This window comes from Clupea harengus, chromosome 20 (assembly GCF_900700415.2).
Source record: "Clupea harengus chromosome 20, Ch_v2.0.2, whole genome shotgun sequence".
Lineage (NCBI taxonomy): Eukaryota > Metazoa > Chordata > Actinopteri > Clupeiformes > Clupeidae > Clupea > Clupea harengus.
The window spans coordinates 17,228,530-17,300,618 of NC_045171.1; the positions used below are offsets into that span (position 1 = coordinate 17,228,530).

Below are 72,089 nucleotides of genomic sequence, written 5' to 3' on the forward strand. Positions count from 1 at the left end.
AAGTTTATTTTATTTTATTATTTTTTATGTGCTTATTGTTCCTTGTCACAAACAGGGGTCAACATGTGTGTGTGGACATTTGAACAATAAAAAAGGAAATATTATTTGAACTTAGGAGGATGGAATCTCGCAGGGTGAGACTATTTCTCCCTTTAACATGTTCGCCTTTATCGTTTTTTTTTTTGCCACAGTGTGAGTATTATAAACTCTCTACATGAATAAAAACTACTGAATTTTCCCAACCCGACCTTTGCATGCATCTCTGCATCTCATATTTCTTCAGTGACTGGTGTGAGCTTCTCAGTCTTAATTCGCATTGAATAGCAATCACAGCCATTTTCCTCTTATCTGGGCGCTAAATCCCGCAGTCACATGGCAACCTGTACGCAGATACCAGGAGACAAGCATGGCACTGCATTCTAAAGTAGCACTGATTTGCAGTTGAAAGCAGGCAATACAAGCAGAGATAATAGAATGCATCTGTGTCTAGTCTCTTTCTGCAGCAACAGATTCAGTTCGCAATTGTCTTTATGCATCCTTGGGCAGACAAATGAAATGCTGCCTTTTTACTGAACCATGTTGTGTTAGCCCTGTGTCACTGTAGCATCCCGGAGACCTTACTGTGTACTATGTTTGAAAAGGTGAAGATGCATACTCATGAACCCCAAGACCATACCAGAGGTGTCTGGAGCTTCCACATCTGGAATCTCCAGACACCATCTATCATTTATCATCTATTTACCCTGCAACAAAATACCTTGTTAGTTATCATTTAGAATTTGAAAATTACAGAGGGGAAAAATACAAATAAAACTTCACACACTGCACACCAGAAATGCTAAAAAACATGACAGGGGAATACCCACTAATTTTAAGCCCTCCTTTTGCAAACAGGTCTTTTCACCTCTGAAACATATGCTTTTAATCACAGAGGGTGGAGAGACAATTTACGTAATGGCTGGTGTGCATGTGCGAGGCAAATATTTTCAAGCCCTGTATTTATAAAACTATATTTGAACATCAACGGTCAAGTCTATGTGGATCTTAAGAGTTTTAACACTCATATCTAACTTAACCATGGCAACCAACACATATTAAATATACCTACCCCCCCCCCCCCCCCCCCCCCCCACCCTTTTGAACAATATAATTCATACTTTAACAGCAAGGAAGTTTGCCTGTTTATACAGTGATTTCCAGACCATTGAATGGGGCATAGTTTTCCAGAAAAGATTGAAACAGCAGCATTGTACCAATGTCTCTCCAGCAAGACATTTACAGGATCGGCTGCCAGCCCCAGCACTGTGTTATTTCCTAGTGTCAGTAAACACACACTGACATGAAAAACTAACAGAGTGACGGAAGAGGTCTGGTTTGTCTGGGACACAGCCGAGGAGGGAGGTCAGGGAGCATGTTTAAAGAACAGAAAGTGTGTAGCCCTTTAGATACATGTAATGGTTGTTTCTTTAAGTCTTACTTACAGCTTCACTAAATAATTTCCTTTTCTTTTACACTTTCTTACTCGCCTGGAAGAACACACAATCTTAAGATTGAACCGCAACTCTTGAAAACACCAACATTCTTCAACACAAGTTGGCTAGTCAAGGAACGCACACGAGCAGAGAAGCCTAAGAATTGCTAGTGTATAGAACAGTAGTGAAATGTGAGGAGAAGGCATTCTCTGAGTCCCTCTGGAATTCATGTGCACAGCCTGCACAGCTCTGAGAACAGTCACATCCTAAAGCTCCGCTTTCACCCGGTTACCAGTCTTACCCTTCTAGCCAGACACTCATGTCAGGAATCTCAAACAATGGCAGAGTTCCAGCCACAAAGACAAGCACTGGTCCCACCCCACTCACAACAGGGAGGAGAGAACTCTCCCCCCCAGCCCCCACCCCCTCTATCTCCCTCTCCCCTTTCTCTCTTCTCTCTGTGTGTACAGAATGTACAGTTCAGACTTCCATAACCTTTTTTTCAATTTTCAAGCTTTAACGTATCAACAGTATAGGTGGGTAGACATGATGTGAAGCTCAATATAGGTACCTCAGTGCTAAGAGGAAGGGAAAATAGGTCTCAAGGCGATAATTTGGAACAGGCAATAGTACTATACCCTAAAACCAATTACTTCAAGAATGATTCATTAAGTAATTGAACATAGACATCCCAATAAAGCTGTCTTAACCATTTGCAGTACCCAAAGGAATATCTCTTGCACGTGTTGTAGATGAGTGTTAATCAGTTCTCTTTTTTCAAACCTAGTGGGCAATCTTATTCTACAGCTCTTAGTTACACTTTCCATGTCGCTCCATAGACCTACCCTTACCAACTAAAGAAATTAGGCTAATTGCTTACAGTTTACATACCGTATGCTATTCCAGTTTAGTTTCCTGGGTTGTCTCTCTGGAATGGGAAATTTAGCCCACTCATGCATAAATGTATAGACTGCCACGTGAAATGATATGTTGTTTCATCAAACAGTACTTTTCAGATAGAATTTTACATGTATTATATATATTTGCGTGTTCATAATTCGTTTGAAGATAATGCGTAATGGGCAATGGGAGCGGTCCCTTGAGCCCGTGCATCTCTCCACGGGACGGGAAGTGTGTCGCCGCCCTCAAGTGGCTGAAGCGGTGTAGACATCTGTGTGTGGACTTTAGAAGGTTCTTCAGGGTGCTCAGAGACGCTTTGTAGATGCTGATGAGGCATTCATATTGAGAAGCCTAGGCTAAATACGTGAAGTTTTCGTGCAGTCTTAGCCACAGATCGTTCTTAAGAGGCACTTAACACTTAAGGCAAAGTGCTGTGTAAACAAATATTATTGCTCTTTAACCTTTTGTTGAGTGTTATAGGTGTATATATCACTACCAAAGCTAAAATGGTTTCAATGTGTCTATTTCACCATCATTTGCCTACAGTGTAGCATACATGAAAGAGGCGGATCGGGCCTACTCGAGGGCATCTTCTAATATATAGTTCGATATAAATCTGCGTTTCAGCTCGAATCGATTAAATACTGAATTATGTCATGGAAAACAGCATTAAACCACAAATAAGATATTATTGTTATAAAATGATTACAGTAGATAGATTGGTTGTATGAAGCGGTATAAAGTATGCACATCTCTCACAAACTTGCTACTCGCGCCCGTTTCATTGGTCTCGTGATAATAGCTCAGCGCACATTGATTGGTTGTTACGAAGGGTTATGGTGAAAAGTTCATTTGGATTGGTTTGATTTCACCTATTTTTTTAGCGTATGGCATTTCCATTGGTTAGCTGAAGTTGAACCCTCCTCTAATGTTGGTTTTACACTCAGTTCTGAGACCGGTATACTACTTGCACGTTGTCTTTTCACCCGTAACGTTAGCAAGCTAACTTACAGTGCGGGAGTGAAGAAGTGGTTTTGATAGCTAAATCACTTCTAATTTCGCCGTGAAATTAAAATAATAAATAATTGCATCCCCCTTGGTGAGTATAACATCAAAGATTTTAATTCTGTTTTTCTTAGGTTAATAGTGATGAGCATAATGTCTTGGTTTAGTTAGCACTAACCGCTAAGCTATTATACTGTCCATGTGGAGTAGTTAATCAGCAAAATCCGCCTATTTGACGCGATGGATCAATCAACATTTTAACAAATTCCTGGATATGACGAAGACATGGCGAAATTATTATCTCGTTCTCTCTGTTATGTGTAACAATCAATTTAGTATAACGTAGCTTACCCTCATTGTGGTTGGCTGGTTGCCTCGATAGAAAAACGAAGCTAACCATGATGCTAAATTGGTTTGCCTGGTTGGCTAATATTAGCTTGCTAAGTCGGGTGGTCTAAGGTTAACGTCCCGTTGTTGCAATTAAAATAACATTGGGAATATTATTCATCTTCGCTATATAGCTCACTGGTTAGCTCTCTTGCGATATTATGCGAAGCGATGTGGTGTTATACGCTCGTTTTGACATTAACTAAACACGTGCTTCATACCAGTAGTTAGGGTTGTCTAGCTAGTCTGCTACAATGTCGACCTAGCACAAGAAAAATGCGCTAATGTTAGCTATAATATGACAAGTTGTCTAGCCAAATCCGTAGATCATTTATGGACATCAGAAATGGTAAGACATCTGAAGTCACGTGTCCATTTCACACAATACTTTTTATTCGAGCAATATCTTGACGCATTTATGTTGGCTATGAATTAATTGATAATGAAGCTAGTTACCGGCTATGGCTAACGCTAGCTCTTGGACATCAGGTGTGTTAACGATAGCTATCGTTATAGCCGGTTAGGGGTGTGCCGTGGTCGTCAAGGTATGCGAGGTTGTCAAACAAAGAGGGACTGCTACTGTACTGCTCTCGTTTAACTGCTAAAATCTTAAGACTAAGGTAGTCAGGGTAATGTTCTGTTTAGCATGGCTGACCTAGGCTTTGAAGCATCTAGCATAGTCATGATTGGCTTAGCCGGGGATTTATTCATATCGTTAAGGAAGCAGATGGCCCCGGTTGTTCGAACAGGTGCAGTTTTATATCTGTTTAGTATTGTCAGTTCTTTCTCCTAAAGAACCAGGTCGTGTTTTCACTTGCAGTTAAAACCAATTGACCAAAGATATGGTGATGGAGAAACCCAGTGCCCAGCTTGTCGGGCGAGAATTTGTCCGACAGTACTACACACTTCTCAACCAGGCCCCCGATTACCTGCACAGGTGAGCTAATGATAAAATGCCACATTAACAGGATGTACCTGAACATACAAATTGCATGTAGATTTAAATATCGTTCATACTACATGCTCAAATGTGGAATGTGTTGTGTAATTCCATATTAAATTCATTTTTTCAAGCATTGAATATTGTTTGGGGTTATGGTTTCATGGTCTGCCTACTCGCTTTATAACCATGTTGTCATATTCGCATTATAGATTTTATGGCAAGAACTCATCTTTTGTTCATGGAGGCTTTGACAGCAATGGCAAACCCGCAGAGGCAGTTTATGGTCAATCGGTAAGATGCCAAATGGATCTTTAAAATGTTATGCAACGCACACAATCCTTTCTGGATCCCTTGTGAGAAACTGTTTTGAATGTCATGTTGTATAATATTGGTAATCTAAAACTGCTTTTACTTAATCCAATTAAACCGTCTGTGCATTGCTAAAACAAAATGCCTCAGTGTGCTGGATCATGATGTAAGTTTGGATGACCCTGCTCTTAGCTATTTTGGGATTTTGATGCATAGTTATCTGAGGTGTGAGCTCACAGTAACAGTTCAGCTGTCCAGTTCTGAGCAACTATACTTAAAACAATACTTAAAAATAAGACATTATGTAATGCATTTTTTGACTTCTAGTTGTCAGACAATCAGTGTTGAGTGATTTGACTATTACAATGTGTTTTGTAGACACTGTTTGCATGTGTGCAAATGTTTATAGTTTTCTGACATTGAACATGTAAACAGTGTGAGCAAATACATACCTTAATATCCTGACGCAACAATTCAATCTGTAGAATGAACAAGTATACTGTTAAACATTGTCTTTAACATTTTTGGATGTTGCATCTTTTAAACACAATCTTATTTCTGTTCTCCAACAGGAAATTCACAAGAAAGTCATGGCACTAAGATTCCAAGATTGCCACACGAAGATCCGGCATGTGGACGCACACGCTACGCTCACCGAGGGCGTGGTGGTTCAAGTGATGGGAGAGCTCTCCAACAACATGCAGCCCATGAGGAGATTCATGCAGACTTTCGTCCTCGCCCCTGAGGTAAGATATTTGGCTTGGACACCCTATGATCCTTATATTCTCTTGGCAGTGGTAAACAGATAGCTTACCTCTTCCAGCTGGTGGGAAAGGTCACTGATGTAAAAAAAAAAAAAAAAAAAAATCCTATTTGGGTGCACATAGTAACACTGGTCCTCCATTACTGTTGCTTTATCCAGGGCACAGTTGCAAACAAGTTCTACGTCCACAACGACATATTCCGCTACCAGGATGAGATCTTTGGTGACTCAGACTCAGAGCCCCTTGATGGTAAGTTATCAGCTGTTAAATATTTCATGTTTCATGAAAATGTGTTTATCGGCGGTGTTACTTTAGTGCTTTAACCATGGCTTGCTTCAGTGCATTAGCCCAGACAGGCACACGTTATAGGTATGCAGTCCTCCCTCATCAACGCTTTGACTAACAATCTCCCCCCTCCCCCTCGCTCGTACACTTCCTTCCCTTCCTCTCATTCTGAGCAGAGTCTGAAGAGGAAGGAGAGGAGCTTGAGGAGAGGACAGCATCACCCATAATTACGCAAGAGGATTCTTCTGCCTTCTACGAACAGACATCATGGTGACGTAGACCCTATTCTGTTTTCTTCACTCTCTTGCCTACTCCATCTTTCTGGAGCTGGGGCAACTGGCCATCTTACTGCCGCTTAAGATAATGTGATGTTAATTAAATACCGTGTTTAACTTGAAATGATTTATTTGTATATTTACATGCTTATTCTTTGTGGCTTTGATTGTGGTAACTCTGTAATCTTTTGAAGTGTTGTATTCAAGAGGGATTCAGTTGTGTAAATGTTATTTTTTTTATTTTAAATGGGTGCCTTAGTGAAGTGAGTCAACGTTTTGACGCTCTCTGTCTTTGGCAATCACAGTGTGGAGCCTGAGGTCCCGGGGCAGGAGGAGGTTGACTCGCCCCCAGAGGCTGCGCCAGTGATGGAGCCCGAGCCACCAGTAGTCGAGCTGAAACCAGAGCTGGTTGCCGAACCCGAGACCCCCATCTCGGAGCCCACAGAAAAGGCCCCTGCGTCCCCCACCCCCGCAGATCCCGCCCCGGCCATGCCAGAGGAGAACCGGGTATGGTACCCCCCCCCCCCCCTCACTACACATGCAATGCGACAATTAGCATGCTCTTTCCCAAAAAGCACCATATTTCCATGCAGCTCCACCATTAGCCCCCTTTATCCCTAAAATGACTATCGTTTTCCTTATGAGATAATGAGGTTGGATGTTTTTCTTGTGCCCTCTCTTGTTCTCATACAGCCTTTCTCCTGGGCTTCCGTCACTAGTAAGAACCTTCCTCCAGGTGGAGTCGTCCCAGCCTCTGGAGTTCCCCCTCATGTTGTCAAAGTCCAGCCCACACAGGTATGTCAGCCCTCAAGATGTTTGCTCACAACATGTCAATACAAAGACTGGTTCAGTTTCTTGTTGAACATGGTTGTGTGTGTGTGCGCGTGCAACGGTTTAGCCTAATATCTGAAGCTATTGATTAGAATGATAAAAAACTTATGTTGCAAGTGAGAAGAGTGTCTGCAAAAAATGCCAGTCGAGTGAAAATGCCTCTGTGTGTGTGTTTGCATGTACAGCTATACAGCCATTTTGAGTTTGTTGTGTGTTCTCACTTTAGCCCAGGGTGGAGGTCAAACCAGAAGCCCCAGCCACAGCACAGAGACCCCAGAGGGACCAGAGACCAAGAGATACCCGACCCGGACCCGGACCCCCAGTCACCAACAGAGGCCCCAGAACACCAGGTACAGTCCCTTCTGAAGCGTGTATCTGGGTGTGTCCACTGATTCAGCTCCAGTATTGTTTTAGCTCAGCTCAGGCAAGTGGCTCATCATTTTGGTAATTTTTTGTACTTCCTGCCTGAAGTAACTAGCATAGCATTGCTATTGAAATGAATATGAGTGGTACTTGATATTCATCTCAATATTTCATTTCGGCTTTATAACTCAGATTCCTTCACCTAGTGGAGAAGATTGCCGATTATGCACAACTTGGCTCTTGTGAATTTGAGATCTGCTTTCCTGCAGTCTGACCTTTTACTCAAGGCAAATTAATTCCGTACTCATCTGTACTATGAGACGGGTAGCCAAACCGTGCAAGTCAGCTGTCATGTTTTGCAGGTGCAAAAATGTACGTCAAGCTTTCTAACAGTCTGCTGTTTCCCCCGAACAAGACTTGCTCCTACCCTGAAAACTGTCACCGCAATATATTTTTTTATAACTGCAATTTCACACTTTTGTAATGGCATCTGCCGTATTCCCAATTTCATGCGGTCTGCAGTTACTGTGCTTGCATTTCTTTGTCTACGGCAAAATACCCTCAGTCGGAACATTTTGCACCTTAGGATGCGACTAAATTGCACCCCCCTCCACCCCCATCTTATTAAAATCCGATTCTACATTAATCATTTCTGGTCCAGTGGAATGACATGTCCAAGGTGGCCCCCGTATGGCAGGTGTTCACTTTCCCTCACATGCCTGCAGAGTGGTGACAAGACTTGTCACCAGCATGGTGACGGTACCTGAGTTTAAGCAGCGCGGCCAAACCTCTCCTTGTCCGTTTTTGCAGTGCGGGACGGCGAGCAGGGCGAGGTGGAGACGCGGAGAACAGTCCGGTACCCAGACAGCCAGCAGCTCTTCGTCGGGAATGTACCCCATGATGTGGACAAGGCTGAGCTGAAGGAGTTCTTTGAGCGTGAGTCCTGGAAACCACATCTTAATTTGGAGCACTACAACTACTACTGATTATTATTATTTTTATTATTATTACTGATTCTACTGTTATTATTCCAACTACTGCTACAGATATAATGGTCAAATGTCTACAAAGTCTGTTTAGGCCAAGTGCTGTGTGTGTTTCGTGCTCCCTGTCTGTTTAGTGTGTGACCTGAAACCGGATCAATTTAACTGACTAATTGACCTTTGTGCCCTGTAGAGTATGGCACCGTGCTGGAGCTGAGGATCAACAGTGGAGGAAAGCTGCCCAACTTCGGCTTTGTGGTGTTTGACGACTCGGAGCCTGTGCAGAAAATCCTGAACAGCCGGGTAAGGGCGCACAGGGCACTTGATGGGGGTGGGGGGGGAGAAGATTACAAGAAATCTAAATCCTGATTTTTATTTTAGTTGATCAAAGGAAATTGTTTACTTTGTATTGCTATCTCCCAGGTATGCCTTTGTGTGGAATGATTGCCAGGGTGTCACTTCTGCCACAAACTGCAGTAATGGTTTAAACAGTGAATATGGAACTATATCATTTTTTTTAGATGTTCTGATGTTGGGGCGTGAAATCAGGCCTGACCCAACATGGCCGATGCCATGTTCTGATCCAAAACCAATTGTAGTTAGACAAAATAGGATTGAAATTTAAAGAAGAAGAAAAAAAAAATCTAAATCGAAGTTAACTGCCTTAAGTTGGAAAATGTGATGTTTGATGAGGCCTTTCATTTCTTAAGTTTATTTGAACATTTAAAAAGGCATTCACTATTTGTGTTAATTTAGTACAAGAACTGTTTCTCTGCAGGCAAAAATGCAACAGCGTTCATTTAGTTGAAGACTGATTGATTAGGACTTGAACCATGAGGTTAAGCACATGGACTTTGGATTTGGTCATCCGTGACTTGGGACTTGATTGAGACTTCTCTGCCTTGACTTGGTCATTGACTCGAGACTTAATCATTTAAGACTTGAGACTACTGGTTACTTGCCAAACGAGTTGGTGATTCACAGGCCGAACTCCTCTTACAGGGCCTGCGGGAAGCCCAAAGGGAATTCTGAACCCATGCGAGTTTGACAAATATTTTATTTTAAGAGGATGTTTAAACCTAGCGGCTCATGTCATTAGCTTCAGACTGTTATGTCAGACTCCAAATGTAGGGGCTGATAGTGGATGTAGTAGTATCACTGGAAGTAATGCAATGCCTTGAGTCAGCCGAACGGATGTAATTCCTGCAGAGGAAGTCGTTGTTGTAATGTGAGTAGAAGTATTGATGGTTGTGGTGGTGTAATTTCATGCTCTACCTTTTTTTTTTTTTTTTTTTTTTTCCTCCCCTCTAGCCCATTAAGTTCCGAGGTGACGTCCGTCTGAACGTGGAGGAGAAGAAGACTAGGTCCGCACGCGAAGGAGAGCGACGAGACATCCGCCCGCGAGGCCCTGGGGGACCCCGAGACAAGCTTGGGGGCCCCCGAGGGCCAATGGGCCGTGGTGGTATGACCCAGAAGCCTAGCTTCGGTGGGGGACGAGGAAGTGGACCCAACGAGGGACGATTCTCTGCTCCGCGTCAGTGAGCCGAACCTCAAAAGCCCCCCCCACCCCCCACCCCACCCGGCCAACCTCCTTCCCCCCCACCCGGCCAACCTCCTTCCCCCACTTCACAGCTACTACTGATGCAGGTCTTGCTATTTGACATGGAATCCCACTCACCCCCACACAGTACCCTACCTTGACCCTCCCTCCCGGTCTCCCATCTCTGCTTTTGTTCGCCTATCTAGTAGGTGGAGTGCGTCAATCCCAGTTTCACCTGGACTCTGAAATACTGTCTTTTACTTTTCATTCAGAACTTGAATTTGTTGTAGAGGAAAAAAAATCTAAGAATATGGAAGAAAAGAAATTACTTGAATTGGGGAAAAAGGAAGAAAAAAAAAAGATGACACAAGAAATCGAGAGTCTGGTTTTTAGCGTTCTCTCCTTGTTTCTTAAAGGAACGTGTTTTTACTGTGTATTGCTAGCACCCGCTTTCAGGTTAAATGCAGGTATGGTTTTATTTGGAATTATTGCCAAGTTGGATCATGGTTGTGTACAGATGACTCTTTAGCATGGGGAAGACAGAGAAACCCTGTTTGCCTTTTAACTGTTGCACTTCAAACAACTCCACTGTCGAGAGAACAAATAAACTTGGTATAATATTTTATTCTGTCTTGTGGACCCCAGTTCTTTACAGGAGGAAGACTTTATATATATATATATATATATATTAATTATGTGTGTCTGTCCTGCAAGGGCAGTTAGGAGTTGTTGGTGTTTTAATAGAGAGTTTGGGGTTAAGGTTTTTCAATATTGACCGTGCTGCATTGGTGGTGAAGTGCATAGTTGAAGTTTACAGCGGTTTTGAAACCACATACTTTAGATAGAACGTTAAGGTTTAGCTATGTCCATTCACCATATACTTAAGAACTTAAAGTTTGTGAAGGCCTATCCAACTGCATTCACTATAGCTGCTCAGCTAACTTTACATTTCGAACTTTCCACCAATAACACACTTTAGGGTTTTGGGTCTAAGACGCACGCAAACCTATTATCCTCTTAAAGCGGCATTAAAGGTAGAGGGGTACTTGAGCAAAGGTTAAGCCAGCTGGCATTAAAAGTGAAACGTCTCAAACACTTGCTTGTTCTCAGTGATCCAATAATCATCACCTGAAACTTCAACACTGGGACGACGTGGTCTCCCATGACAGGATAAACATGACTGAAGACAGCCCAAAAAGGTTACATGGGTCACAGCATATGGTAAGCTTGTCATCTCTTCTGTAAATATGAATTCTGTTGCGCTGGTTTTTCTATGCTGTAGCCTGTCAGCTCCTCAACGACAGAGGCACCAAGCTGCCTCAAAGATTGAACTTCATGCACGTGCTAGGAATATCCTGCTCAGTCCTCTAATGGTGTCTGTCCATACACAATGCCCAGTGTTTATATGTGTGTGTGTGTGTGTGTGTTTTTGGTGTGATGGCAGTATTCTAATGAAGTCAGAAAACAGGCTCTTCTAAGAAGAGAAAGTTGCATCCATTTTGACCACAGGTCTGGCCTTAATTGACACTCACCAAAATGTTGCCCAAATACCATGAACCCAAATAGAATAAATACCATGAATTATGAATAATATGCATATTATGTTGGTGATTTAATAATTGACATGAAATAATTTATACACTTGAATTTAGCATTACATAATCAATTTAGTAATGTGATAAAAACCTGAAAATAATCCTTCAGTAATCATCACATTGCACGAGTCACTATGGCAGAATTCATTGCAGCACAATATTATTATGCACCTATGAAGTGAGCCAGATAATCTGTGGCTCATTTCCTATTCGCAACGTGAGGATACTATCCCCTTGGGGAGCTGAGGCAGCTAAGGAATGGGATTAAGAAATCTGAATACATTTGAGGATGGTGCCAGCTTTTCGGATTGGGCTGGGGGGGCGTTAGTATTTTTTTCTTTCTCAGTCAGCAGGTGGCTCTGCATTGGTATTCATGTGTCGGGTCGGGCTGCTCTCCTTGGTTGCGCTCGTGTATTTTAGGCCTGCAACCCGTGACCCACATTGGCTCAAGATGTCCTGGTACAGCTGGCATCTGCCCACAGAGCAGACGGCCCCCCAGCTGGACAATCCCCACTAAAAAAGCCCACGGCCCAACGAGTCTGCAACACAGCAGAGATGGGGAAGAATGGGGGGAGAAAGCAGAAAATTGTGAGATTGTGGGAAGGAAAGATGCACTGGTGATCTCTGCCTTTTCATGGACTAGTTCGTTGTCTGTACTCCAGATGCTTTCAGGTACTGAGCGGGAAAGGGAAGAATAAGAGACAGACTAAAAGAGGAATCGGAGAGCGAGAGACAGAGTGAGAGAGAGAGAGAGCACAGACATTTATGTATTGTATCTCTGTCACCTTCACACTCTGTGCGTTTGTAACCATGCAAACACTGTGGCGTTCTTAACTTTTTGTCTGGAGCCAATTATTGACTGTCTAGCATCAGAGGCGTCTGTGGGATACACATTAAGGCGGAAGGGATGAAAAAGGGGAGGAGAGGATTTGTACTTCATACTGTGGGAAGCATATTTCAGTCTGTCAGAGCCTTCATGTCTCACTGACTCCGGCCCCCGAGGTGGTTTTCCTTGTCCGCTGCAGTGCCATTATTGTCCCACTGTAGCGTACATCCAGTGGACCGGGTGGTTGTGTGTGTGTGTGTGTGTGTGTGTGTGTGTGTGTGTGTGTGTGCTTGTGAGTGCTTGTGAGTGTGTGTGCGTAGGGTTGTGTTTAGAGGGGGAGAGTATAAACTACACACTTCCACCCAAGAAGGGGGAGAAGCGTGGAGGACAGAGAGAGGAAGAGGAAAATTGATTCAGTTAGTCCTTTGTGGGTCAGAGACCCCTTGTATAATTTGGACATCCCACATAACAAATGCATAGAAAAGAAACCTCTATCAACCATTGAATGGTTATTACAAAGACAAAGATGTCAATACCAATCCTTGGTGTAAACAATAAAACATTTGAGATACCACCCCATGAGTTTGAGTCATGACTTACATTATCCTTTAGATGCAGTTATGTTATTATTTACATTTTTTGTGTCGTTTTTTTTTTTTTCTGGCAAAAAATATAACCACACCTTAATAAAACTACATCATCAGTCGACAGTCCAAAACAAAGATGCAGCTCCTGGAATATATTGAACATCCTCATCAGAAATCCTATATACTGTATTTATACTGAAAATACTGTGCCTAACAAGGAATGCGGTCAGCATTTTTGTTAAAACCAAGAGGTTAAACTCAATCAAAGCAGACCGAAATCAAACCAACAAAATAATGCAGATAGAGATCAACAGCAGCAGCAGCAGAACAGGCCAAGGACCTTAATTGAAGTGTTCACTGCATTCGGTGCATTGCTCAAAAACTGATGACGATGTGACCAAAATATGTATGAACACTCCAGTGGCCAGAAGCCAAGCTGAGACAACAGCCTGAGTCGGGAGGGCTTTCTGGATTCCATAAACACTTATTAAAACATATGGTTCAAGCCTTTCCTGCTTTTAGGTAATCGGCCCAAATCCCCCAGCTTCCATCGTCCTTCTACCTCGCTGAAATATTAAAATGGCAGAAGAGGTATTTGAAACAAAATAAAAAAAATAGAAATGTTTTTGGTGCAGTCCTGTTTTGTTGTTGTTGTTGTTGTTGTTGTTCAGATCTACTTGAATGTGATTGAACTAAGCGAGTTATCTATGACATGGATGATGTAAATGACAGAAATCATCACAAATCACTCGTTATGTCAACGTCAAGGCCTACTCAATCATGTGAACCTGTCCGGTTACATTTCATGGCCAAGTTTGAACATGTCCTAACTGTCATCTTTCTGATCCTCTCAGCACCGTTTCAGATGCCTTCCTATAGCTCCAACAGTGAATTTATCCCAGTACGCGCTTCACTCTTTATTCTGTTTCTCCAATGTAGTGTTTAATCAGAAAATAATACAAAAAAACAGTGAATGTACTTGACAAAGACAGTTTGATTTTCTATACAACGTAGCACTCTGCACATTCATACACATGTATATTGAACACCACATTCTGACGGAACACAAAATAAAACTTTTTATCCATGATTCATCCAATATGTTGTTTATCTTTGAAGGAATACAATTTAGGGCAGTAGTTTTTTCTTTCCTTTTTTTTAAACTTTTAATATTTTATGATTACATAGATCCTTGAGAAGAGTAACAGTAAACAATGGTCCAGCTTCATCAACCTTAACAATGTTCAGAAACAAATAGGAGATTTTTTGTTCAGAAAACCTTTAATAGTAGAATTAGAATTAGCATTAATGACATAGTTCAATAAATATTTTGTTATATACAGATACAGCAGAAATTATACATTCCATTTTTTCATCAAATTGCTCACATTTCTGTACAAGCCAAAAATATCTGCCATTGTATTTATATCCATGCAAAATATTCAGTGTTTTAGATTTAGAAATAAAAAATAAAAAGGATTTTGCTAAACTTTTTGCCTGCCTTGAAGTGCACTCTTGGAATATGAGAATTAGCAAATTAAGATGTGCACTTGGTGCCAACCCACACAAAATAAGCATGTAAACCAAAATTAAGGCCATACCAACTTGTGCAAAAATAAAACTTTCCCTTTGAATCACTCACAGAGGTTCAAGAATGACCATGCCTGTCTTTGAGTTCACTCACAATTGCTTAGATAGTTCATAAGAAAAACAACAGAAATAATGGAGTAAAAATCGGAACACAAAACATGCCTAATAAATTCATTATTTAAAGAACTGGTGCAGACATTTAATTGACAATTAGAAGTATTTATTATGCCTCCAAAATTTAGCCTCCAAAATTGCATATGATACAGTTCCTCTGATCTTAATCCAACATTAGGTTGCTATAGGAACAATGAACTTGAACCTTTAAGGGGCGAGAAGAGTGTAACCAGTGTTGCCATGGTAATCCAATGGGCATTCTAGCAGGCCGATCATGTCACATGTGACAAGCAATACTTATCAAAGAAGCAGTGGTGTAAGATCAACTCTGGTACACAGCGTCAGCCTTGCTGTTTGGGAATATAACCCCTGTTTGTCTTGGACCCCTATGGACTCTGGTGATATGATTTTTTGTTTTCAAGCATCTCCTTTTAAAACAGAAACAACATAGCCTATTCTAGCGTAGATGAAGAACAGTTCATCTCAGGGATGAAATGAAATCAGGTGGATGTAATGATGGAACATGTAATTGTTGAATTTCTGTTTTTCAAAGCCTTTTACCTCAAAGCACATAAAACCCGGGACCCTCAATATTGCTTCACTTTGCACTAACATTGTACTGCCCTGGCGTATACTAATGCTACCTGATAATTTGAATGATGTTGAGTATGGTCAAACTGAATTTGGGCAAATGCAGCTTTCCTGATCCTGTCAACTTTAGAATGAGTAACCAACTTTATAATCCAAATTCTTTATGCATGTTAAGTTAACATACTGAGCTGATCAAGGCTCAATGACAGAGAGTTTGGTATTGTCATGAGATGTGAAATGCTAGTATAAAACAGCCCTTCGAATTTGATATTCACTTCATGTTATTGGACACAACTTAGTTACAATTACTTCATGATAACTTTACATTTGATCATGTTGAAAATGTTCAAATAAAATGAAGAGGAGTATCATTGAAGGTCTATTTTTTAGGAAGGAGTTATACGATTATGTTTTTGTTGTAAATGCACTATTCCCCATACACGTGAAAGAATGTTTGTTTTTGTTTGGATGAAATATAGAGATTTATGGACTTAGATGCAAAGTAAGTTAAGCCTCAGAAATTGAACATATTGAGCATAGTTGAAAAGGATCTCCCATCAAGGCAATGAAAACAGCAAAGTGATTCTTTGGTTTTTAAAATAAACCAACTGGGCAACAAAACATGACTCAAAATGGGCAAGTAATGATATTGCACTAAAATGGTCCCATGAGTACCAACACGCTACGATGCTACCTGAAATACTTAATGTAATTCCAAACGAAAATCAGTCTCCAAGTAGATCAAGAAGATGCAGTCAAAAATCAAAGAGGGATACTTGAAGAGAACAATAGTTACTCTTAAAAAATGAAAGAAAAAAATGAAAAGAAGTTGGCTGAGACAACATCCTTTAAAATCTTTTGAACTGAATAAATTATAAAATCAATTGCCGCTGTTTTTCTCTTTAAGTAAACAACCTGTAAACAATGAGGTAATCCATGCATAAGGTGGTTGGGTCCGATTTTGAACTTCAACCAACACAGACGGCTACAAAAAAAATAAATAACAAAACAAATATTCACCATGCATAGTTTAACTGAAGTGTCTTAAAAAGTGACTTCTGATAATAAATGCTACTCTTTGAGGATCAAATGAGTTGGCATAATTATGCACGTGAGGCATAAAACCAAACCTTCAAAGGCCTCCCTGCTCCTACAAGTGCTCGGATGTTTCAGATTAAAACTTGATGGCACATAAATCCAAAAGACCCCTTTTGAGATCAACAGTATGGCAAAGCTTAAAATAATTGCATATATATTATTTGCATAGAGAAGCCTGGTGAAAAAAATACATAAAAGCAATGAATTGTGGGATGTGTGTTCTCTCCCTCTATGCCATTGGTTGAGAATTGTGTGTTGACTGATGTAGTAGTTTAAGTCGGTTTAAGTCCGGCTTCAGTGCACTTTTATCAATGCACTTTTTAATTTCTTAGAGAGAAATTCAGTTCTGAGGACTACTGTTTTCCAACACTGGCTCAGTTGCTCTGTAATCAAGTTTAAAAAAGAAAAAGAAAATGACATTGACATTGACAGGTTGTTGTCCGGCGACTGTACATTAATGTAATGTATTCAATGACAGGGGGGTTAAATAAAGGGTGGAACTCGACCTTTTGGAAAGATCACTCGCTTCTCGTTCTCCCCTTGTCTCTTCCCCCAGTGAGTGACAGGCTCTTGAACTGTTGACATGAGCAGCACATAAAAGGTTACCAATGGAGCTCATTGCAGAACCAGTGGGGAGCAACAGTTTTTTTTTTATTATTTCCCTCAGAATTGTAATCAATGATTTAATATGAATTTCACCATACATATATATGTTTTTCGTCCTTTTTTTTCTCTTTTTTGTAAATACGAAATCCGTCAAAAAAATAGGCATATGAACAAATCAATGTAACAATGAAGGAATGTCGCGTAAGGAGTATATATTCTTTTTCTCTTCCGTCAACTCCAAGAAGTTGAGCAAAAAAAAAAAAAATAGTATTAAAGTATTACAGCAAAATGATGTTCACTTGGCACATAAATCAATACTAATATGTCATCGAGCAGAAACGTAAAGGAGAGATAAAGGAACACAGCTTGTATAAACAGTATTCTTCTCCACGTGCACGAGTCATGTCCCCGTCATGTATATAGATGTGGAGTCCTCCTCGTGGCATCCAAGATTCAGGGAAAGCTTTGACAAGTGCTTGCAATACACATATTGTAGCTTGAGCAGTAGGAGGACACAGTGGTCCTTGCATCGTTTCTTTAATGGAAGCACCAGACTACCTCAGAACCTTCGAAACCCCTCTAATCCCAGCAGACTTTTCCTGGAAGAAATTCGTTTTTGTCTTGTCTTTTTAAACATAGATATGTGGTATATTACAGTGCTGCATGACTCCCACTTCAGTTCTTATAATGCAGAGTATGTCTTCCAGTTGCAAAAAAAAATATCGTCTCGCAATGAACATCATGCTCCTTGGAGGAGTTTTTCAGCGTTCGGTTCATTGGGTCTCTGATGTATTTGCAAAGGTCTGTTTACTCAGTCGCTTGTATTTTCTTTTCTTTATTTTTTTTCAGTAAATATATTGCCACATTCATGATATCATGCATTTGACTGCATTGCTATTGCACAGGTCCGGTTATTCAGGAGAGGGGGACAGGGGCGGAGTAGGATTAAAAAAAAAAGAAGAAGAAAATAGGGAAATACCTCTGCTGAAAGGGCCGCCATCGAAAGCCATTGGTGGAGTAGAGGAAGAGGAAGAGCAGGAAAGATGGGAGTGGCGTGAAAATGTGGTGGGGGCACGTTGGCCATGTTTTTCTTCTTCTTCTTCTTCTTTTCTTCCATCTCTATCTCTTTTCACCGTCTCCTCTCTGCCCGTCCTTCCCTTTACTACTTATGGACATCTTCGACGCGAATGATCTTGTAGGTGATCCAGTAGAAAATGTTAAAAATGAGGAAGACCAAGGGGAAGGCCACACGTGACACCGTGTCGATTCGCTTGGCCCGACCTATGAAAAGCTTGCGCATCTCCTCTACGGTCTTCTCTGGCGGGTTGTTGGAGGCCGGCGCGTTGTTATTGTTGCCCTTGATGGCCATGCCATCTTTGGCCTGCAGACAGGTGGGCCCCATGCCATAGGCAGCGAAGCTAAAGCGACCCTCTCCAGCTTCATCCTCCTACAAGATAACACAAGCAGCCAGTCAGTATATGTATATAGCATTTTTTTCAGATATCAGATAATGACCAAAACATGTAAAGTCGTGGTTTTGGTACAAAAGCCATAACAAGGAGGAATTATAGCCATATCATTTTATTATAGTCATTTCTCACGTTTACAGGCACATTGATGTTTCTTGCACACTTCTTACTTCCTGAGATTTCTGATGACAGCTGTTTTACACAAGGAGTGTATGGTATTAGCATCTCTGAATCCACATAGCTTCCTGCTAATACACCGTTAGCTAATCTCAGCAGTACACTTACAAGTATATCTGATTCTATATCAACCAATCTATTTGTACTATTTGTACATCACTCATCCACAAATCTATGCCCATCCTACTGAGTTTTTTCCGTACCATCTCTGTAATGAATATTGAATATAAAGGACACTAAATATAAAGGTAATAAAGGACAACCCCCTGTCCTAACACCTGAACTGCGGACAATTCTAGTCTGACTATCTGAAAAGCCTTCCCCTGCAACCCAGGTAGGCACTAATTCAGGGTCTGCACCCGATCAAGGCCTGCACCAGGCCAGACTACTTTGCTTTCTGGGAAGTAAGCCCAAATGGACAGCCTGTTCGCCGTGACAGAGCCCTTTATACAAACGCTAATGTGTTATTAACATTCAAGCTGTTCATCCACCTTTGCTCACCTGCCCACAGCATCCAATGCAATCTCCTGGAATCACTGCTAAATGTCCACACACTTTACAACCTTCCTTTGCTCTCGGCCCTCAATACCTCAGTTAGGTCTGGAGCAATCACCCCTCCATCCTCTACCTACTCCTGCCCCCAGGGATGGAGAACAGCACAGCCCAACACCCCTTTAATTTGTGAGAGTGCAAGTCCCCTTATGTACAATTTTGGTCCAGTCGGCCCCACAAAACAATTTCCTTGAGAGCCTCCCCTGGCCTTGGCTTTGTCGAGGCACACCGACCAAATGGAGGGAGTCTGATATTATTACTGAGCTCTAACTGCAGCATTTCAAGCATTCAACCACCACCTTCTCTCTTTCTCCCATTGCTATTACTTTACTTGCAGCTACAGTCTAGAAGTACAAAGCTGTCCCGAAAGACTTGTGCAAAGCCAGTCCTCCACAACACACACACACAAACACACACACACACCTTTATACTCACCCTATATAATGTAAAAATCTCAGGTCAGTATACAAAGCATTTACACCCACTGACCGACTTCAACCCCCCCCCCTCTTCCACCACCCCTGTTCCAATATCCATTCCCAGAATGCAACCTGCTTGATCTATTGACCGTATTATCTAAGCCGCGTGTGTGCGTATGGATTACACGTGTTTGCATGAATTCATTATTGACCCCCAAGGTGCGACGCACATAGAGAAGCATTGTCAAACACTGAGGTCAGTGTTCTTCACGTGGGGCCGTTTAATGAAGTGACCTTGTTGCTTTGAACAGAGCCAGCTTTCTGAGATTCAGCAGATGCTATATTCGATTTCCCATCTTAATGTCAAACCTAAATGGGCCAAACTGAAAGCCGCAGTTAATTGCATTTCAGTGGCGACGGAGATTTCACTTTAATGATGGCTTCTACTGCTGCTCCCCCCAACCCTCCACCCGTACCCCTGAAAATGGAATTGGAACAGGGATCTTTATCTTCTCTTAACACTGGCCTTAAAATTTAAGGTGAAAACATTTAACGTGACTCGCCCACGATAGGAAATGAAAATGGCTTGAGGGTGGGGGAAGAGAGGGAGCCGGCTTTGATTCTAAAGGACCGGCCATTTTCCTTTGCAAGGCATCCATTTTTAGACACTTTGTCCTCTTTCTGTCCTTGTCTTTGTGCCATCCCATTTATAACTGTTAATGTGTGCGGAAAGCTGAATGGAGGAACATATAAGGATGGTGTAGGAAAAAGGGGGTGGGGAGATGTATGCATGTGTGTGTGTGTGTGTGTTTGTGTGTGTGTGTGATTGGGAGAGAAGTGGGCGGGGAGTTCATCTTGTGTCTTTTTTTCATTTCTCTGCGTGTAGTTGTATGATGCTGGGTACTACGACCTTTCGTTGTCCTACAGTGAAACAGGCCAGCATAGTGTGTGTGTGTGTGTGTTAAGGATGCTCCACTTTATTCATGCCGGCATGAGATTAATGTGGCGTCTCGGCGACGTGAGCAGAAGTGCTAAAGAGGTGCCGAGCTGTGGTGTCGCGTCCTCCCTGCGTCTCCCTCACACACACACACACACACACACACACACACACACACACACACACACACACACACACACACACACACACACACACACACACACACACTCACACACACCGCCTGATTCATTACCAGCCTCCCTAATTAAAAACCCTACTCTAATGCAGCCTTGCATGTGTGTGTGTGTGAAAGACAAACGTGTGTGTGGATGTGTGGTCTGCCCATACATTTGTGTACAAATGATGAAAATAGTTAGTCAATTCCAGGCAAGTCAACTTTATTTGTATAGCACATTTAAAAACAACAGGCGTTGTACCAAAGAGCTTTCTAGTCGAGGTCAATAGATGAATAATAAATTAAAGAATAAAAAAGGAAATGAATAACAAATAAAAGACAAAATAGCATAAAAATTAAACACTAAAAACCTAAATTAAAAAGCTAAATTAAAAGTGATGTATATGCAAGGAATAAAAACAAAGAAGACAGATAAGCAAGCAAAATCTAAAGTAATAAAAGGTAAATGGGTAATACATACATAAAATAAAAAAGTCATAAATAAAAGCATAAAAATGGAAACCAAATGAATGAGTAAAACACAATAAAAGACCAACAAGTTAAAATTAGGAGTAGACTTGACCAAAAACCCTAGAGCAACCTCAGACTGACCTAAGAGCACGAATAAAAAAACAACCTGGACTAAAAATGCACTAAAGAGAGCACAACACCAATGGAGGGAAGTCCAGTTTTAAAAGAAATGTAGGCTGGAACTAGACCATTCATAGCCAAAAGAAATAATACAATCTTAAAACCAATCCTAATATTACTGGGAACCAATGTAGTGTAGCTAAAGTGGGTGTGATATGATCAAACTTCTGGGTCCTTGCTAAAACTCTAACTTCAGTATTTTGGATGACTTGTAGTTTATGAAGTGATGCTTGGCTAATACCTAAAAAAAACAGTGCATTAAAATGGTCATGTCTGAAAGATATAAAAATATTTGGACCAACTTCTCACAATCTTAAGGGGACAGGAAATTCTGCACCAGCTATTGTTCTGATTTGGCAAAATGAGGCACTAACCACAGAGGTAATTTGTCTGTCAAATATTCATTTTGAGTAAAAAACACCCCAAGGTTCTTCACTTCAGGCTGTTGGTATGTTATGGATAAACATGGAAGCTTAGACATAGGTCTGAAATTGGAGGGGGGGATCAGGATCCAGTTTGTTTGCCCTGGAATACTTTGTGGAACCAGGGTATGTGTTTGGGGGGAGAAAGAGAAAGTGAAGCATAAAGCATGCATATGTATGTGTGAGTGTGAATGTGGGTGCTCAGTGTAGATGATATTCACTTGTGTTTTCATTTGTGTGTGTTTGGGTGAGGAGGGAGGTAATTTAGGGGCTAGGCATCAGAATGCAGCGCACTCCTGCATTTGCAAGTCAGAGAGGCGCTGTCTCGCGCGACAGCCAGCACCTCTGAACGGCCTCATCCATCACTCCATTCTCTCCTGATTGATGCATTTATATCTCTTACTTTGACCATATGATATGATTAATGTCTGACTGAAAGAGACTCTAATGGAGGTCGAGTTGGGGCATTTTTCTATTTACATTCAAAAACAGCTTCAGATGGATTACAGTTTGTGTATTGTGTTTTTTTTTTCATGTTTAGAGTTTGGTGCCTTGGGATTCTGGGTGCATGTCATCTTTAAATATCGTCATTACTGTTGAGGTTTGTGTTATAGTGTGGTTGGTCAGTGATATTATCACTGTGAAATTCCATCAGCTAAGGATGATGAGACTCTATAATGCTAAAAGCAGAGTGGGGGAAAAATCTAAATATGTCTGGCAATGTACAAGACTGTCTCTTAAAACTCAGAACTCAGAACTCAGAAAGAGCATGAATTAAATGCAAACACAGTTGCGTGTGCGATCATGTAGTCCAATCAAACCTGACAGTCACACAGAAATCTACACACTGCAAACACACACACACACACACACACACACACACACACACACACACACACGCAGAGGCATGCTCTCCAAAGTCCACATGAGCCCGTACACATATCTGAATCGCCGATCGGTAAAAGAGAACAAGGTGACTTGACAAACAAAGCAGAGAACCACACTGACGGAGCCTCACACTGCCACGCTTTCATCCACCTCACAAGCCTGCCTCCCTCCACACGGTGTGACTCAGTTATCGCTCTCTGGGCTTATTTACATTGATAATCCTCAATTCTTATCTCCTCTGCTTACACGGAGCTAGTCAACATCTGCAGCTGGAGGGTAGGTGGAGGAGAGTGGAGATGGTCAGAGAGAGAAAGAGAGCAAGAGAGAGCGAGAGAGAGAGAGAGAGAGAGAAAGAGAGGGAGGGAAAGGGAGATAGGGAGACGGACGGAGAGACAAGACCGTCCCTGGCGACTGACTCTCCTTAAGCACTGATCATCCGTCATGAACTGATTACTGCGGATCAATCAGGAGCTCCCTAATAAGCTCTTGTCAGTGACTGTGAGATGGCGGCCGGGCCTGGCCGGGCAGGGGGAGATGTGGCGGGACTGAAGAGAGCCCTCATCTCGCCTTCTCCTGGGTTATCAGAGCATAGCTGGGGATAGCAGCAGCACAGCACAGCACAGCACAGCACAGCACGGCACAGCACGGCACAGCATAGCACAGCACAGCACAGCACAGCACAGCACAGCAAAGCACAGCAAAGCACATCACAGCTGCTCCAGCCTCAGTCCCATGGTGTGTCTAAAACAAGCCTTTCCCTTCCAGCAGTCACCCTGACCCCCAGCACACAGGCAATTAAAGCCCAGGACATTAACATTAGCAGACATTAGCTAGAGAGGGAAAGAGAGAGAGAGTGGGTCAGAGAGAGAGGGAGAGAGAGAGAGAGTGGGTCAGAGAGAGAGAGGGAAAGAGAGAGAGAGAGTGGGTCGTAGAGAGAGAGAGGGAGTGAGGGGGAAATTCTGTTTTTGTGTTTTTTTTCACATTATCATTTGTGTTTTTGCCAGATGATTTTTTGCCCTCACATTTGAGGAATTATTCATTACATTTTAGATGGTCTTTTGACCAAGTGAGCGTATCGATGTCCAACAGCGCATACTAATACTGATTGTGTAACTGTGGTCAAATACACATTAATTTAATAGACTTATTGGTAAGCACAATAACGTCAGATTTTGTTATATTATCATGAATGTTCACATCTTGACTGATTCCAGACTGTTTGGCTAAAGATAGCGCTGCATAGCTTTGCTTCCCACAGGCTTATTTCCTTTTTTTCATCTAACATCTTTCTCTCCATCTCTCTCTCTCTCTACCCAGTCTTCTGTCACTACTCCTCTCACTAAATCAGTCTCTGTCCCCTCCCCCGGTAGTAACATGTCCTCACCACCTCTCTCTTCTTGTCCTGTCTAACTATCTCTTCCCCTCTCTCTCTCTCTCTCTCTCTTTCCTGGCTAACTAGCTCTTCCCCCTCTCTCTCCGTTTCTCTTGCAGTCTCTCTCCTCTCTTTTTCTTTATCTTCCAGTCTCTCTCTCTCTCTCCTTTCCTGTCTAAATAGCTCTTCCTCTCTCCCTCTCTTTGTCTTGCAATCTCTCTCTGTTGTCCCTTTTGCCTCCTCCTCCATGTCCCACTAGTGGCCAGTAGGGGGACTCCTTTCTCTGCTGCCCAGGAGCATCAGTCCTCTGAGGAGGGGAGCTGATCCAGGCGGTCAGAGGCGGTCGATGGCCGCAGCAGCGCTAGTGCTCGAGGTTTGTTTTATTGTGTGGTGCAGGGACGTGACAGCTCTCCGCTGCAGCATTTGGGCTGAATGATAGCCCCTCAGAGCCGTAATGGAGGAATGTACCACTGACTGATAGCCCGGGAGAGTCATAATGGAGGACTGTACCACTGCTGTGAATCACCGGGGCCTGTGAGGCTCATTACTGAGCTGTAGCACTGCGACTGTGAGCATGGATGAGGAATCCAATGGTTGGTACTACACTATTGGGGATAAGCTATGTGTAGCCTGTTACATGTAGCCAGGAATATTTGTCATGTTATATAAATATATATTCGTATATACTGTATATATTGTTCCTTTCGTGTGTGTGTTTTGTAGGATGAAGTAGAAAACTGGAAGCCTGGCAGCATGTTAAGATTTCAGCATGAGTGGTCAGTAAGTCAAAAAGAGAACATTAAACACTCACACACATACACACACACACACACACAGACGCACACACAGAAACACACACACCCAAGAAAAGAAGTGAACATGACAGGAATGCCAACGCTGCATGACTCTTTCACATTCGTTCCCTGAGGAGATTGTTGTTCCCTCCCCTCTCTCTCTCTCTTTCCCAGACAAAAAGGGATTAGTCTGCATTTCTGCAAAAAACTTCAGACTAATATTTTATCATATCTCGTTCATACTACATATCTTGTACATCATCTGGAATCTCGACAGCACTGGAGGGGAGATGAGGTCATGGCCTACAAGCACAGAGGGATTTGAGCCCCACTCTCCTGCTTCAAAACCACATGGCAGTAAGCATGGATGTCATCCCATATGCAGGATTTACCAGGACTAATCTAGACACACCTATTACACACAGCCCCTGGGGAGATTAGGACAATAGGATTTCAGATTGATTCGGAGTTTATTATACTCTTCGAATGACTGTACACACACACACCTCCCAGGAAGCACACGCAGCATCTCACCAGGAGTTTACACAACATGTTTGTGAACGGTGAACAGTCCTCCACTACCTCCTTCTCTGCTCCTCTGCTCCTCTCTCTCTTTTCCCCTCAATGTCTATTTATCTTTTAGACATGCAATGCATTCATATCCAGTACCTTCATTTATACTGCCCTGATGCTTTATCTCAGTCAATACCATGGCAGGTTCAGTTATGGATGAGGTCCTATTATCACTTCAGGGTGGCTGTTGCCTTCCAGTTTGGTGTTATGACTCACAATTGATTTGAGGCTCACTGGCCCTATAACAGGCATTGATTTGACACTTAAGAGCCTTTGGCAATGTTACAGCCCCAACACGCCTGTAAACATAGTTATTGAGGTAGGGAGGGAGTGCCGGAAGAGTGGGGTCAAGGTTAAAGTTCAAATACAGTGCGTGAGAGCGGATGGTGGTCTTCGGCAAAAACCTCTCACAGAGAAGTTCTTGGCCACCAATCACTCTGTAAACTTGATTAAGCGGCACGGCTTCAGACGAGACCTTCCCCCGAGTCGCCCCCCGCTGCTGAAATATTCACCCTCTGTGTGTTTAGTAACCACTAAACGCAAACAGAGGAACATGAAAGCCCACTGAGTTTTTCACTCCACTGAATATTTAACCTTCTTGAATATTTAAGAGTATCTCTGAGCTTACATGATGTCTGGGGAAGCAGAGAAAAAGCAAGAGAGAGGAGAGCAAGGAGAGCAGGGAGAGAGGTGTTTGTCAGGGACATTGTGTGTGTGCATGCGTGCGTGTGTGTGTGTATGTGTGTGTACGTGTGTGTGAGGTGATGGTTCACCTTGAGGTGTCTTCTCCTCCTCTGGAAGCGGAGCAGCTCCTTGTGCTGTCGGGCGATGAAGTTGACGGCGGCGTACTCGAGCAGGGCAGAGAACACGAACAGCAGGCACACGGCCATCCAGATGTCAATAGCCTTCACATAGGACACCTATGGACCGGGTGGCGTGTGTGGGACAGCGGGCGGAGTTGTGGAGGTGGTGAAGGTGTAGATGGATGGATGGATGGATGGGTAGGAAGGAAGGATGGAGGGGAGATCAACAAGGTTGGCACTGGGGGTAGAGAGACAGACAAGATGGCGGATGCCGGCGGAGCGTAACAGCTCCATCAGCTGAATCACTCTCGTGCTTGCTCGGCCTCAACTCAAACTGATGACTCATCTCCAGAAAAGAGCTCAGGAGAGGAAGTAGAAGAAGAGGAAGCAGATGAAGCAGAAGAAGAATAAAAAGAAGAAGAGGAAGAAGGAGGAAGAGAGGAGGAAAAGTAGACGAAGAAAATAAAAAAAAGCTGGGATTGTGACAGACTGGAATCCATTATGATCCATAACACCCCAGAGGTGTTTTCTCCATAGAGCTGGCAAGGTAAGAACCCAGACTACAGCACTTAACTCAGTACTGAACACCAAAAGGTTTCTGAATAAAACACATCTATTTTATTATTTAAAGTACAGCCATCTCAGCAGACCTTCTGCCAGGCCCTCACTATTTTTTTTTTGGTTAAACAAGAGCTAAATTACCCTAAGACATCTCATTGACATTCTACACAGGGTTGACACTGGATGGACTACATATTCAGAGGGTCTTTACAAGACATGTCAAAATGGCATTTGTTTTTGGCTAGGCTGGCCTGTCGGTCTGGCTGAAACTCATGCTGAATGACAAGTCACTGACCAAAAAGAGCCCAGAATGCCACTGAAGTGGCATTATTCAAAGCATGGTTCAGGAGGCATGGCCGAGACGATGCAAGCCAAGCTCACAGGGCTGAGATTGGTCAGCACCTACGACACCTAAGTCTTGGACAGGAATCACCCGGAGAACTGCGGGGGGTACCGGCACCTTGACATATTAATGATTACATCATCCTTACCTTTTACACGAGAGAGATAATTACTATTACTTCTATGGCAATACACATAAAACACTGATTAATGATTACTGATTGATTGACTGATTAATGATCATGATAAATGACCTAATATGTGAATGCATTAGCTATATCATGTCTATCAAGTCATAAATGACATAATCAACTACATTTATTTTGAATATTATGTGAATGCATTAGCTATGTCACGTGTGACCTGGATAGCGGGGGCACGGATGCTATAGAAGAGCATTTCTTTTATTAAAATGATTGTTTGCGTGATGCCCTGTGTGCAGTGGGCACGGACAGAGAACCGCTAATGACTGCAGGAGTGTCAGCAGAGGGTCTGAATCACCATCCTCCCTGACATCAATGCGTCCCTACACACTGGTACAGTCAGTCGCATGTGTGTGTGTGTGTGAGTGTGTGTGAGTGTGTGTGTGAGAGCACCTTCATTCAGCTGAGTTGTGCAATCATTATTGTGACAGCTGAACGGCAGAGGAATCACACAGTTCAGTGGCTTCATTTTCAGACCACATGAATCACCTAATGTCAACAAACAAAAATATATAAATAATAATAAAAAAAACAACGCAGTGACTCTTCCCTGGACGTAATTACACAATCCCAGCCACTCACGCAATCTCTCCTCTTAATCACCTGGTCCAGAGAGACAGATAGAGACAGACAGAGAGGGAGAGAGAGAGATGTTTCGTGTCCAGGGTGACAAATGCTATTCTGTATTCACCTTCAGGACATGTTATCCACATCAAACAGAGGCTTCTAATGATTGAAGATGGAATAAAAAGTTATTTTCGTATCCACTCTTGTGTGCTCATCCGAGCTACATGAATAAGACATTTGTCATCGACAAGATAGTATCCCTACCGTGAATGATTTTTGTCATAATTTTTCTCTTAACCTACTCCTAGAAGTGTAACAATGGAGGCTATCTGTCCCCAAAGCCTGAGCACACAGAAAAAAAGAAAGATTTATCAGTAATCAATAGACAGTTGAAAAGCAATCAGTCATGATTCATAAAAGAAAGGCATTGTGTAACAATCAATATGCACTGAATCAATTTTGCATTAACTGACATGCGAAATGAATTACATTCAGGGATTGCTTCAACTGGGAACCGATCCATGCTAGACTTTGGACAGGATCACAGTCTGAACAGTTTCGTATTCCTCAGTAAAATACTCAGCACAGTCTAGTACATTTAATGCTGACCACTGATGTGAAGTAATATAAAACCTGCTCTAGGTTAAGCTCCCAATTGTTTTCATATAAGCTTGGAACATCGATTGGTGGGTTATTGATGGGAGGGGGGCAGGGGTTGCCATTGCTCTGTGTCTCCTAGAGGTATAATCTGTTTAATGTATGTAGCTCGATTAAGAGCAACTGGTGCTAGCATCCTTTTATGGCTGACTGCAGATGCTCTCGCAGTCCAATACTTAGAGAGGAAGCCATCAATTTGATCTAATTAATATGAAAAAGCTCAAACTGTGGTACCGATTCAATTTAAACTTCATGGCATGACAGTCCAGCTCTCTCTTTTGTGGGCCAGTTCTGGTATAGTTAAACATATACATACTCAATTTTCAATTAGGAAAAAACTATAATAAATATCGAAACACCATATCATCTGAAGTTTTTCTCAGTTAATGAATGAAAAGTGAACCATTTATGAGAATTGGTCAAAATCTGTCTTGACAGTTGTTTGTATCTCATAGGCCTCTGGGTACAAATGGCAGGTTAATCAAAACTCAAAACCCCTGTTTGCACTTAATCTGTGAACATTTAAGAATAATGAACAAACTAGTACATATATGCAAGGGCTCTTGACATGAGGAATTCGGGAATATTCCAAACCCAAAAGACTAATAAATAAAATGTAGTTGCCAGATATGTTCTACTCACACAATGCAAAAATCAGTCCATTTCAGCACCAGCAATTTACTGGGGTAAGGACCTTTTTCATATTGTAAAAACTAAGTGAGTGCTGAGAATGCTAATCTTCATGAAAAATACAATGAAATAAACTAAAATGAAACCTGTAAGATAAATTAACAAATGTCCAAGTAATAAATTCTTTAACAAAAAAAAAAAACATTGAATCATCAATTATAAGTTAATTTACCCAAACGATCGGCATTACCGACAACCGTGTCAGACATCCTTAGTTAAGTCCTCCATTATTCATATATATAGAATCATACCCTTTTCCAGTGAGATTTAATAAGGTCAGTGGTAGGCAGACCATAGGTTGGCTTATGATTCATTGTTTTACCAGGGCTACTGCCTGGCTTGGAGTGTCATAAAGTCCCCACGTTAGAGATAAAAGTAGCAAATAGAGGTTCAATGAAAAGTGCAGCCAAGCCCAAGGCACCAGACACCACAGTCGCAATGCCTTTTTCTGTGGCTTCTAGATGCTTGTCAAGTCACACAGAGGTTTCAGTTGTCGTTTTTCCCCTCCTCTCAACGCAAGGCCTTTTGCTGATATGGTGGGGGTCACAGTCATATTGAAAGGTTGTTGTTGTGGCAGCCAGGTGTTTGGCTGACATATCCTTGTGCTTAACGGAGTTAATGACGCTATTGATCTTAACAAGATCTCAAGGGACCACACCAGAAAAGCTCGTAACGTCAGTGATCCAGCACCACATCGCACAGCAGATCCACACCTCATTTGTCTGTGTATGTCCCTATTGATGTCAGACACGCAACGGCGTGCATGGTCAAATGCGACCGCATCCAACCATTGCCAATGTCACTCGGGAAACTCTAGGAGTGACAATTAGTTTTTGTCCCCTGTAAAGGGCCACTTTTGGCAACCCTTCCCAACAGCAGATTGCTATTGAGGAAGCGTCCCCATGACGCAGGTAACCTCTGCAGTGAGTGATCTGTAAGAGTAGTGTCCTAATGTTCAAGAGGCACCTTCGGGCTACAGGTTGATTTACAGCTTAATCTTTTCTCATCCTTTGAAGAATGATAATGATTATTTGTTTATTTTTGAAGCAGGATTACCAGTTCTATACCAGATGCATACTTCACCAGTCAGAATCCAAAGTCAACGTCCCATGAAGGCTTTCGGTCAGTCCCTTTCCTCACCAACTTCACTTATTCCCAAGCAAACATGTAAAAATAGCTGGGTTTCCATCCAACTCATTTGCATATTTTAAGCACATTTATGGAAATGTGAGTCTGTGTTTCCATCCGCTGTGATATGCAAACTAACAATAGACACTCTCCTAATCAAGGGCGGAGTTGTGAACAGCTGTGGGTTCAAAACTTGAGGTTGTCAGGGAACTTTAACAGAAACACATAATACAATCTCAACAAGTGTGATTTACTGTTAATCGACCCGTTTCCATCAACCTTAGTCACATTATACCCTATGCTGATCAGGAGTTAACCCCTTCTAGCGAATTCATTTCCTATTTGATTTAGAATATTGTATGCAAATTTTAAGTGTTTCCACTCAGGAATTTTCTATTTGAATGGTCAAAATTCACATTCAAACGTTGGATGGAGACCAAGCTAATGATAATCGTTATGCTCAGACATTCCTAGGCAATGTTTAGCCATTTTACCTCAGTCAACACAGCAATCCTTCCACCAGTCCACCTCACACTCACCACAGCAGGCCCACTGCCCCCCCAGCCAGAGGGGCTGCGTTCATTCGAACTCACCTTGGGCAGGGAAGCGCGGGAACCGGAGCTCTGCGTGGTCATGGTCAGCACCGTGGTGATGCCCAGGCCCACTCTAGCGGGGGCGGCGTCCATGTTGATCCAGAAGGACACCCATGACAAAATGACAATCAGAAGACTGGGGATGTACATCTGAATGAGGTAATAACCCATCTGCCTCTCCAGATGGAATCGGGCCTCAATGCAGGTGAACTTTCCTATGGTGCAGAACACACAAGCATGCTTTCACTATCAAAGGGGAGGGGCTGGGGGCGCGAGAGATCAAATGTGCAGGGATTTCTGTATCCGCCGTTAAGGCCGTCAATATAGAAACCTCTCATGATCGCGGTCTGAATTCTTTTTTTTTTTGGGAAGTAACACATATTTAACGCACATACACACACACATACACACACACACACAGAGAGAATACGTAGAGGGGAACACAAAACACAATGGGTAATTTGGGAGGGAAGAGAATGTTCTATTGTCATTGATTTATACAGAGAAACACACTCCAGGGCAGTCCAGGTGCAGTTCATCTATATAAAAATCAGGATCAGACTTTGCTCGCTGAGGCAAAAAAAAAGACACCCTGTAACTCTTCTCTGTGGAGGCTGTACCACAGAGAGCCGAGAGAAAGGCAACAACTTTCCCCAGATAATCGTGTTTGTTGATCGAAAAAAAACAAAAAACAACCATCTGAATAACAAGTGATAATACACCGTGGTGACACTGCATTGCACCAGCACAGTAATTAAAATGACATCTAGTGCCTGGGATCGCGACAGGGTTGGGGACGACAAAAAGAAGGTTTGGTTAAAAGATAAGGGGAGGCGGGGAGATTGGTTGTTTTGGTTGAGTTTTTTGGGGGGGGGCAAAGGTAGAGGGTAGAGGTAGAGATGGGGGTGGGTTTAGAGAGAGGGAGAGAGAGCAAACATCAGGGGACGCTGGGGTGCAAGGCAGCGATGCCGAGGAATGTTCTCTGCAAATCACAATAGACGGCTGCTAATAAATCTGAGGAGAAGACGGGAGGAGGAAGGAGAAGGAGGACAACAATAAAAAAATAAATAGAAGAGAAGGACACTTGAATCCCCCCTCCCTTTTTTTACTACTTGGCTGGGGAACGGCGGAGCACGTACACACAGTGCGGTATGGCTGGAAGGTAATGGGGGCTGGTTGTGAAGAAACGGCGGTAGTCCTTGAGGAAGAAATGATCTCCAGGAAGGAAGATAGGGAGGGAAGGAGAGGGGACGGCCAGGGGGGGCCCGCGCAGGGGCCCCCTCGCTGAGTCTGTGCCATCCCCCCCCTCTCCCCGGAAACAAGATAACCAAAAACAAAAAAAAACAAAAAAGAATGATGACACTGATGACGAGCAGAGACAGCATACTGCAGCAGTCACTGCACTCTGACCACAAGCTCGTTATGTGGCTCAGTGCGTGCCAGGTTTGAACCTGCCCTTTATGTTACTTCGTGCGTCTGTGTGTGTGTATCGTTTCGAGAGAGGGCGTGTGTGTTTGTACGAAGCGCCTAGGAGAGTTTTCCCAGTCTCGACAAGCTAATCTTCACCGTTAAAGCCTAAGTTAAATCCATGCGACTGTGGGAGTTGAATACCCAAAGGTGTTGTGGGATACGCGCTTATGTCAGACGAGACACTATTCTCTGAGAACTATGTGTCAAGCCCGCCTAAATTGCCGGGATTTATTTTGGAATGGAGAAAGTGCAGAGCAAATACTGTATTTCAATAGACGGCTTTAAAAAAAAAAAAACGAAATGGATTCAGACAGTCGCTTATGTGACAGCCAACTGTCAAGAGCATTTCTGAAATAAATTGTGTTCTCTCAGGGCCCTGCTGGCTCTTACGCCTAAGTGGTTAATGCAGCTGATCGTGACTGGGATCGTGATCATTTTTCGAACAGGACGACCTTCACGCTAACATTTAAGACTCCTGCTTTGGACTTTGTTTAAGTGTCTCCTACTGAGCTTTATAAATTTAGGTCTTTCAGTCCTATTGTTTTCCATCTGTTTGATTTGTTAACTCCATTAACTCTATCAGCTCTATTTTAGTAAACTACAATAGCCTTCGAGCCATTTGCTATTTTTTACTTCAGCTTTATCTGGAGTGTAATAAGCACATACTGACTGAGTTGACTGGACAGATGGTTTTTCAGCTGCACTGAGGAGACCATGAAGAATGAGTGGAAAATGGTTATGATCTACATCTCTCTGTTTTTATCCAAACCGTGGGCTTTTTTTTTTTTTTGTAACAGTGCATCTCAGAAATCGAGAGACTGCGTGCTTCTTCTGCCTTTGCGTGTGTGTGCGTGTGCGTGCGTGCGTGTGTGTGAGCGTGAGTGTGTGTGTGAGAGGGTATGCTACTCTGCACTCGGACGGCAAGACAAAAATAGAAAGAGAGAGAGAGATAGAGAGCCTCACATGCAAAATAGTCTCCAAAGAGAAAGAACCAGCGTACGTATGGCGGGGAAGGAGCAAACCTGTATTGTAGTGCTTGGTGCAGTACCGCAAGTCTTTCTCCTCTTTCAGCAAAAATTGAGGTAATGTCAGGCCATCAGCCACCTGTACGGCTCCTTTCTCGTCCCACTCAAATATGAGGTCATTCATTGTATATCCAACTAGAGAAGAGAGTTTTTAAATGCACAGAGAGGACAGTCGTGGTTAATGCAACAATAAAATTCACAAATTGAAAAAAAAAAAAAAAGCTAGCTGGCTACCTGGCTACCTGGCTACTGGTATTATTTCTTGATGGCCTGCTTCTGAGAATAATTGCATGTAACAAACCCACTTGCTCTGTCAGAATTGCTGAGCATGTACTACAGAGACCCTGGGCTTAAAAATGTGACTTCTGAGAATAACACCTTATAAACAAACAAAAAAACAAACAAACAAACAAACAAACAAACAAAACAAAACAAAAAAAACAAGAAATAAAAAAGAAAAAGAAAAGAAAAATCCCTACAAACGAAGGAGAAACAGCAGCCAGAAGGTTCCGGATGAGCCATGCCCACCCGACCCTCATTGACTGCTGTATCTACTTCTGAGTCTCCACCTAAATCATTGCACTGTTCATAATTTCACCTCCACCCGCCTGGGGGACATCCATCCCTGTTGCACAAAATAAATTCTCTCCCCCTCGCTCACACGCGGGGGGAGAGGGGGATACTCACAGCTTTCAAGCTGCATGATACAAGTCTGCACATCCATGGGGAAATTCTTCAGGTCCATCGGACATGCCAGAATCAGTGTAATTCTGTTGACAGGAGGCGTCAGATATCAGTAATACACACGCCACAGCAGAGCCTCTTTACTGCTTTAGAGGTTTTAAAAAAATGTATTGACTTTCACAGGTTAGATAGCAAGCGTAGAGAAATAAAATAAATACATTTTGATGGTAATCGCGAGCTATGCTCCCGTTTTAGAGTTCGCCTGGGCTCCATTTTTATTGTGCGGAACAATAAAGCCCTGTCTGCTGTATAGACTGACATGCACATCATCCAGAGAAAGACCTGAGGAGCATAGCAACCCGTTTCACTTACTGAGGTTGGTGATAGCATCGCTGTGGCAACGGAAACAGTTATTTACCAGCAATTTCTGACCAGGTTGTGCACAAGAGCCTCGGCAATCTGAGCTCCCGAGCAGGACCAGTTCAATCTGAGAGGTTTATTTGATGGTGTCAAGTTAAGGAGAGAATGTACTGCTCTTAACCTGTTTTCTTCCAAACACTAAAGCTATTTATTGTGATCCCATTTCACAGGGAGGTATGGAATATTAGCCTGAAAAGATATGGCAAGCTACAAACCTAGGAGACTGTGGAAGACCACTGAGCTACTACATTTGTGCTGCATACACTTGAGCCGACATTAAATAGTAAAAAATAGTAATTGTGGGATGTACTAACTGAGAGTCCACAGGACAGGGTACATCACCTTATACTGTAGAGCACATTGCCATTTTTCGAGATCCTTAGCAGCTTGTTATCGGTCGTGACCTCGTGGAAATTGGCTCCTTTTTCGTTGGCAAAGAACAGATCAGGTTTCCAGATTGAGTCCAACATGGAGGGGTCAAGGTCGAGGGAGTCATCGGGATATTCGCTGTAGGCCAGGCGGGGGTCATTCCATTGCTGTCTCAGGAAAATGTTCACTCTATAGTCCTGTCACACAAAAGCACACCAGTGTCAAAGGATCACAGGGCACCAGGTGGATCAAGAAACTAAATGAATGGACAAAAGATAAAATCAACACAGATAATTCAACTAACAATGAAAATGATCTCCATTTTTGGGGGATTTTATGGGCACCCTTTTTCCTTTTTGAAGGGTTTGTTCCTGCTTGCTCCAAAGCATGGCAGCAAATGAACAGGAGTAAATGGCTCTCTCCCTTCTCCCCCAATTTACATTAGATAATTGCTATTTGGTCACACGCTGCAGCAAATGGGGTCTCTGCAAAAATAGCCAACCTTAACGTACTGGCATTTCAGCTAAATGTACGGCCATAATTGTCAATTCCTCTCGAAAACAGGCATGCAGTTGTTTCATTCCAGAAAGATCGTTAAATTGTCTGGGCAGTAATGTACCTTGGGATGACTTATCAGCACGGCGAAAATATGGTGAGTGACCTTTAAAATGGCAATCAGCCACAACATTCAAGGACGTTCAATTACCCTAATGCAAGGTGACCCGTTTATCCAATGAATTTCAAAATGTTTTGATAGAGCGCAATAGCTTGGGCCAGGTCATTACATATGCCATTCAAAGGAAATGATACCTGGTGTGCACAGAACTATCGATTTTGATTATTTTAATAGCTTTAATTAAGAGCAAGCCACAACTGGCCAGCACAAATTAACTACATTACAGTGCTGTTACCACGAGCGAAATGTTTTTAGGTTACTTCTCACTACTTCTCATCTGTTCTGCTGGGTTAAGGTCTGCTGAATCACGAACATTGCAAAAACACCATGGGATTACCGCGTGTACGGCAGAGCAGAGCCTGCCTCATTTATCATCTGTTTTCTGGAGTCAAAGTGGGGACCAAGCTAAAAGACATGGTAAGAAAAAAGAACCTCCCCCTGCAAAGTCAGTGCTATTTTGAACCAACGAATGATCTGGCAAAAACAAGTGTGCAGTGGCCAGAGGTTCATCAACACAGAACACTGGGATGGAAATAACTCGTATATGTGGGTATGCTTTCTCCAGGCATCCAGGACTGATTTATGACAACTGCCCACACATAATGTGATTCAAGCCCTGGGCCAAATTCCTTCCTGACTATGACATATTAAAAAAAAAAAAGACAGAAAGGAAAAAAGTTTCCTCTATTCGCATGACTCCAGCATAACCAACTCAGCTCGCAAATGACAGGCTTCGGGATTTATGCGTCCACTCCTCTAACCATCGGTAGAAAATGAAACAGCCGGGTGAGCTAATTAAACAGCCAGGCGAACCTCCCCCGAGCCTCGTACCTTGTGAGCAGGGTAAACAATTAGGACAGCACGGGACCGAGGGGACCATGGGTCCCCACAGCGGACCGAAGTGGTGGGATCATTACCACACGAGACATTGTTCTCGGCAGCCCTATATGTGGTAAAGATTTATCGATGCCATTCTCTGTCATTCTCTCTCTAGTTCTCGTTCTCTCTCTCTCTCTCTCTCTCTGCCTGTCTTTCCCTGTCTCACTGTCTTTTCTCTCCTCCGACCCCCCGCCTCCATCCCTGTCTTTTTTGCTCGTCGTCCAAGCAAACGAGAGTACGAGCAACTCGGATCAATTCCACCGCTTGTGGAGGAGAAAAGGCCTGGAAAATGTAGCATTTGTTCTGCATGAGGGGGTTCTGCAGTCTGCAGCAGTTTTCTCCCTCCGCAGCTCCAGCGACTTGGCGCAGGCAGCCTCTGAGATCAGGGGCCTACACCCCCCCACTCACCCCCAACACACATAACCACTTCCCTTTTTCTCCTATTATTTACTGTATTTAGCTGTGGCGGCTGGTGCTTTTAAACACAGGGGAAGCACAGTTCAGCTGATTTAATAACAGCAAACATACATACACTGATGTTATCTGTGTCAGCAGCCAACTCAACAAAATTATGCACTTTAGATATAACTTAAGATATTATGCACTAAAGTTAAGCCTACCTAATTTTAGTTAGCTAGCTTAGCATTGCATTATCATAATGTAGCCTGAGCTAGGTAGGCAGCCAGTCACTAAACACTACACCATCTAAAAGTAACCTTACAGAACAAATTTATCTAACCAAATTCAGAAGTCTGCATTAATAGTTTTTATTGACGTTCTTTTAAGCTGCACAGTAATTGATGAGAAAAACACTCAACTGACTGCGTCACAGGCCTATCACGTTTGTATTACAATTAACTAAGCTTCTGTGCTACCTCTGTACTTCACAGTTATAAACTGTTAAACAGCTAAAACCTGCCATGACATTTAATTCAGCCCCTTTGTGAAATCTTCCAATCGGCGTTCAGGGACGCCTGTGCGTCCATGCGTGACCAAAAACTAATTTATGAAAGACTCCTGTCCAATCAACCTTGAGATATTTTCACCTGTACAAAATGCATTCAGAGCCCTCTCACAGACCCCCCCCCCAGTGAAGCCCATGCATCCAGACGTGTCCAAAAATGACGAGTTTAATTTATTGTCCAATAAACTGATCTTTTTCTTCCTCAGATCTTTTGATCTGCATTTAATTGAGATGTACTTTGAGCTGCCATAGGATTCCTTTGATGCCCGCCATCAGTGCAGTCCAATGGGCCGTGCTTTCACAGCATATCATGGTCAAGAAAGCTAGACAATGATGTTCACGCAAAAGCAATTTAAGTTAAACGTACATTTAAGTACGGCAGTCCTGACAGATACTGAACTTGTCTGTTCCCATAATATGTTAATTTGAACCAACAGCAATGAGTAATATTGCCTGCATATTTTCCTGATGCATTTCTCAGAAAAAGGAGTAAGGGGAAGCCGTGCTTCCCATGCATTCTCAAAGAAATCGCCACTGGCGTTTAGTGTATCCAAGGCCTCTTAAATGTTAGTCACGGGCCACGTGGTGTGGGGGGGAGGAGTGGGGGAGAAAAAAAAAACGAGGTGAGAAGAGCCGCTTTAGTCGAGGCTTCTGTATTCCCTCCTCGCATTGTTTGTCGGAAAGCTGGAGAAACAAGAGGGCTGCAGCAGCAGAGCGGAGCAAAGCGCAGCCACGATCCGACCATGAGCAGTGTGACTGCAGAGAGGCCTGCCACTGTGTGTTTGTGTCAAAAGGCCCATGTCAGGCTGCATGGGCACACAACAGCGACAATTCCAGGACAAGGGAGACTGGTTGGGAATTCTATTTAACGATAATGTTTGAGCCACCTCTCATTTTGATACAGATGTTTCTATTTCAACGTTACGAATTGTATGTAATAAATAAATAAATAAATAAAAATTCAAACAAGTCAATTTCTCCTTGTTTTTCGTTTTTGTGTCCATTATCATGGATTTCCAGACAGATTTGTTTTACTATTTGAAGAATTGGATGATGAGTTTCTATTTTATACAGAAAGTAATATAATTGACAGAAAAATCACTGAAGGGACTTACCATTGTGGTCTCAGCAATGGAGCCGAAACTGTTAATAAAAATGTTGCATGTTACGTTGACAGGTGGACCTGAAAAAAAGAGAAAAAAAGAAAGGGTGTGTAAAATGACCACTTGAGCACTGACAGGAAAATCGAGCTTCCTGTACGAGGAGAGGATCAGGCTTTAATAGTCACTTACCTGCTGATTGCCAATAGCCCAAGAGCTACTGAGAGCCCTCTGTTCAAGCACAAGAGTTTGTGAATCACAACACTCTTTACCCAAATGAGTCAGAGTGCATTATTGGCACAAATCTCTGTTTTAACACACACACACACACACACACACACACACACACAAACAGACGTATCCTCATGCACGCAAGTGTTTTTTTTTATCTTAAATAATGGGACGGTGCTGAAGTCAAAAGAGAATGTTTACAGATAGTAGACTCAAGGTTATATTAAATAATTCTATATTGGAGTGACTCTTTCCGAAAGCCACATTACCCAAGAGTGCAGGCATAAATGTCATTACATCATGACAAGGGCTGACTCTCAATGAAGTCGGAGTGGGTCGTGAGGCCATTATGGTCTCCGAAGGACATAAAACACACAGCATACGGAGTATTACTCTCTGCGACCTTGGATAAGATACTCAGATGAAAAAGCCACCAAAAAATGACAAGTATACGTGCATTAAGGAAAACAACGCACACACATAACCGTAGGTTATCAAATCTGTGACAAGCCTGAGATTTTTATGACATGTTGAAACACCAAACCTTGCATATGAATTTGCTGAAAAACAGCAAGCAAAAAAAAAAACATACGGACATCGGCAAAGGCCACAACATATTTGCCTTATCCTGAACTGTAATGAACTGTGATCAGCATTCTTAAGACTTAATATATGTACAATATGTTTGCCTGATTGTTCTTCCTTTGCAGGCAGTCAATCCAGAGGTCAGGGTAGAAAATGAATAAATTACAGGAGAGAAGAAGAATGAGGGAAATGTAATAAGATGAGAGAGATTGGTGAATCAGGACACGCTACACATGGCCGCATCAACATATGACACAACATTAAAATGAGCCCAGCGGAAAATGTTGCCTTTGAAATTCAATGTTTGTCATTACAGAGGAAGTAAGGCATGTCGCATCCAAATGAAATGCATATTACCTTGATACGAGACCTAGATGCCAATTACGCGTTTGTAAAAATGTGTAAAAAATAAACGAGATAATAGTGAATAATAAAGAAAGTGATAATGAAGAAGGTATTTTTATATGAATATGTAAAGAGGTAAGATTTAAACACGGGCCGATGCAGTGGAATGAGTTTGTACTTCGGTGGCTCCCTTTACCCAGCCCAATAATGTTCTGCCTTTCCTTCCAGAGGCAGCTCACTAAGTGGGTACAATAATTTGTCTTTTCTGACGTTCTTTGCAGTGTGTGTGACGCAGGTCCGCGGCAAGCTAGCTAATGTCCTTTCTCACTCTCTCTCTCTCTCTCCCACTCCTCTAGTTCTCCCTCCTTTTTCATTTTTTCTCTTTCCGTCTTTCTCTTCCATCGGGTCATTGAACCTCTTCTTCTCTCACCATCTCTCTGTTCCTTTCTTTCCTTTCTCTCTAACATTCCCTCTGTTTCCGTCTTCGCCCTCGCTTTTCATTCCTGAATTTTCGTTGGTTTTATATTGCGTGAGTATGCGTATGTCAGTATGTGTGTGTGCGTGAAGGTCTGTGAGATGGTGGGGGGACGGGGGGGACGGGGTAGTTGAGTGAGTGTAGACCTCATGAACTGTCAGACCAGGGTGATTCATAGCAGAGAGTGATTTGTGCCACTGTCTTTCTGTCAACTGACCTGGAGCACCACAGTCAAGAGACGACAGCAGACACAGCAACAACAGCAGTAACAACAGAGTCCGCCTCTTATAATAATAATAATAATAATAATAATAATAATAATAATAATTACATTTTCCTAGATATATTACTATAATTAATATAACTCTAAAGAGGAGCGTGATGTCCATAGTATACGTGGGTTGTTTGCTATGAAGCTCTCTTGCTGTGTTATGTGGCAGCCTTTGGCATAATGGTGATGAGTCTTAGGAATGACAAATGCTTCTGTCCTGAACGTCACCTTCAAATACAACTCAGTTTTAAAGTCCATCATAACCCTATTCACCTCATCAAGTTGATATTAACCAGTCACACTGCACAGTTTGTCCCTTTACCACCATTCATTATGTGATCAATCAATACCCAGACCCAGAAAAGATGAGGACAGAAAATTAAAAAAGGAAAATGAAAGTCGTCTTCCTCAGAAGGGCAGGACAAGACCAAGGCTGATTTACAGGCACGGACACCAGGCACTCAAGTTGTTTGGCGCATAGAGGAAGGTGACGAAAATGTGCCCAAATAAAAATAATAATACAAAAAAAACCTTAATGATATTGGCCATGCTTGAAATCGAGCTGCTCTCAGCAAAAAAAGGCACAATGGGTTTGAGTCATTAAATATTTATGTTGCTCAGCCGGCACCTATTAGGTGTTGCCAAGGCTGGTTTAGAGTTTTATTGAGCTAATAGATATTCTACACAGGCTTAGGGAGCTGCAGTGAACACAAAAAATAAAACTTCCACCTTGAAAATTACGAGATGTGCAAGTTAACACCTCAGCTCACCTCACCCTCAACATCTCTCCACCAGATTGACTTTTCCCTGAAAAAAAATGGGTACAGTGGCTTTACAAGGAAATAGACGGGGACAGGGAGACAGAGAGTTGAAGGGCCTCTCTGAAACAGCTATTTGGAACATCCTGAAAACTACTGAAAAATGTGTGAAGCGTTATTTTGTTTCCTTTTTCTTTGTAATGCAGTGTCCTTGTTGTGCTGACACCAGGTGCAATGGTTCCATCTCATCTCAAGCCTCGAGATAGCGTCCGAAGCCGGCACAGTAGCTAAGTGCTTATACTTGGCAAAACAAATAAATCAGGCTGCATTTTCTCAATAACCTCAGCAGGCCGAGCCTGCCATCATGTCAACAGGGTGGCATTTTCATACGCTGCTCTCGTCCACGATACTCTGGAATTATGTTAAGCAGCTGTAAAATTGAGTTTGCAGAAGAGGAGGAAAAAAGACAGAAGGAGGATGGTAGGGGAGGAAAAAAACACAGAATCCCTTTATCAAAGAGAAGACAGACAGACACAGACTGCTTATTTTGTGTGGGGCTCCATGAATTCAAAGGATAGTTGACAAAATATAAAATACTCAAAACACCATTGATATTAAATATTTACATGTACAGCAACCATCATTGATTATACACACATGCACACACTTCCACGTTATGGGGACACAAGATATCTGGCACAAACAGCGCAGTGCACAGAGAGCAGAGAAAGATTATCACTCCACATATGTTCCACATAGCCCAGGGCATTTCTCACCATTAGGGGGACATTTGTATTAAAAATTCATTATGGATGCACAGGTTGGAGTACCTGGATATTGACAGCTCGCCACATTCGCAGAGAGCTGGCGAGCGAGAGAGCCTCGGAGTTTGCTGTGTCACCTGCCTATAAGTAATGACATCCCAGTAAATCACTGAAATCCTTTCCTGCCCCTGAGGCCAGGGCTGACTGATGGGCAAACATGACAGCCTCGGAGGAGAGCGACTTCAGAGGGACATAAATCAATAGTGGGGCCACTGTTTGAGACAGGAGATGGAGAACGCAGGGGCCGAGGCTTGATTATATTGGATTACTCGGGGTAGACAGTTTGAACTTAAATGAAGTGGGTTCATCCATGTTGAAATATGACTGAATACTAAGAAAGAAACGGTTGTCTTCAGTGAAAGTTGGCTTGACCGTGGGGTGAAAACAAAGTCTCACCATCACCACCAGTGGAAGAAATGTATATTAAACAGCTTCATGAGGCCTGACATATCGTAACACAATAAAGCATTATTTTCATTCTTGAATTTGTATAAAAATTATAATTGCCCTTGACATAACTTTTTAGATCATTTCACAAGAAGAGACTTCATGAGAATTTTCAGATGTCCTGATGAGCCTGTTGTTAAAAATCAACCATTCAGTGCACAAATGAACAATCTCTGTTCTCTGTTCGACATTGAGACAAGTTAGGGTCCACTAGCAGATATGGTAAGCCTTTTTATCAATATGTCGGGGTATCACTCAATCTATCCTCATACTTTCATCTTTGTGTGAGACGAAACAGTTTGTGGAGACAGATTAAAAGGAAGAAGACTGAGATTTGAATAAGCAGCCTACATGTTGTTGCAACGAGATCGGCACAGCCAGTCTGTAACTGTGGCTCATCAAAAATAAACACAATAAAAACACACTTCCCTCTCCAAATTGCAGACATTCTACTCTTTGCTTCAGGGCGAACAGACTTCTGAAAACATGTCAGATAAAAAAAGGTTAGCCTCGGTACATGTTTTTCAGAGATAATCCTAATTGACAGTGTTTTCTCACAAATGGTGCAATATTTTTTCCACTCAATTATGTGTTTTATTAGATGGTGTCAGATTTGTATTCAACAGATTGGTGTGTGCCAGTGGCGTAGCTTGATCTTGATCCTCTCATTATTCACACTTAGACATAGCATAGGCTCTGGCCAGTAGCAAAGATCTACTATAACGTGAAAAGCAGTATTATTCACCTGTAGTATGGTAAAATACATCGTAAACAATGAGCACCGTCGCTTTTCAGAGACAGAGGTGAGAAAATAGAAGTGAACTTTGTTCATTTTCACAGAGGGAAAGTCACGGTCATTGTGCTCTATTAAGCCTGTTCTGAGACCATGCCTGGGACCAACAATAGCCAATTTTGCAGCCTGTAGTTTGAGGGTTGCTGCTCTGGCCCTATGTCTCTGGCCCCTTAGAGCATCTCTCTCCCGGCTATTACTTCCCAAACCCTAACCATGTCCACATACTCCAGTGACAGAAATTATAAAGTGAGTGAGTGAGACCAATAGTAAAGCTAGCTTAGATTTTAGAATAAAATAACATAGTTGTCTCCTGTGAAGGGCCAAATGGTTGAACTGAACACATTATTAGGGTAACAAGTCAACCAAATAAACTGTACAGCTTCCCAAAACCTGCAAACATTACCGTATTAGGCTTAATGCAAACCATTCCATGCTGTTGCCATTCTATCACCACATACAGTACGTAGCAGCAGCAATCTTTTATCTCACCTGACATCAGAATCAAGCTAAGGCACAGCCCTCAAAAACAACGACAATCCTTCATCTCTGCAAACATCAGCTTCAACCCTGATGAGCCATAACCAGACATTCAGAAACAACATGAGGCACTAGCCTCTGCAGACAGCAGTCTCGAAGCATCAGGCTAATTTAGAAACAGTACAGCAACAATGACAAACAGCTCGGAGGGCCGCATTAGTCAACATAAAGCCTGCGTATCCTGGGGTGAGCCGTGCACGTAATGTGCTGAGCACCCCTTAATAAAGCTAAATAACACCCCTCTCATCACAATCTATGGCCTGTGCCGGGCCCGCCAGGCCAGTTTAGGGATGTGCTGAATGGGCCACCCAGCCCCATTGCTCAAAATGACCACATCGGGCCGGACAAGACCACTCCAAACAGGTCGCCCAGGGAGGGTTAGCACACTGATGCTCATCTAAAGGCATGCCCTGCTAGCTAGCTTATGCTACAATCATGCAGTCAAAAGAGTAGGAGTGGGAGGCTTGACACACACCAAGATGCCAGTGCATTTGTTTTTATGATCAGTGTGTGTGGCTTTTCTACTCTTTGATATATATTAGGTCATGGTATAGAATATATTAAATTATGTTATCTATATATGTAAATATGTAAAAATGGTCTTGCTGTTTGAGTGACCAGTGGAACTTCACTTCCTGTCAAGGCTTAACAGAACCCACTCATATGCATCAAGGGTCCAGACTATGTATTCTCCCCCTAAGACATATTTGATTTGCCCATATGTTGTTGCTTTCCGCAACAACAGAAAATGAAAATCAATCACTTCAGGCTACAAGCACGACTGAGAATATTGCGAATCAGCCAAGCTTTCTCTGCATCAAGTAATGCCTTGAATATTTAACAATGCTGAACCACTGTACCCTCTGTAGAGATGGGCTCAAGATCCACATTCAAACTGCATATTCAAAATACCTCACCTTCTTCAAGATGGTTGAGCAAATTACGACTGTGTATTCAGAGAATATTTAATTAACTGAAAAGATAAAACAGTTGTTGAACCTATATTTGGTACAAATTCGACAGCATATTTAGCACATGTTCATTACGGAAAAAAAAAAAACGAATTGAGCATCAGCATTCCATGACAGCCGCATCTGTGACCATAAAATTCATTCGCTTGTTTGAAACCACGGCTCATTCCCTGTCATCAAAACACTGACTTGAGCGTATAAAACAGATTGTAATTACTCTCATTTGTCCCTCTTGACAAAAAAAAAATAGTTTTTTCACACAAAGGCTCACAATCTGTACAATTGTTTACCACATGCTCTTGTTTTAAGTACATTCATCTGAGAGTACCGTAGGTGCACCTACAGTATCCTTTTCAGATCTACAAGTGAGCTATCACTCTACTGCTTCATGCTGTTTAAGCTCTCCTTGGTTGGTGATTTGACTGAGACAGGCCCAAACCCATTTGTTTTCAACTTCATTGCCAAGCTTTCTTTTTTTCCATTTCTTTTCAAAGCAGTGTGCCTTTGTTTCCTTTCCTGAGAAAGGTTTGCTTTTACTTTCTTGCGTGATATCCGTCAGATACAACAACATACAACACTCAAACGCAGAGCATCTCTCTTTTTTTGTTATTGCTCATCATGGAACAAAGTCTATATGAGTAACTTGCATGTTCCTGGATGAATGAAGTGGAAAGTACCTTTCTTGTGAGTACCATCCGGTTTGGGGCCTTGTGGGTCTAATAAAAAAAACATCAGGATTAAACACAGTTCTAACAGCAACGTATTTATGCTGTTATTTTCTTTGCGGAAAAACAACAACAAAAAGAAGAAGAAAGAAGAAGAAGAAGAAGAATAGGATATGGAAGAGTAATAGTAAAATTGGTAAAAACATGAAAAAAAAGCACGTCTCAGTCATCTAATATTACTTTCCAACACTTGAGGCTCAGAACTGTTTTGTAGGGGGGCAAGACTGTGGGGGGCCAACATACTGGAGGCAAGAGCAGGTGGGGATGCAGCTGTTTTGTGCTAACGTCAAAGCGGGAAGGAGAGAAGATGCGCGGAGATGGACTGTGGGGGGGTGGGGGGTGGGGGGGGAGGAGGAGGAGGAGAAGGAGGAGTGCGGTTGCGATGCAAAATCGCTTCACAGGAGGCAGAGGTGGGTTAGCAAAATGCACTAAAAGATGCAATTCACCGGAGAGGGAGAGAGAGAGAGAGGGAGAGAGAGAGAGAGAGGAAGGAGATGAGAGTGAGAGCGAAAAAAGGAGAGAGAGAGCAAAGACTACATGTCATACTGGCTTCACTTAGATATGTTTGCAATTTTTGCAGGAAATCTATAAATATGTATAAGCACAAATGGATTTTCTTTTTTATATCTTGGCAACAGGTTGTTTAAATTGAGAGATGTAAATTGTTTGAACGCGTGCCTTGAAAGAGTTCTGATGGCAGCTCTTCCTACTGGGTTGCAGAGGTGTGCAAATACAAGAGGAATGGGAACAAAGTCTAGAGAGCAAAAGCATTAAAGATGCTGTGACTACACAACATTCATTATTTGACAGAGAAGAAAACTGCTGTTGATGTATTTTCTTCCTCAGTAAATTAATTAGTATTGCCATACGACATGATGGACTTTTAAAGAGCAACTGTCAAAATTGCCATATCTTTTATCAGTTTAATATGTAGAGCACAACTGAAGATAATTAGCTAAGCAGCAAAGCGCTGGCCACATGATTTGTTATCCCAACTGGTCCCACGAGTTGCTATGCCAACCAGTACTATTGCCCCTATCCTGATGACCATTGTCCGTGTGTGTAAGTGGCTTTTCAAAGACAAACACAGAAGCTTCCATTCTCATACCACTGTGTCGAAACTCTACCCCAAAACAAAAAAGACACATCATTGATTTGACACCTGAAGCGATTGCTGCAGTGAACTGTTTTTCCTGGTCACTGAGCACCGAAAGACTCCATTGGAACCGTAAATGTCAAAGCGTGTCACAAAGACAGCACTAAAGATTGGCCTTGCACCAATCAATGTTGAGCTACAGCTCTAGAGACACCATGCTAATACTTGGCTTTGTAAACGGTGAACTAATGTTTTCTGCTTGACAACAGCCATGTCGAGGGAGTTCATGTGACTATATGAAGATTATCATCAGATGTCTCATGTTCCTGTGTGATTTGACATGGAAATCTCTTTAAAAATGATCGGAACTGAATGTGAACTTCAACTCACTGCAGCATTTAAGCTGTCTGATGTGTGTGTGTGTGTGTGTGTGTTTGTCTGATGTGTGCGTGCTTTTTCCTCTCTGCTATCTGACTGTGGTTGGACCAATCCCTCTGTGTCAGCCTAATCCTGAACATCCAAAAGCTGCTTATCCTTTGTGAGCGAGATCTTTGTAAGGTCCTAACTGCTGATCCAGCTCCTAAGACAAGGATTCGCCTGTGCAAAGCCTCTCACTCACTAACAATAGCCAATTACAGCAGTTGTCCAAAATCAATCATAGTTTCATTTAGAGGGTGTAACTAAAGTTCTTTGAATGGGTCAATCAGTCTCAATTAAAGAGAAACCTATTAACTTGTTTTTCTTTCCCTCAATAAAGGGCCAGCTAAAAGAAAATTTGAAATATATAAAAAACAAGGTTAAATATAAAATTGAAAAATTAACAACAACAAGGAGCGCTACCCTCTGTCCCATCTGGAAGTGGTGTCTTTGTTTTGTTGCGCGTAATCATCCCTCCTTGAACATTTCTGATGTGATACAGAAGCCTGGCACGCAGTCCTTTATTTAGTTATTTTTTTAAAGCACCTTCTCCAGCTCAGCAGCAGGAGACATTAGATAAGCTTTGATGCCTGTGGATCAAGCCAGCCATTTACATTCTTATTTTGTTGCCACGTGTCCTTATTCTTTCCACTTTGAACAGCATAAACAAAACAACAACACTGAACTGGTAGTCTTGAAGATGACTTTCAGATGGTATTTTTTTTATCTCCTATTGTTCAGCTGTTAAACTACATTCACCCAAACATAGCCCCATTTGTGCTCCAAAAATATTGTTGACAGAAATGTTCTTTTTTTACTCTACTCTCTTGTCTCCTCTTCTCGTATTTTATTTCCTGTCTTTCTTTCTTTATTCTCATTTTCTTCTTTTTGGTCTCATTCCATGACTGTTAGTCACCATCGCAGGAAAAATACCAAAACAAAACAGTCAACCAAATGCCTCAGGAGTCATTACCTGACACAAACACACACACACACACACACACACACACACACACACACACACACACACACACACACACACACACCCCAAACACACATCTTCAGCTCCTCAGCAGAAAACAAGTAGGATATGCTAAATAGGCACACACCACTCCACTACCAAAGACATTTTTTTTTTAATCAAACAAAAAAAAATCATTACTGTTAAATTAAACATTCCTCTCCAACCAAGACCTTAAAGACAGTTAGCAAGTGAAACAGAAAACAAGATATGTCTTTAAAAAAAAAACATTCTCCGGATGACCTCAGGACAGAAAGACTCCATTTGGTTCACCATTGCCATTTGTATGTGAACCCTGCACCCTGGTACTCTGAGCGAATTCCCATTAAGCTTATTAAATGCCAATTAAAGAAGTACTGATAGTACCAAATTAATGTCAAGCTCCACCAGCTAATATATTTTTTTTCCTGCATGGTTTGAAACAGTGAGTTTTGGACGCTAAGAGGTCATAGACATCGCAAAGGAAAGAAAAAAGCAGTCAGTAAATATACTGTACCAAACTGTATATTTACAAATCATGTACATATTTTTCCATGTCTTATATTTTTACAGAAATTCTATTTTTTTCCATTCCATAATTTTACACTAATCGTGACTATAGGACCACATGGTAAAGTAACCCATAAGCAAAATGGCTTTTTTCTTCTAGGGCACTATTGCAATGCTAGAGTTTACTGTGGCAAACCCTGATGGGGCTTTTTGCAGATTTCTCTGACAGTTGTGCACAGAAGTGGGCAGGAAGAGGAGGTTTTTTGAGACAGCGTGTGTGTGTGAGAGAGAGGAGGAAGGGGGGGTGTTTTTGGAGGGCAAGCAGCAGGAGGGAAGCAGCACCCCAGGGTGGTGATGTCTGGGGCCGGGAATGTGCGCAGACTCGCGGCCATCAGTCCCTCTGCTCCTCAGGCTGACGGATGAGGAGGGACAAGGTTAAAACGGAGAGCGTCCACCGCAGCTGAGCTCCATACCATTCATCACTTCGATCCGCTCTGCGCACACACCGCGGCCTACCTGGCTGTCTGTCTGCCTTCATGCCTCCCTGCACCCCCCCCCCTACCTCACCCCCACCCTCCCACACAGCCTCCTGTTTGCCAGTTCAAGGGAACCCAGTCTCTCTCATGGAGTACTTTCATCTGTCAACAAGCTGTGAAGTGTGGGAGAGGGGGAAGTCGAAGAGGAAGTAATGTCCCTTTACCATCATTCAAAAGTGTGCGGCCATGCTAACAGGCCTCTTGACATTTTGTTTTCACAAAAAAGGGGATTAATGTTATACCCATTATAAGAGGATTATTATTGTGAGAAATGCTAATCTTTCTGCATTTAAATATATACGTGTACAGACAAACAGTACATATAGATCTAAGTGCAGGAGAGCCTCGCATGACTCGGTCAGATGTCACTACATGGGGTGTCCTAAATATGCCATCATTGGCTGATCTGTTTCAGACGAAATCCAGCTAAACCAATCAGAAAGGATTTCCCACAGCGAGTCCCAGTCACGATCAGTGTAATTCCCTCCATGCTGGCACATTCACAGCCTCAGGCACATTTTTTTTTTTAAAGCTTTACTTATTTATTTATTTTTGCTGAGAACCACATCAGAAGCAATTGTGGCTATTTGACAAGGTGTACTGCTGCATCACAAACCTAAAATAAATCTCACATAAAACACTCCTTTCGGAGTTTGTTTGTTTGTTTGTTTTTCTGTTTGTTTTCTGTAAGCAACCCTCCACAATTTACATTTTCCTTTTTTTCAGGCAAACAGCCAACATTAATGAATGAGAATATAGAGTGAAAACTGATACCAGTGAAGTCTCAAAATTGTACATTCCCCTAACAAAAGACCTCCTCTTGTAACACAACTAGCCTGTTCTGCTTTTTAATGTCAGATGGAAACACAGTTTTTTTAGTGAGCAATTTAGCCATTAAGTTAATCAATTCTTTAAGAACATGTGTGTGTACGTTTTACTTTTCTGAGGAGGAATGCTTAAAGCAAAGTTGCATCACAAGACAGTGCTGGGATAAATGTTGTTCTGTGCATCATGGAGTCCCTAACAACATGGCATTACATGTCAGCAACCCACAAACCCACCGTTTTTTTTTTTTGACAAAGCAGAACCATTGAAAAGCCTTTATTACTTTTACTTAGGAGAACCAAAGAAAAACTGCAAAATGTCACAGTGCATTTCTCCTTCATGAGTTGAGTTTTACCGCACACTGCACAAAAACGCAATCTTTGCCAGGAGCAAAGAGAAGATGCACGCCATCAAAAAATCATTAGAAGAGGCTTTTCTCTCTCTCTCTCTCTCTGTCTCTCTCTCTCTCTCTTTCTCTCTCTCTCTTTCTCTCTCTCTCTCTCTTTCTCTCTCTCTCTCTCTCTATGACCATCAGAGCAGGTTAGCAAGTGTGTAAAGTCATGACAAATTTGCCACTTGTATCCATTTGTGGCCTCTTATGCTGCAACAGCACATACACTTTGGTTTTGCTTGTGGACGCAATTTATCTTTCTTTTCTTTTTGGTTGTGTAATGTCAAGAAAATGAAGGGAATAAAACCATGTTTGAGTGCAGAGCCATATTTTGGGTTAGAACATGGGTCACTAACTCAACCAGCCTAGGCCCTTGAGCAACACATGCGCAATGCTGGGTCGCCCAAACTATTACCCAATAAATCCCAGAGAAAACGAATGAGCACAGCCAACAGCTTTCAGATACAGTAGGTCTCAGCAAATTTCAATTGTTATATCAGACATTGTGCTTTTATAGATGGAAAATGTAAACATTGTGTGTAATATTTGGTCTTCAAAACAATTTGGAGGGTTGCCATTATAATTGCTTTCAACTTTCCAATAATGAAACCTCATACATGACATGTATCTTTTAGATTTGTTTTTCAGTGCCATCGGGTTTGGGAGTGTACGTCACTATCATTGTTAATATACAGCAAACAGCAATACACCATATTGGATGCCAAGTGTTGTTTTTTTCCCCACCACCAGACATACACTCACTCGTTTCGAGACAACGTAATTGGTTACATACAGGAATGTAGCCAGCCTGGGAAAGTCAGAGATCATCATCCAAGTCAATCTTGAGCAGTAGTATTGGAGGATACTGTGCCTCTTCCAAAAATATCTTTTTCAGCTAGGCAGGTGTCATGCATTATTCCATGAAGCCAGGGTTGTAGCACGGTATTTTTAGGACTGTCATGCATTTGTGTCATATCGAATAATCCTCAGCATGTGTGATTGCCATCCAGTTTTGTGATAGAGCCTAGAAAACGTTATAAGCCAGATGCCAAGATTTTTGAAAGCTGGAAAGAAATACCTCAAAATCATGCATTGCAAGTTCTGCATCGAACGGAAATTAACATCAGTTGTAATTGATAGCTGATTGTTTCTCTGAGGTCTGTACACATACAGCATAGCTCAAAAATGACTAAAATCATCAACTCCCAAAGCAGGAATTTGGGCTAAATGAAAGGTTGGCTATGGTAAGCATGGATCAGGCACAGGCTCTGATGGGCTACATTCCTGTGTTGCCCAACGGGGCCCTGGTGGTTGCGGTCCTACCTTTAAAATTAGGCCTGATCCTTGCATCGTAACCCGACACCTTTCCCATGAGTTTATCCAAGAACTCTGACGGGGGCATCGGTGTGCTGGCTTTGCGAGCTGCTGCTTCTTTTGATGCCGCCAAGCTGGAACAGAGGAGAGAGAGAACAAACGAGAGGACATGTTTATTACCCATCACTTGCATACAAAATGATTCCCAGTTTCACAACATACCATGACATGCCTTCATTAGGTATTCATTTGCATGGTAAAATATGATTCAGGAAATTGCAAGGCCTCGTAAAACTACAAATCTTTTGTATTCCACAAGAAATTCCTCAGATGTGGTTAAAAAGAAGGAGGGATAAAAATGAATTACCAGCAACAAATGTCTCTCCAGAGTCTTTTACACAATAAAATGCAACACACAGGCGCACACTGTTAATGGCAATACCCAGTCAGCGCTTTGGCCAATACATCTAGTCGCAGAGGCTAAAGGATTTTCATTAAACACCACCCTGCAATCTTCAAAATGTCCTCCTCCGAATCAAAAACAACGGCGAATGTCAGATGGAGGGGACGTGGAGTAAATTAGGCTGTCTAACAGCGGCTCCTCACTGTTCCCCTGCGCCTGGGTCACCCTAGCTGTCAGGTCAGTGTCCAAGCCGCAGTCACATGGACGCTTCTCCCCAAAGGCTTCAGGACTCAAACTATCTCTCTTTCCCTCCCTTTCTGTCTCTCACTCTCACTGAGGCCAGACTAATTCTTAAGCTTTTCGAGAGGGGCGTTCATAGAATTTGAGTGCTACATTTTCTAATTCAAATTGTTCATTCTTGTTTTTCTGTATCCGTAGTTCAGTGTTTTTTTTCTAGTATTTTCCAGTATACATCAGTATTTCAGTGTTTTTTTTCCATGTCAGTATTTTCTGGACAAATCTAAATGGTAGGTATTTTTAGGCCACATGTAAAATGCACATTCATATCAGCGAATGAACATCAGACCAAAAAATGGTTTTCACATTCACAGTCCAAGCAGATGAAATGCAGTGTAGACCCCTTAGACACATCTAACACCAACACAACACCCATACCACATAGATAAATTAACATATTCAATTATTTCTGCCTGTACTGTGCAGAATGTGTTCAATCAATGCAACTGGCCACAGTGCCAGTTATGGCCACTCTGAAAGGGCCTCGCAAAAGATTAATTATTCTGAGAAATGTTGATTCATAGATTACAGCGATTTTCGGTACCTCACATTTTCAGAAGATTTTCCTTCTGGTTGTATTTCATTTTGTTTTTAGCCACTGAGTCAGATGCTCAGTCTTAATGATCTATCCCTGTTGTTATGTACCTCGCAAACAAGTAGTGTTTACGGAAAAGACCCACATTTTCAAAGCATAAGATCATTACAGACCGAGAGTTACTGCACAGCTCTGTGGTCTCCAAGTATGGTTGAGGAACAGTATCTAATGAGCATGGCAGGAGCTCCATTAGCCTCGTTGATTACCACTGTGTGGGTGTGTGGATATGGGGGTTTAAGGATGATCCTGATAAACCAGAATGATCTCTCTGCTACTTTTCCCTGAGGCAATCTCTCCTGGGAGAAATTGACAAACTAGTGATCACTGAAAGTTGAAAGATAAAGCCTCTGTGTGCTTATAGTTTACATTTTTAATTAACATTTACTTATTTTTTCGTCTTATAGAAGCATGCTTGAACTTGTGGTGACAGTAAGGCCCAAGAATTGTATTAATATACTTCATACATTATATTATTATATATATTTATACATCATACATTATATTTAATACATGGTATATTGTGCCGTATTTATGTTGATGCCAGGACTATTGTTGTGTGTTGATAATCCCGGGAACATACGGCTTTATCAAATTTATACTTTGCATTTTTATCGGTTATCAATTCTGGGCTTGGAACACTTTTATTAAAGTGCAGTGAAGTGTCACCATATCGATTCACTAAGACAGCCACTTGCCTTGTGCCCCGTGACTGGCAAAACACACAGTGTGCAAGTGTCATGCATGGCACTCGCTCCATAATGTGTGTATATAGCTTAAAAGTATTAGATACGCTCTGGGTGTACGGTCACAACAGTGAGGCTTTAACTAGATTAGTCACGGTGTGACAGATTACACTGACTCATTTACACAGATTGTCTATCACTACATGGACCACATGCTGGGGGGATAAACGTATGTGACAGTGTGAAATTGGGGACGCTCTCCCTTTTCCACTGCATTCACTTTGGGTGCTTTTCAGCCACTCTCAAGGCCTCTCATCATTCTCTCCTCAGCCTCCAGCTTCCTCGATAATCGGAGTCGCATCGTGAGTAAAACACTTAGCACAGAGCACCTTTCGAAACCGCTGCTTCCACCACTCTGCCTTTTTCTGCGATTTTTTTCAACCAGGCGTGTTTCTAATGATTGGAGATTTTAGTGATCAAAGCAGCGATGTCGCTGTAATTGTCAGAGATCAATGCCGGGCCGAGGGTGATCGCAGGCCTCCCAGACAGCCAGCCAGCACTGCTGAGGCTGCAGGATAAGAAGGAGCTGAGCACGGAGCATTCTGCCAGAAAATAATATGCAAATGGACCTCGCGGGTCTGCATTCTTTAATGCTGAAGCTCCAATCATTAGCCCTAAGTGTACCTCATTATGTTCTTTAAGCCACCGTAGAACAGAATCCTAATTGATCTCGTCCTCGGCGTTTTGTAGCGCGTTCAGGAAATCAAAGCCCCTCACCGGCAACAGATCAGGGATTTCCTTCCGACCGTTTGGCTGGGAGACCAGTTTGTTTTGTGTATGTGTGTGTGTGTGTGTGTGTGTGTGTGTGTGTGTGTGTGTGTGTGTGTGTGTGTGTGTGTGTGTGTGTGTGTGTGTGTGTGTGTGTGAGAGAGAGTGTGTGTGAGTGTGTGTAAGTAAGTGTAAGTGTGTGTGTGTGTGTGTGTGTGTCTGTGTGTGTGTGTGTGAGAGTGTGTGTGAATGTGTGTGTAACCGAATAGAGATAGAATCTTGGTTGTGATCATGTCATAGGTCATTCCCCTAGACCACCTTCATGAATTCTTCATTGGTGTTTAAGCTTAAAACAGACAATGCCGAAAGGGAGGGTTCCTCTCTTTCTCTCTCTCTCTCCCTATCTCTCTCTCTCTCCCTATCTATCTCTCTCTTTCTCTCTCTCCCTCTCTCTCTCTGTCTCTCTCTCTCTCCCTCTCTCTCTCCAGTGTCAAGCTGCGATATTGCTTTACTGATTGGAGCGCTTCGCATCACCGATTCTGCTTTCTCCATGAATGGGCAGAATGATTGGTAATTGGCGATAAGGTGATTTATTGGTGGCGTAATCTGTCCCCGTCTCTCGCGTGATCAATAATGTATTACCATACATCAGCCTTTTGGAAATGAACTTGCCCAAGCCCAATGGCTACAGGGAAGATAGAGAACCCCACCGGGAGAGTTTGATTGTTTTGTTGTCACCAGCTTTTGGCCGTGCCCAGTCAGACACACTCATGTCCTCCAACCCCATCTTAGTGGGCTTCTTTTATTAATGCTAATAAATAAAACATACAGCCAAAGATGCTGAAAACACAAAACCACATCACAACAGAGCACCAGAGCGCCCACCCTTTTCCCATCTCGCCCTACGCTACTCAGGTAATTACACCAGAGGGTTTAACATGGGAAGGACTCGAGTCATGGCATCGTAGGGTTGGAGGCTCAGAGGCCCCGGCCATCATTTTGTTGGTAAATGTCAAATCATGCATGATTGGATGATTTTTTGCGTAACTGAAAATAACACAGGTGGTGATGCAACGGGGGGCAAAGGAATGCAACCGCTGCAAGGCCAACTGAAGGACAAACTGTGGTCAATCACATATCGTAAGGTGTTGCACCACATAACACAGGAGGACCTCGTAGTAATCCAGCGAGTTGCCTCCTCCTCCATGATAATAATAATAATAATAATAATAATATAATTATAATAATTCTGTTGATTTCTTTTGTATGTTGTTGATATCACTGAATAAGAACAAAAAACACTAAAACAGTCCGATTTCAGCAAATTAACAATAAAGAGTAAAGAGATTATTTGTACTTCATACAAGGCCTTATTCACTGACATGTAAAGAAATAGGTGCTGTGTCAGACACATTTTGTAGATGCATCTCACAATCCCTAAACAATGCAGTAAGGAAGGAAGGAATCACAGTGTTGGCAATTACCAAGCTCCTGTTTAGTGAACAGGGTGGCATATTTTTTTCGATGGGCTCATTCTAGAGGTGTCACCATTTTCAGTTGATTCAGTGCCTTTACATCCCCAAGAGGGCAGTTTGCAATCCGACTCTCTGCACTTACAATTGGGGGGTTATTTCACGTCAGTGAAAAGAGCAAATAACCAGGATGTTTTGCATTCTCGTTTGTGTTTGCACATGTGCGCCACGAATAGAAAACAATAATGATCCACCATTCCAGTTTTTCCATGCAGCGAGCCAGAATGCTGCCTGCTTGACACATAAGCAAATAACATCTGCAGCAGTGCATATATGAAATGATATTGCTAAGTGTGTGTAGCAAAGTGTCTACTCAAAACCCCAAAGCATTGCGATCCGCTTCCAGCACCATGCAGCAGTAATGCTACCTCATATTTCATCCATCTGCTAATAGACACGACTGTCCCTCTCTGCACACGTAACCCTTACCTCAGGATAATATAAAACCCGCAACACAGAAATCAATCAATTGTGTTGGTGCAAAGCATGGAGGAGAGGGCAGCAAAAAAATGTTTGTATACAATTTGTATTCATCAGCTGTATTGCCATTGACAGGGTGATCAATGTTTGGTAATATGTCTGCATGGGCAATGAGGTTTGGGGGCCTAGGCCGAGGCTGGGAAAGAGATATCAATTAAGAGCAACTGCCGAGCCCAGCACCAGGAGCTGAGATTGCAATATCCTGATTCTAGTTCATTAACTAAACAGGGTACACAGAATGCTAAATAATTACAAAAGGCTAAGATTTAATGAAAATCGCAAATGGTCCCCCCATGATTTATCCTGGGGTTTTATTCCTAAATGAAGGTGCCCCTCTCCTGTGTGTGTGTGTGTGAGAGTGTGTGTGTGTGTGTGTGTGTGTGTGTGTGTGTGTGTGTGTGTGTGTGTGTGTGAGTCTGCTTGTATCCATGGACTGGCAGCAACAGGATTCTCTTCTGACTAATCAATTAAAAATTAAGATCACTGTCAAAAGCAAATCATAAAATGTAATTCATTTTTTTCTCATTATATATATTCCACATTTCTTGCTCTAATGTTCACCATATATAAGAGGTTAATAGTTCACTAGGCCATCATCCTTTTGTAGCCCTCTAAAATATTGAGGTATAGAGGATTACATCTATTACCAGATGCTGAATGAGTCGAATAGCACTGCAACTTCAAGCACTGCAAACACTCAACAAAGCAGGGATTCTAATTAAGATAATGCACTGCCATCTCACAGCAGCAGCCTTTGTCATCGACTGGGGGGAATTCTGCCACATTTTCAACCTGATATGCACTCAGTATAGCTCACTCTTTATATATATATATATATATATATATATATATATATATGTTGTAAACAAAATACAAAAAAAAACAGAGAAATCCATTTACAAGTGTGCTTGGTGTTTAGATGTATGTACTATAAAGCAAAAACGCACCTGAAATAATTAGATAAAACAAATGCAATATGAATAACGTTCTCTCGTGTCAAGAGTGGACCAGAGTAGAGTACGGCCTTATGATAATATTCAACTGATAATCACGACCACACACTGCATTGCTAAGACCACATGTGAGGTGGTCCGGTGTTAAATTAGTTTTCTCTTCATGCCTGTTGAAAAAGGACAGTCGCTGCCGATATGACTTTACCGCTCCATGACCGCTAGTGTTCGCTGTTTAATGCTGGTTAACACATCTGAATGCAATGCAGTTAACGGCTTAACCAAACTGACAGTAGCCTATGTGAAGGAATGATATCAAATTGTTTGAAATGCGGCGACATAAGTTCATGCAAACATATACAAGTAACACAAAGCTTGGTGTGGGTATTATGGTAGTCTAAAATTGTTCTTACGGACCCGGAAGGATTCGTTTTCATTGATCTTTTCTGTTAACCAGGGGTGCAATGTACCGTCCGAATAGCACTAGAAACAGCCAAAATGTCAAATTGAATAATTCAGTTGCCCAAGAGACGCATGCAATATTGTGTCTTACCTGAAAAAAACAACAGTTTCCCACAGATAGATTCCGAGGGCGTTAACTCTGTACATTTTTGTTGGTATGAGAAGCATCTTGCAGTTTAGTTTACAGCTACAGCCTAGAATGCCGATAGTAGCCTACGATTCCTTGTGCGACGAGGGACTCCAGAGGTGAGCAATTCTTCTGTTGCTTGTTTTCGGATTCCAGATCCCCAAGGAAGCCGCCAAAAAATATTCAAGACCATATAGGCAAAGGAATCATTTTCGATATCGATATGCAATGCACCTCTGTTCTCTGAGTTCTCTGGTCAGGACCACGGACAGTTACAGAGACAGACGCAGACACAAAATCTCACCCAGGTTACAGTGTTCGTTGGGGGACCGTGCTGTAACTAGCTGAGATACATTTCACAGGTTCATTATAGTGAATCCATTGCAATTATACACAGACCTGGTTTCTTGCACGGGGAATTTGAACATGTTTCTTCATAAATGTGTCTAGTTACTAGAATGGTTAGCGCTGTAGAGTCCAAATCCCAAGCAAAATGAACTATTCGTTGTTTCCCGACTAGTAGAGGAATTCCAGGGAAGTTCGCCAACACATACGAAATAGAGTTTCTTCTTTACGCGTTGGCTTAAGTGCATACCAGAACAGGTGACTTGTTCAAGCCACACGTAGTTGTTTGGATCCCGGCGTTGCTATGTGTTGTTCTTCTGCAGGTAATTTTTTTATTTCCTCCCCGGGGTGAAGAGCTGTTAATGCTGCAAGAAGCTAGTTCCATTGTCTGGTTGAGCTTTACGAGACGCGACACGTTTTCGTTTCCATGTTGATCTTCATTGCCCCATCAAAATCCTCGCAATAATCGCAAAAGAGTTATTTGTCCCATTGCTTTAGAGCTCAGCAGCCACAGTCGACCCTTCTGTGCATCTTGCTGCAGTCATTTACTAAACTCCAAAGAGCAGCTCACCTTTCGGAACACGCCCACACCCGACTGCCATTGGTCCAAGACTGCAGCACAAAAGATTTCAGAAGTGGTGGTGGTGGTTCACGTAGGCAAGCGATGTGTGGTTATCCCATGCATCATAATCGCAAAACTTAGCTTACCGTCTGCGTTGCAGTTTAACTAGGCTCAAGAAACCCAGCAATGTGCAGTAAACTACAACTGCATTTCAGTATGATATTTAAATATGACCTGATTTTTTTTCTACAATATAATTCATACTTTCTGTAAAAAACATTTACAATTTGTGAGTGTATTATCGCAAAAAAATTACTTTAATCACAATTTAATAATCTTAAAAAAACATGTTGTCTGGTTAAATTCTGCAACCAGTATAAGAAGAAATGGTGTCTGGCGCTGACTGAGCCAGTCTGACTTAGCCAGCCACTACCACTGTGAAAGCCTTCATGTCTGCAGCCACACTCCTCTTCTCTGGGCTACACTGTAGCTCAGACAAGTGCTCGGGTCTCTGGATTGGCATTGCCGATGGTGTGGGGTGTCGCACTCAGCATAATGAGAAAATTCGGCTGGCGGTGCTGCCAATCGATGTTGTAGCTAAGCGTGTGTATTCAGCGTTAAGACAGTTTGATTTTGTAGGCGTGTAACCATTCCTTTGGAGGTTTCCAAACCTTTTTGACCATGTCTCCAAGTTGAGACACCAAAATGAATAATGAATAATGGATGAGTAACGAATGAATAATTTCTAAATGTTCTTTATAAAGTGAAAACGAGATGTGTGTGTGTGTGTGTCTCGTGTCTATTGCACTCGCTTTTAAAAACAATTTTTTTTTGGATGCTTTGCAACAGTTTTTGATGTGTAATTTCTTTTACATTTAAGCCAAGCAATGTGTTGCTCTGTGTTGGAACTCATCTGAGCGCGAGGCTGGCTGCAGCACTGTGCCGTCAAGAGTGCAGTCCTGTCCGAATTGTCCATTGAAACGTGATGCCGTTTCTAATGCCCGCAGCTCTGCTCTGACGGAGAGCTATGAGTTACATGGACGAGTGTACTGATTAAAGAGGAACCAAGCCAACAGAGCAGCGCAGAGAGGAGTAGCCTCCGAGCTCATATAGGGGAGTGTGTTAGCTGTCAGCGGACTACATGTTGAATGGTAACGCACTTTGCGACAGCTTCATAGATAGGAAGTTAACATTGGCACGGTGCCTAGTTCGCCAACAAGGCATTGACAGACACATCCTTCAAACGCAGTTCATATACTGGTTGATTTACTTATCTATTTAATCATTTGTTTATTTATTGGAAGTTGAAGTTTGAATATTGATATAAACATGAGGTAACAGGTACAATTAAGTTGACATTTTCACTGTTTGGGTTTATTTTCTGTTTTTTTCTGGTTGAATTAGTATACCTTTCCACTGGCATTTTCCTACTTGAGGCTGTGTTGGTGAGCAGTTGAATTCCATAAGCAGTTATTCTACGTCTGTGGATTGGCCTTTCAGGCTTTTCTGAAGGGGCACAGTATTAGGTTGCATAAATACAATAACAGGTTGTAAATGCTGTACTGGATCAAACTGTGGAGTCAACTTTCCAGTTATGAACCTGTGGTTAAAGTATTATTTATAGAAGTCAATTGCTTAATGCGATGTCATGGACCACAACAAACTGAGGACATGATGAGACAGTGCCAAATAATTTTGAATGTCAGCCATGTTGGCTTTGTCTTCAGACGGCTTTATGAGTAACATTTTATGTTTCCCTAGTTTTATGTGTGTGTGTGTGTGTGTTTATGTGTGAGTGAGTTTGTGTGTTGGTGTGTATGTGAATGTATATGTGTATGTGTATGTGTATGTGTATATACATTTTTAGGTGAGACAGAGAGAAACAGAGAGTATACTGTAGCCTTGGACTTCTTGGACAAAAAAGCAGCAATAAGGCTGTTCTGTTCCAAAACTAGCAAGCTAACTACCTAAAAGGCATGCAAAAACCTTGCAAACACCACCAACAGCCCAGTTGACACTGATAGAAGCTTGCCAACACACTAACTGATGTCTTTTGGCAGTATAGCTGGCAATGTCATGCCTTGAAAGCCTTTCTTCCATTTTTTGCAGGGTGTTCCAGCCCGGAACACAGAACTACAGATGTGTAGAGAGAGATAGAGAACAGGAGCGATGTGGAGGGAGAGAGAGAGAACAGGAGTGATGTGTAGAGAGAGAGAGAGAGAGAACAGGAGCGATGTGGAGGGAGAGAAAGAGAAGAGGAGCGATGTGGAGGGAGAGAGAGAGAACAGGAGTGATGTGGAGGGAGAGAGAGATAACAGGAGCGATGTGGAGGGAGAGAGAGATAACAGGAGTGATGTGGAGGGAGAGAGAGAGAACAGGAGTGATGTGTAGAGAGAGAGAGAGAGAGAACAGGAGTGATGTGGAGGGAGAGAGAGATAACAGGAGCGATGTGTAGAGAGAGAGAGAACAGGAGTGATGTGGAGGGAGAGAGAGAGAGAACAGGAGTGATGTGTAGAGAGAGAGAGAGAGAGAGAGAACAGGAGCGATGTGGAGGGCATGCCACAGCTGCTTTAGCCACTCTGTCATCTGGTCAGGCTAAACGGGCCTCCCACTGACAAAGCCTGTGTCTCCCTCCGCCCATATCAAACCCTATTTATGAAGGCACAGAGAGCCCAGCCACAGTGTTAAATTAGAGATGATGATTCACAGACACTGCCCTTTTATTAGGGTGGAACATGCCATTATACGGAAAAAATCTTGCTGTCATAAATTCTGTAGTGTCCTGTGCTCTAGATTTAATTAAAGTAAAGTAGCAGTCAGTACACACACACATATATACTGTATATGGAGGATTGGAGTGTTCCCTGCTTCAAATGACACTGCTAACATTCATCAAGCATCCACAAGTCAATTTCCTGTCAGCATTTTGATTGGATGCATGCAGTTCAGCTGTGTGGTGCGGCCATTTTACAGCCACGTTCAACACATATCCCCTGTCAAACTCGCAGTCACTTCCAATGCAAGGCTAGCGGTTGACTTCTAAATGACCTCCACTCCTTTCCTCTCCTCATCTCGTTCCTATTAAGCTGGTGCACCCTGGAGTACCTCCCCACATACGCACAACCCCCCCCCCCCCCTCCACACACACACACCACACACACCCCCACCCCGCCCTGCCTCCATGCTTTGCTCTCAACGGCACAAGACAGCACAGCAGAGCAGAGCAGTGAAAGTTGATCATTTACGCTGAATAGGCACACCTGTGTCTGGGCCTCTGCATCCAGGACAAAGGGCACACAGGAGACCCCCCTCCATCATAGCAGCAGGTCACCCATGCCCGAGCCTGAAGAGCAGCTGCCAAGGGTTGCCGGCTAGCGTTTATTTGACTCTGCGACTTTATGCTGAAACCAAAAGAGAAAAAGAAAAAAACAAGGAAAAACAAACAAACAAACAAAAAAAAACAACAACAAAAAAAATCAGATCAGGACTTTCATTAGTCAGCTTTGGTTTGTGTTTGCCCTCAAGCTAAAGTGACTGCAGAAAGAGGAAAAGTCATCATTATCAAGACTCAAAGAAGACTGCTTTGACTCTCTCTCCTGTGGAGGAACAGTGATAGAGAAAAGGGTTTGTTTGAGCATCAGTGTAATGAAAATAGTGTGTGTGTGTGTGTGTCTCTGTGTGTGTGTCTGTGTGTGTGTGTGTGTGTGTGTATGTCTGTCTGTGTGCGTGTGTGTGTCTGTGTGTGTGTGTGCAGAGTAGTAGGAGGTTGGATCCTATGTTTGGTTTGTGTTTGAGAGAAATGTAAATTTGCCCTGCGGTTATTGAGGAGGCGATGAATCCACTTGTCTGGAAGTGAGGGATTACCTTCACTCTCTTCCCCACCAGCCGTAATTAGGGAGAGTGCACGCATAGGTGATGTGCTCCCTTGAACATATCAGCTGTGGAAACACTGCGCTATGAAAGACAGGATTGGCAGGCAGTCGTCTGTGGCAGCTCATTCTGGCTGACTGAGATGGAATGAAATATTTCGCAAAGCAAACATACTGACAACGTTTAGTCTTGTTCCTGTTCACTGGTGTGAGCTTCAGCGTACAGAAGCAGACAGTATATACAGAGAGAGTAAACAACGTATGGGCGGAATTGCTTTCTTGTTTAGGTTTTAGGTTCTCATATTTTGACCTTTTACAGAGATGTTAAATGGGGTGGACCGTTTTTTTACTGTGTAGACTATGGTTGGGACATAGGCCAGTTGAAGTGATGTGAACCTGATTCTACACAAGATTGTCCATTAAATGTTGCACTAAAGGGAATGGTGCTGCAAAGGGTACAACAAGTCATGCTGTACTGAGGACTGACAGATCAGATGAGGTACTAAAACTGACACAGGAGAGACCCATGCATAGGCTAGCCTTTCAATGGACGGTATGTGTTAATCATGTCTGAAATAACTTTGTTAGAATAAACCACACGCTCACCAACTTCACTGCTGGCTTGCGTTATCCCCTTTTAGACCCATAGACTAGGCTTGTAACATCTAGCCAATAAGATCTTTAGCTTTCTAGCGTCATCTAAACTTGATATGTCTTGTCTAGTATGCATGCGTTGTGTAGGCTAATGTTCCAGTGTTTTAAGAATGAACACATTCACACATATGTTCCAGAGATGCAACAGCATCATCCCGCATTTTTTCTTTTTCCCTTCTCTTTTTCTCTAACTAAATAAATAGTTAGTGTATAGCCTCTTTTGGTTAAATGGTGTTGTGGTCTAAAATGTAGTGTGTAGATTATTATTATCTATTTGAAATAATTTTTATGTATTTATTTTTATGTACATAATGTATACGAAAAGCCAATTAGGTACCACATTACAGATGGCCACAAAAGTATGTCGTCTATGCGGATTGGTAGATGTTCCCAGCTTGAAAACGACCAGTTCATGCACGATTTTAGTGTAGGGTACGCACCATTGCTTATTTCAGGATAGCGATAGAGGAGACTGGCTGCTGAGATTAGTTTCAAGGCTAATGCCTTTTGACCCATACTATTATATTGACCTTATGTATAGACTATATAGGAAACAATATTAAAAAAGCATTATTAAATGGTGTTATGATGTGTAATATATAGGTATGTGATAACTTTATGACTGCAAATGAAGAAATTCATTTTAGCACATTTTGGAAGTTAAAAAACATCCTACATTAGCACCTGTGTTTTGTACAATTTCTGTCAAGTCTTGATTTTAAAAGCGTGACATTTTAGTTTTTCTAATTACTGCATGTGTAAGGCCTATGCAATGTCCCATGCTTCTCCCTGGCTATAAATAGAAGTAGTGGTCTCAGCAGTTCTCTGTGAGATTGTGTTGATTCCAGGACGGTGTTTTTTGGAGTAGACATTCGGTTCAAATGCCATCATGCTCCTCTTTTAATTGCACATTGCATTATGCTTCACCTGCACGTGGCCCAAAGATGCACTTCTATCATGAAGTTGTTTTCTTTGAGTAGGCTTGATTTAATGAGCTTCCCATCAGAGGAATATAACGCTACGAACCTTACCCATTGGGTGTACAAAACATCTTGCACTTCATTTGGGATGCTTATAGTTTTCCATCCTGCAAAATAGTACCCTGCCAGCAAACCATATAATCCTGCCCCACTTCAAGGCAACTATGCACGTTTCCAAATGGCTTTGTGACTGCCATCACGGGCAGTTTTTTCAACATCCACCAATCCACATAGACGACACACAATCTTTTAGTGTCTGTTGTCATTTGCTATGCAGTGCCTGCTTGGCTTTTTGTGACGGAGGTGAGCAGCCATGGTCCGACATTTTTAAAGACATTGGTGGTTCATTTGGATAATAACTGGCTGAAGCTAACCCTCCACATCCTGCCCCCCTGGACTGAACTAATCAAATGTGCTGTCATTGTGGAGTGGGCAGGTCTGCCTTTGCCAAAAAAGGAGATTATTAGCATGATGCCAGGTGTTCACATCATGGCTTCTGTGTTGTGCATCCATCATAAGTGTCTTTGAGTACCTAGAAAAGCGCAATATAAAATTAAAGTATTATTATTATTACTACTACATTCACAACAATTGTGCTGGATGTGTCTTGTGTACAAACGTCACTGTTGACCAGGTTATAGTGCATAACATATTTACATTACTAATCAATAGCTCCCTCTCACTTTGGACTTGGCAAATCTATCTTTGCCAAACGATTATTACCATGATATCAAATAGAGTCACTAATAAAGGCAGTGGGCTGAAGGCAAGGCAGGAAACAATGCATCACAGAAAGTGGTGGTGACAGCTGGGAATGGGTCATCATTGGGGGTACGAGTGTCATTTCCCCCATCCCCTCAAAGTATCCAAGAGCCTCAGGATATCATGTGATCACTTTGAGTATACACTGTGTCTGAATTTGGTGTCACACATGTTTATTTTAGTAAAAAAAAAAGAAAACATTTGTGCAGCAATTATACAAACAAATGCAAATAGGAGATGTTGCCAAGCCTACTCTTGGAGAAAAAACAGTCTCTCTAGTGCAGGTACTTCATCCACAGTGAGAGGCCCTGGCGTGCGTCTTGAGCCAGAGGGAGTAGAAAAAGTAAGATGCTCTTGGCAACTGAAGGGAAGCCAACCCTAAGCGCAAACACCAGACTGAGTTGAGTTGAGGTAAAACAGCGCCGTGCGAGCCTGGAGATTTGCCAATCCCTCAAAAGGAGGCCGTGTGCAAAGAAAAGCCCTTAAGGTCTACGGGGAGAGACTCCTGGCATGTCTCTGACGGTGGTACCTATCTGTTCATTATATTTAACAAGAAATCACCGGGATTATCCACTGCCAGAGCGAGAGAGAGGCAAACTTATGTCTCATACATTTGAACAGGTATGCCTCACCCCATTTCACACCGCTCTTTTGATGCCTGCTTGGCATCCTCAAACAAATCCCCTCTTGTAGTCACACACACACACGCTCACACCCAAAGACATGCTCTCACACTCACAGACATACACACACACACACACACACACACACACACACACACACACACACACACACACACACACGCTCACACCCACAGACATGCTCTCACACTCACAGACATACACACACACACACACACACACACACACACACACACGCTCACACCCACAGACATGCTCTCACACTCATAGACATACACACTCACACACACACACCGAACACACACACACCGAACACCCACAGACATGCTCTCACACTCACAGACATATACACACACACACACACACACACACACACACACACACACACACACACACACACACACACACACACACACACACAGTAGCTCACTACAACCAACCCTAACCTTGAGTGATGGCAGAGCTGCCTCCACCAATCACATTAAAAGCCACATTTCTTCATATTCACAGAGAGGGACTACATTTTGCAATCTCCTTAATTTAGCCAGACTGATAAATTGTAGCCCTGTTCCTCCAGTGCCATAACAGCGGTCGGTCCCGGTGTCCGCTCCACGGCCTCTGTCCTTGTGACGTATGGTTTTTATCACAGCACAGGTACAGCCCAGCCGAGCAGCGGGTCTGATAAGAGAACTGAACAAGCTCACCTTGGATTATGCATGTCAGCATGGATGTGCGGTATGTATAACATGGACACGTCAAACCAGAACAGTCATGGATCAGGACCAGGGCATCTGGGCTTTCAAACTTCAGCAAGGCATTCGAATCCCTCTGAAGCAGATGGAGGTTTCTAGTGAAAACAGTTTCCCTCTCATTAGGTATGCTTCAGATACATTGCATAGAGAGACAAGGGAACCCCCCCCCCCCCACACACACACACACACACAGAGAGACACACACACACACACACACACACTCACACACACACACACACACACACACACAAACACACACACACACACATCCCCATCCAATCCACCCTAACACCAGTGGTGTGCCAGGGGCAGAACCCTGTCCTGTCCGATCCAACCCTCTGCAAATTAATGTCAGAGATAATATTTATTCCCGGTAAGAGAAATTAACTTGTCACCGTCTCTAATAGTACTCTCATGGAATTACGGAGCCTGCTGTGTTAGTGAGATATGTGACACACACACACACACACACACACACACACACACACACACACACACACACACACACAATCAATGATCAACGTCAGGTGTGCAGAGTTTGCAGACACATACAAAGACAAAAGAAAGAAAGACACACACACACACACACACACTTACACACACACACACACACAGGGTGAGAGAGAGAGAGAGAGGATACAAGACGAGAGAGTAGAGAAGGCTATTGGAAGGACAAAAAAATGAATGAAAAGACAAATAGAGATAAATAATGTGTGTGTCAGATGGTCAAGGCATATGGCTACATGTGTAAACACAATGAAAGTTTTATGTGTCTCTTCAAACTCCTGTAGCCCTGCTGGTCCCATGGGTCGGGATAACAGCGGCTCGCCCTGAGCTGCTAGATGACCTCTAATTTGAACTACAGCGTTGAGGATAGCGCTTGAATTATGCATGAGGGCTAGTCTGCTTGTATTATTGGCCTGAGAAGGATACAATTACATGTTCCCCAGGTGTTTAGGAAGAGGACAGGGGAGGAAAAAAATCTGTATATTCACACTCCACTGTTGAAAAGTTATATTTTATTTTTATAAGGGTGAACGGTCTTATCTATGTTTTATGTTGTGCTACTGAGTTTATTTGAGTATACTTCACATTTCAAAATATATCTTGATTGTTTTTTGTGTGTGCTTGCAGCGCCTTTGAAAATTGGATTAAATGGAGAAGAGAGCTTACCTGTCATTGCTTTATTGACTTAGGGCGCTATGCTGTAAATCTGCGGCTTTTGTAAAACGACACTGTCAACACATGTCAAGGCGGACTGCAGACGTTGCTGTCTTAAATAAATGCCTGTGTATTATGTTAAGGTTCTGTTCTATGACTCTACAACAAACAGGCAAAAATAAGGAGATTTCGTCCCAGCTACAGACGCCGTGTATATAGAGTGTTACTGACCGTCTGATGCATATTGCATGCCAACACGGCTAACCCTGTGAGAATCCATCAGTTCCACTCCAATTGCTTGCCCACAATGCGATGCACATTATTGTCTACGCACTTCCGGGTGTTCAGTGGTTTATTATTGGCCTGGTGGGAGTCCTGTTTTTCTTCTATCTCCTAATAGTCCTTAAAGCTAGTTGACGCTTGCATAAGACACTGAATGTCTTGGACAGAGACATAATCACTAGCAAATTATATTTTCACAGCGCCTCATATTTGAGAAGATTGAAGAATGTTCTTTGATGCAGCTGATTGGCGTGGTCTATCAATGAGTGAGATAATCTTGAGTGAGATAACGTTTTTTTCTTGGAATAGCACATATTTTACAAATGACTAACCCTGTGCTAGCTCCCATCAAACAGCCTTTTTTTCTGGCACGGTGACTCCTTTCATCTGGTTGTTGTCCGTCTAGCCCTCCAGGAGATTGCCAAGCCATTGTGTGCACTGAAGAGATTTCTTTCACACAGAATGACTTCAATGTTGTACTATCCCAGGATTGGCTGTCTCTGGTCTGTGGTCGGCCATTGTGCATGTCAAACCATTTGGCCCTCCTTTGTTCAGAGGCAGCTTGTGGCCAAACAGACGGAGACTCTGTGGATCAGATTTTACGGCGATTGTCAAAAGTTTGGCTGGCGAGCCCACAGCCAAAGATGTGGTCATTAAATCACAGCTCTGCCAGGATTCTTGAGCTCATCTCTCCGAGCTATGAATTTGACCCTCACTGCTGATATCAGGCATGGCATGACCCCAGCATTAACATCATTGATCAGAGTACAGCACCCTGTGCTGACCTGGTGAAATAGGGCTATTTATACCAGAGCTCTGCCCTTTTCCAGCAAGCCCTCTTTTTTAACAGGAAGGCTTGCCCACATCAGCAAGACAAGCAATTCCACTGCAAATTCCGGACTCGCATAAGCAATGTGAGCGAGCTCCCTGCCACATCGCCTGTCCGTACGTGTCAGCACTTGTTTGCCTCGTCCGGACCGCAATGATCGCGGGGCCTTTGGGGATAAACTCCGCATTTCGATCGGTTACGAGATCCGTGCAGAAAACAGAGGTGTTGAGTTTCTGTCTCCCCGACACTCCCCCCGCCCTGCTGGTCTACCACAAACAAACAGTAACAGCAGAGCACAGCAAGCCGGTGTGTGTGTATGTGGTTTGTGGTGTCTTTGACCTGGGGGTAGCTATGCTGCCCTACTCGGCTTTACAGTGCACCCTGGCCTGCGGAAATTGACCTTGATTCAAGAAATATCACTTTAATTGGAAACAAATCAAGTTTTTTTTTCTTTTTCCGAGGCTGTGCAGGACGACACCGATAACATAAATCAATTCTTCCGCCTGGCCAGAAAGGGGCAGGTTTCATTGTGCTTGCGGCTCTGATTTGATATGACATAACGGAGATTGATAAGACCTACAGGCAAGGATAAAAGGGCAGCCTGGCCCTCTTGAGCTGCAACCGAGACCAGTGCATAGGAATTCTGTCATTAGCTCTCAGTCAGGGTGATAATTGGTAAGGTCAGCAGCAGTTGACATCTGCTTGTCCTGCTAAATGCTATCAAACAGATCGGAGAGGCCCCTCAGGGGTTTTAGGGGGGTGGGGGTGGGGGGTGTTGGATTGGGAGGTAGCAGAGGGGGGGGGGCAAGAGAGGATGGGAGGAGGGCTGGAGAATCTTTTGAGTCTCTTTGCAGTGTCTTCCCTCAAGGAGTGAAATGAGCTAATTAGAGTGTCTCGCAATTTGTGAGGACCTTTGAACACTGTTTCAGAATTTTAATTAGATGCATGTTCTATGATACGCCTGTCATGCTGATAGTTCACAATGAACGACTCTCTAGTCTTACTGACAGCATCCTCCCTAATTGCACAGCTAATGAAGAAAACTCTTCTATCCATTGTGTACCAATATAGGTCACGCCAATGCTACCATACCATGACTGTAAAATAACACCATGCCAGAGTGACTTTGCACTACAGTGGCCCATCCTTTCCTTTTCTGCAGCTGATATATCATTGCAATCAGCAGAGGTCAACCCTGCGCAGTGTGCATACTATCCCACTGAAGTACATGAACAATAGCATACTAAGTAGTGCCCCTTGTGTCAAAGAGAACTACTAACAAAGCTAAAAACTGCTCTTGTAGCACACATGAACAAAAGTAGCTACATTTATTGTGTGTGTAGTGTTTTTTTTCCCTCCTATCTTATTCCCTCCTCCCTGTTTCGCTTCTCATCTATATTGTTCCATGTAGGCCAGTGCCCAGCTGTACTCCCAAGGGGCATAGCAAACAGATGCAAGTGCACAGGAAGTCCAAATGAGCAGAAGCTGCAGAATTCGCTCTGAAAAACTCGTACGGCACTTGATGAGTCATCAAGCCAGCGCTGCCTCAGAACGGCCCCCATGTGGGAGACGTGTTTTTCATTTCTCTCCGTCTTGTTCTGTCGTTCTCTCTGTTTTTCTCTTGCCCTCTGTCTGATACCCACCCCCGCCCCCCCTTCTCCGCCCCACCACCACTACCCCCCTCGCAGTGTAAACAACACACATTAAACACTGCTGGCTCACATTATTAATTACAAGATTAGTGATTATACTCTATTAATCATTAATGATGAGCGTGTTTCATCTTAGGGGATCAAAACACTGCACGCACACCACACATACACATTACATATACACACACACACACACACACACACACACACAAACAGACACACACGCACACACACAGACACTCTCACGCACATTATTAATCTGTTTGTTTCCTTAAGCACTGACTAAAGTTCATACTGAAAGATGAATCACGCCTAGGAGCTAAACGTATGTTAAACGTGATGGACCAGATACAACAACACACACCCACACACATGCACACACACACACACACACACACACACAAACACACACACACACACACACACACACACACACACACACACACACACACACACACACATACTTCCGTGCATAAATGAGTGTGATGCAGGCAAATCGGCCCAAAATGTCATGCACGGGTCCGGCCCCTTCTGTAATTGTTGTTTACCCGTTGTTTGTGAAAGGTCATCATTAACTATGCTGCAGGCTGTGATGGCTCCAGCTCCAGCTCAGCCCGTGGTGTTTCACTGGCAGCCAGTGCATCTTGGGAACACGTGACGTGAGCTGCTCATGCCGAGTGAGCTTCATAAGGTTTAATGTGGTGTTTTAATGCGCTGCCACAGAGCCTCCTGACATTCTGAAACTAACCCGTATCAATGGAGCAGGGAAACTGCAGCAGGATTCTTCAGTCCTCATTCCTGCCCTGGGTTTCATTGTTATTATTATTATTATTATTATTATTGTTATTATTATTATTATTTTTAAAATCACCAAGGAGATGATCCGATGTGACTCACTCTAGTAGTTATTCCAAGGGAGTTCCTTACTGCAGTACAAGAGATGCCCTATATGATCCAAGCTGTAGGGTTCTATACAAGCCTATGTGAGGCTACAGCTCTAGAATAGATGTGTACAGACAGTCTTCGGAGCAACTCCATCTTATGCTGTCTTGAGCCTGACCCTAAGGCTGAAAATCTTTAGAAATCAAACAGTCAGGTCAGCACAGACGGTGAAATACATCAGACCAACATGATGGAGCAATGCGCAGCCGTTACTCCCGTCTCAGGCTGGTAATAATCACCCAGGCCCCTCAATCCACGGGCGTTTCATCCTTCATCCACCCCCCTTCATTTTTCTTCCCACCTGCTGCAATTTCATTCTGATTAAAAAAGAGGGAGTTTACAGCTGTGCTCCCCTCCTCCTCACCCCTTCCTCTCCTTTCCTCTCACCACTCCTCTCCTCTCCCCTCCTAAACACTCCTCTCTCCTTTCCTCACTTCTCTCTCCTCTCCCCCCTCCCTTCTCTCTCCTCCCCTCCTCTCTCTCCTCTCTCCTCTACTCCTCTCCTCCCATCTCCCTTCCCCCTCCTCCTCTCCCCTCCTCTCCTTCTTCCACTCGTCTCCCCTCTCCCCCCCATCTGGCCTCATCAGAGTGATCTCACTGGTCGGCGGCTGGGGGAGGGGGGTGGGGGGGGGTTTGGTCGGGGGGGTGCTGGTGCGGCTCTTGGCTAATTACAGTGAGTGCTTTGT

At 42.7% G+C, this 72,089-nt stretch overlaps 3 protein-coding genes across 4 annotated transcripts in view; 2 read left to right on the forward strand and 1 right to left on the reverse strand.

Moving 5' to 3' along the window:
• sparc (secreted protein, acidic, cysteine-rich (osteonectin)) overlaps positions 1 to 242 on the forward strand; it is an 11,566-nt gene extending 11,324 nt beyond the window's left edge. The window contains exon 10 of the mRNA XM_012834436.3: positions 1 to 242. This exon is cut by the window's left edge and continues 581 nt beyond it. The gene's annotated coding sequence lies outside the window, so the exon portion shown is untranslated.
• A 3,074-nt stretch (positions 243 to 3,316) lies between these two features.
• Positions 3,317 to 10,682, forward strand: g3bp1 (GTPase activating protein (SH3 domain) binding protein 1). Its single transcript, XM_031587533.2, has 12 exons — positions 3,317 to 3,471; positions 4,585 to 4,701; positions 4,917 to 4,998; positions 5,589 to 5,762; positions 5,939 to 6,029; positions 6,242 to 6,335; positions 6,646 to 6,847; positions 7,034 to 7,135; positions 7,398 to 7,521; positions 8,345 to 8,470; positions 8,711 to 8,820; positions 9,829 to 10,682. Exons 2-12 carry the CDS (start codon positions 4,607 to 4,609, stop codon positions 10,057 to 10,059), a joined length of 1,431 nt encoding a protein of 476 aa, XP_031443393.1. The 5' UTR covers positions 3,317 to 3,471; positions 4,585 to 4,606; the 3' UTR covers positions 10,060 to 10,682.
• A 3,523-nt stretch (positions 10,683 to 14,205) lies between these two features.
• On the reverse strand, positions 14,206 to 58,975 carry glra1 (glycine receptor, alpha 1). Of its 2 annotated transcripts, XM_031587045.2 has the most exons (10): positions 57,937 to 58,975; positions 51,685 to 51,809; positions 45,539 to 45,577; positions 38,640 to 38,707; positions 34,979 to 35,202; positions 34,220 to 34,302; positions 33,530 to 33,667; positions 31,038 to 31,252; positions 26,267 to 26,413; positions 14,206 to 18,511 (listed from the first exon to the last, which is right to left on the reverse strand). In XM_031587045.2, the coding sequence occupies exons 1-10, from the start codon at positions 58,011 to 58,013 to the stop codon at positions 18,227 to 18,229; spliced, it is 1,401 nt and encodes a 466-aa protein (XP_031442905.1). In that variant the 5' UTR covers positions 58,014 to 58,975; the 3' UTR covers positions 14,206 to 18,226. The 2 variants fall into 2 exon arrangements, with proteins under 2 accessions (XP_031442905.1, XP_012689830.2); XM_012834376.3 differs by lacking the exon at positions 45,539 to 45,577 and having other exon boundaries at positions 57,937 to 58,974.
• Positions 58,976 to 72,089: the final 13,114 nt, after the last annotated feature.

What these genes read in the sequence shown, in the direction of transcription:
- g3bp1 (XM_031587533.2), top strand. Translation starts at nt 4,607, where the DNA reads ATGGTGATGGAGAAACCCAGTGCCCAGCTTGTCGGGCGAGAATTTGTC. An exon ending in CTTTCGTCCTCGCCCCTGAG is followed by an intron (nt 5,763 to 5,938) that starts GTAAGATATTTG and finishes TGCTTTATCCAG; the next exon opens with GGCACAGTTGCAAACAAGTT. An exon ending in CCATGCCAGAGGAGAACCGG is followed by an intron (nt 6,848 to 7,033) that starts GTATGGTACCCC and finishes GTTCTCATACAG; the next exon opens with CCTTTCTCCTGGGCTTCCGT.
- glra1 (XM_031587045.2), bottom strand. Translation starts at nt 58,013, where the DNA reads ATGCTTCTCATACCAACAAAAATGTACAGAGTTAACGCCCTCGGAATC. An exon ending in GAAACTGTTGTTTTTTTCAG is followed by an intron (nt 51,810 to 57,936) that starts GTAAGACACAAT and finishes CCTCTGTTCCAG; the next exon opens with CTTGGCGGCATCAAAAGAAG. An exon ending in GGATGGTACTCACAAGAAAG is followed by an intron (nt 38,708 to 45,538) that starts GTACTTTCCACT and finishes TCTTTTTTTCAG; the next exon opens with GTCCACCTGTCAACGTAACA.